Source organism: Dioscorea cayenensis, unplaced genomic scaffold (assembly GCF_009730915.1).
Source record: "Dioscorea cayenensis subsp. rotundata cultivar TDr96_F1 unplaced genomic scaffold, TDr96_F1_v2_PseudoChromosome.rev07_lg8_w22 25.fasta BLBR01000414.1, whole genome shotgun sequence".
In the NCBI taxonomy this organism is placed as follows: domain Eukaryota; kingdom Viridiplantae; phylum Streptophyta; class Magnoliopsida; order Dioscoreales; family Dioscoreaceae; genus Dioscorea; species Dioscorea cayenensis.
Window position 1 is genome coordinate 75527 of NW_024086805.1, and position 72089 is coordinate 147615.

General features: G+C 34.5%; 3 protein-coding genes, 1 long non-coding RNA gene and 1 pseudogene across 20 annotated transcripts in view; 1 reads left to right on the plus strand and 4 right to left on the minus strand.

Moving 5' to 3' along the window:
- Positions 1-11975: 11975 nt before the first annotated feature.
- On the minus strand, positions 11976-15767 carry LOC120254298 (UPF0481 protein At3g47200-like). Its single transcript, XM_039262422.1, has 2 exons — positions 15112-15767; positions 11976-13026 (listed from the first exon to the last, which is right to left on the minus strand). Exons 1-2 carry the CDS (start codon positions 15733-15735, stop codon positions 12226-12228), a joined length of 1425 nt encoding a protein of 474 aa, XP_039118356.1. The 5' UTR covers positions 15736-15767; the 3' UTR covers positions 11976-12225.
- A 13051-nt stretch (positions 15768-28818) lies between these two features.
- On the minus strand, positions 28819-30560 carry LOC120254300 (UPF0481 protein At3g47200-like; the record flags this gene model as incomplete). Its single annotated transcript, XM_039262424.1, has 2 exons — positions 28819-29575; positions 30066-30560. Coding segments are annotated over 2 exons (1206 nt in total), but the record flags the coding sequence as incomplete, so codon positions are not given.
- Positions 30561-31876: 1316 nt separating this feature from the next.
- LOC120254302 lies at positions 31877-36353 on the minus strand (annotated as a pseudogene).
- A 2181-nt stretch (positions 36354-38534) lies between these two features.
- LOC120254303 lies at positions 38535-42708 on the minus strand. Of its 17 annotated transcripts, none has more exons than XR_005534591.1 (11): positions 42414-42708; positions 42261-42309; positions 41778-41903; positions 41310-41446; positions 41144-41189; positions 40592-40923; positions 40311-40462; positions 40061-40186; positions 39779-39893; positions 38798-39657; positions 38535-38720 (listed from the first exon to the last, which is right to left on the minus strand). It is a non-coding gene; the product is annotated as an uncharacterized LOC120254303 (long non-coding RNA). The 17 variants fall into 17 exon arrangements; XR_005534593.1 differs by having other exon boundaries at positions 38798-39382; positions 39596-39657; positions 39785-39893; positions 42261-42708; XR_005534592.1 differs by having other exon boundaries at positions 38798-39382; positions 39596-39664; positions 39785-39893; positions 42261-42708.
- A 27913-nt stretch (positions 42709-70621) lies between these two features.
- The window catches only part of LOC120254297 (UPF0481 protein At3g47200-like), a 2425-nt gene continuing 957 nt past the window's right edge, over positions 70622-72089 (plus strand). Inside the window, exon 1 of the mRNA XM_039262421.1 lies at positions 70622-71252. Coding sequence (XP_039118355.1) covers positions 70659-71252 — 594 coding nt within the window. The 5' untranslated portion in view covers positions 70622-70658. The remainder of the gene's footprint in view (positions 71253-72089) is intronic.

Here is a 72089-nt window from a genome sequence, read left to right on the forward strand (position 1 = left end):
TTGCCAAAACAAAATATCAGAACTCATATATTTACCCTCAGTGACCCAAGCCAGAATTATCAGAACTCAAATAATTACCCTCGGTGACCCGAGCCAGAATTATCTGAACTCATATTTTTACCCTTGGTTACCCGAGCCAGATTTATCAGAGGCCGTTATTCTTCACCGACGGAAAGCGGTGGGAAACTATAGTTTCTATATCAGAGTACATGTCGACACGGTCAGTGTTTAACCCTCAGTGAAGGGTTATTGCAAAGTTAGTTTGGGAACTAGTTTCTATGTCAAAATATTGCATGTTCACAAAACAATAAACAAACAAAATTCGCATTGGGCATAATACGAATAATTTGTCAAACAAAATTTTTAGCAGTCGCATGATCCCATTTTATCATAGCAAAATAAACCAGTTACTTGAATCCAAACATGAACAGATAATTTAAAAAAAAATTAATAATAATTAATCAGAAATTAACTAAAACATATCTGAAATTCATAATTAGAATAATACATATTTAGAAAAACTATCTAAAATTTTAGAAATTAAATAATCTGAATATAAAATAAATATTTAAACCTTTCAGATAATTCTAATCCAAAATAAAATATCATTAACTCAAAATTTCAAATAATTTAAAGTGATTTCAAAAATAATAATAAATAAATAATTCAAAATATATATGTCAAAATAATCAGTAATTTTCTTTAAAAATTCCAAAAGTTCACAAAACTTGAATTTTCAAGTATATACATATAATAGGGTTTATATGTGGGATACTTACCTGATCAACGCCCAAGAATACTCTCAAACCTTACACATTTGACATGTTCTATATTTGGGAAGAGATCCTATTAGCTTTAAATAACAAAAACGAGGCTAACAAGCAATAGTATAAAAAAAAAGATTTTTAGAAGGGTACAAATGCAAAAATTTCAAACTATTATTCTATACTCCCAAATATTGATTATTGTGAGGGTACAATAGCAATTACCCACTCTAAAAGCCATATCAATAATTCCAACATAATCAATGAGTACCAAAACCCTCATAACTTCACCTACACTTTTCCAAATCACAAATTTAAAAATTCTGGGAATAATAGACACTAACACTATGATATAGCCGAAATTCACATAATTTAGAGTACTAGTCAATTTATAACATTCAACTGAATCTCTAACTATTTCTGCAAAATTATAATTCAGACATATACTTTTAAAATATGCATATCTCTTAACCTACAACTCCAAATGTAATGAAACTTTACTGACAATCAGATAACTCAAAAATGAACGACTTTCTTATTTTTCACCTTATCTAATTCAATCTCCCTGATCATCAAAATTGGCCATGATTCTTCAAGTTCTGCACAGAAATATCATCCGAGACAATTATACTAAAAAAGTTATATCTCACAGACTACAAATGCAATAAATCTGAAATTTTGCAGATATCTAGGTAACATCAAAATCTACAACTTTTATATTTTACTCTCCTCCAAATTCTTCCTCTAAAATCCCTAAAATCAGAAAAGGGATTTCTGCTATTGTTAAAAACGAAAATCTGAAACCTATCAAATTAAATCAACTAACAATTCCTTTCTCATGGCAAAAGATTATACCTCAATCAACTATACTTCACATTACATCAAATCTATCATGCAAAATCTCATCCTTGAGATGTGATTAAATCCATAAAAACATCACGGTTAAAGATCCTAAGAATATGTTTAGGTGCACACATCAAAAGAGGAACAATATTCCCTCAACTACAAATTGGGAACAAACTCTAGAAACTCAAAGGCTAAATCTAAGGTTTAAAAGTGAATCACAAATAGAAACAAATTTCAGGGTTTCAAAAAGGAAGAAATCAAGAGCCAACAAGCATCAATAATAATCATTAAAATTATGCACAAAGCTCTAGAATCCTGCCTTGAAAGAAGCGAACAAACTCTCGAAAAGAAGATCCACTAGTGCTTGCCGGCGGCACCACCATGAAGGAAACGGAAGGGAGATTGGGAGTTCTTTTTTTTCTACGACAATAGAAGATCATGGGCGGTGGAGATATAGTTAAGTCGTGATATTTGGTAACTGCTAGGAATAAGAACAAGGGTAAAAAAAATTTAAAACAAATTGATGGTTATGATTAAAAAAATTTTCCATCAATGGCTAGGATCTAATCAGGCCCTGAGTAACTCTAGTTTAAAGCAGCACTTTAGTCACATGCAGATTAAATTATTGAATCTCACAATTCTAACATCAATTATCATTTTTATCATCTTTATATATCTTTAATTATCAAACTTTGGACAGCTAAAATTATCAATACATGACAAAAACTAAATCAGTTATTGTATTAATTAATTGAAAGAACATTTCTAACATACAAGCATTAATTATAGGTTAGCCACATCTGTACCTTATAATGTTATATATATATATTGATATTATTTATAGGCTCACCGCGTCTGTACCTTTTTTTTTTTGATGAAAAGTGGATAAACCACTGATTTATTGAGAAAGAAAAAACAGTACAGGGATAAAATTCTCTCACCAGAAGTGAATGAGAAAAGTACAATAAAACAGAGAAATGAAAATAAAAGGAGGTAAAAGCATGTTCAGGTGGAAGACACCGTCTGGCATCTCAGGCCTGGCCAGAAGATCTGGTGGTACAGCAACTCCTATGGGGGGTCGTGATCGAGTTCGCCAGGAGGATTTGATGCGCTTGCGCTGAGGAAGTCAAGGGAGCGCTTGATTTTCTGTGATGCTTCATTGAGTGTTTGTTGATGTCTATCCGCAGCTGTTGGGAACCATGAAAGAAGCATATTAGCAGTTTTAAAAATTATGTTTAATTGTGGTAAAGCAGTTTGTTGAAAGATACGAGAGTTCCTTTCAAGCCAAATATTCCATAAAATTGCACGAGAAATGAGGTCCCAGAGTGGTCGGAGTCGAGGTGTAAGGGACAGAATCCAGGAGGTCCACAAGAGCGGGATGGTTTGTGGGAGAGAAGATGAATCTAAGGATTGAGTAAAGAATGCCCAGCATGCATTTGGAGAATTCACAATCGATGAAAAGATGTTGAATGTTCTCAGAACCGTTGTGACAGAGGACACAGGTGTCAGTGGAATTTTGAAAATTACAACCTTTCTTGAATAAGCTAGAGAGAGTGAGGATCTTGTCTTCTCCAGCTAGCCAGCAGAACAGTGTGATTTTGCTAGGGTTACGACTTTTCCAAAAAAGGGGGTACAGTGGGCTGCGGGTTCCACCATCAATAAGATATTTATAGAAGGATTTAACTGTGAAAGTGCCACTTTTTTCAAGGGTCCAATTAAGAGAGTCATTCTGTGTGTGAGAACATTCAGGGATAATATCAAGAAGGGGAGATAGCGTGTCTTGCGTGGCCGTATGAAATATGTGATCTGTGTTATTAATAAATTGTGAGAATTGCCTGATTGTTATCCAAGGAGCTTTACAATCATTGAAAAGGTCAGGCCAGTGGTCTCTTAGTAGGATTCCTGCGTGCCAGCAGTCAAACCACAGATAGGTATTGGAGCCACTATTGATCTTTTTAGAAATACAAGATTGGATGGAGGGAAGAGTAGAAGTCACACCCGCCCAGAAAAAAGATTTATTTCTAGGTGAATTGTGGAAAAGGATTCCATTTATATCTCTAAAAGAGTAATTGGCATGAATAATTTTGGCCCAACCACAATTTGGGTTGTTAGAAAGTTTCCACCACCATTTTCCAAGTAAAGCAATGTTGAAGGTCTGAAGGTAAAGCATACCCCAACCACCCATATCTCGTGGTCTTGTAATCCTATTCCATGCAATTAATCTGATTCCTTTGGGACCCAAGTCAGGGCCTCTCCAAAAAAAATCTCTCCAAATTTTGTCAATTTCCTTGATCACCCATGCGGGAAACTTGAAAACCGACATCCAGTACACAGATATAGAGGAGAGGACAGAGTTTACAAGAGTTAGACGTCCACCAAGCGATAAATAGTTTGCTTTCCAGGAAGTAAGCCTCGAGCGAACCATGCCAGTGATAATAGCCCAATCATTCCATCTAGGTCGTCGACCAGAGAGAGGAATACCTAAGTAAGTGATTGGAAGGCTGGTACGGGAACAGTTAAGGATTCTAGCAGAGGAGTGATGGGGTTAGAAGCCGTAGTTAGAGGAAAAGAGGCAGCTTTTAGAGTAATTAATTGTCAAGCCAGAAGACCCCTCATAAAGATACAATATAAGTTTGATGATTTTTAGGTCTTCATGTCCTCCAGTAGAAAAGATTAGGAGGTCATCAGCATATTGGAAGTGACAAATGCTATCAGCATGATTCAGAGGAACCCCAATCAAGACTTTGGATTTGAGTGCATGGAAGAACATAACGCTTAAAACATCAGTGACCAGGGCAAAGAGTAAAGGAGAAAGGGGATCACCTTGCCTTAGACCTCTTTTACAACGAATGTAACCCTGGGTAGTTCCATTGATAATGAATTGAGCCTTTGCAGTGCTAAGAATGGAGTTGACCCAAGAGAGCCATTTAGGTCCAAAGCCTCTTGCAGCAAGAATATCAAGTAGAAAGTTCCAGTCTACTGAGTCAAAAGCTTTTGCAAAATTAACTTTAAAAATGTGACTAAGGCGTTTTCTTTTTTGAAGATTGAATATGACTTCTTGAGCGCCAACAATATTGTCCACAATACATCTGCCCTTGATGAAACCAGATTGTGCATCGTCAACTAATAAACTGATTACTGTGCTAAGATGATTAGCAAGTATTTTGGAGATGATTTTACAGGTGGAATTGATAAGGCTGATGGGACGGTAATCCGCAACATAGGCAGGCGTATTATTTTTAGCAATAAGAGTGATATGAATCCAGTTAATACGCTCAAGATTAATGGTACCCTCGTAGAAGTCTTCGCAAAGTTTGACAATTGAGGGTTGGAGTATGGTCCAGTGTTTTTGAAAAAAGAACATGGGAAAGCCATCCGGACCTGGTGATTTGTCGGGGTTGAGGCCAAAAACTGCAAGTTTAATTTCTTCAAGAGTGAAAGGAATTTCAAGCTGTGAGAGATCAATTCTTTCCTTATGATTAAAAAGGAATTTCCAGTCAAGGAGGAATCTAGTTTTTAACGAGGTGCCAAAGGCTGAGCGGTAGTGGTTTGTGAAGATTCTACCGATATGCTCGTTGCCAGTTATCCAATGATCCTCCTGAAGAATGCGAGGGATAAGGTTTCTATTTCTCCTTCCGTTAGCGATGTGGTGAAAGAATTTTGTGTTAGAGTCCCCTTCTCTAAGCCAAGTAATTCTAGAGCATTGCTTCCAGTAAATTTCTTCCTGATTTAAAATGGTGTAGAGTTCAGATCGGATTTGAGAAAGACGGTTAGACTCATCCTCAGATAATGGTCTGGCTTCTCTGATAATGTCAATGGAATGTAATTCAGACAGGAGACTACATTTTAGAATCTTGGAAGCGCAAAAGGTGTTTTTGGACCAGGTGTGGAGATTGGATTTTAAATGAGCAAGATTTTTGGATAAGATAAACGCTTCGCAGCCAATAGGATTAAGTTCTGACCACCAATCTTGAACAAGACTTGTGATATCAGGATTAGTATACCAGAATTTTTCAAATTTGAAGAGTCGGGATCGCTTAAAGTGTGTTCCAAAGTTGAGGCAGATGGGTGAATGATCTGAACCAAATCTGGGGAGATTAAATTGGGTAGATCTGGGATATAAGGAATCCCAATCATGAGAATAAAGGAATCTGTCGAGGCGGACCCAAATAGGATTAGATTGTCCGTTAGTCCACGTGAATTTTCTCCCACTAATAGGGGGATCGAAGAGACCAAGCTCACTTAGGAGGTTCTGGGATGTGATGATATCTCTAGGATTAGAGATGCCGTTATTTTTGTCTTCAAAGGAAAAGACCGTATTGAAGTCGCCACAGACGATCCAGGGAGTTGAGATGAGGTTTCTTAAAGTTCGGAGTTCATTCCAGAAATTTGATCTAATGGTTCTGGAGTTAGGCCCATAGACGCTAGAGCAGGTCCAGGTGGAGTTATCGGAATGATTTGTAAATCTGATGGTAATAGAAAAGGATCCCTTATGAAATAGGTTACCAATAAGAAGCGAGCTATTCCAGGCGAGAATAATTCCTCCTGCAGTACCTTGGGCCGGGATGAATTCAAAAGAGTCGATACGTTTACCTCCAATTAATCTCCAGAGAGAACTACGAATATTTTGGAGTTTAGATTCTTGGAAGCAAATAATGTCTGCTTTGGAATTTAAAATAACTTCTTTCACTAAGTGGCATTTAGAGGGTCTGCCTAGACCTCTGACATTCCAATTTAAAATAATCATAAAGACAGATAATGTCTAAGTAGGTCTCGAGTGGGACCCAAGGGATACCGGGGATTTGGTGTTCCTATCGTCTTCGAGAGATCTTATTTTGTCTAGGCATTTGTTTTTATGACTAGGGGAGCCTAGGAATTTAATGCCACAAGAGTTACTGTAATTAAGAATTTGAGCATCAGTCCAAGAAGAAAAAACTGAATTAAGAAGGGAGGGCGTACCTTCTCGTGGATCTTCTGGGATTTTTTTCTTGGAAGATCGGGGAGGGAGAGGTACGAACCCAGCTTCTTCATTCCATCGTCCTGATGGTTTTTTGGGTCTGTCACTTCTTCTAAGTTGTTTAGAGTCTGGGTGAGGATGTTTTGGAGCATCTTCCTTGGTACTGGTGATATCTGGTACAGGGACATTTTGGAGATCACTGTCTTCCTGTTCGATGCAATTTTTATTAGGAAGTAGATCCTCATCATCCATGTCATGATCAAGAATATTCTCATCATCTCCCCAGTCAAGGAGTTCTTCATCAGAGGGAATCTCCATTGGTGAGTTCAGGGGTGTGGGATCTTGTTCATAGAATTTTCCTGAATTAATAGTTGGTACCAGGGTCCAACCTCCATAAATGAAAATCCATTTATATTCATCAGGGATAGGCAAGGTTGGAGGGAGATCTTGCAGGTGAATAGGAATACTTTCCTACAATTTGGAGCCCAGTGAAGATCCCTGTCCAAGATCTGTAATAAGGAGTGTATTGTGAGTTTTACTAGGCAAAGATGCCTTAACAATTGTGGATTTAATTAAATTAGAATGTTGCTTATCTTGATGAATAAAGACTGCATCAACTGAATGATCAGCAGTGTGCTTATCACGAGGCAAAGCCATCTTTAAAGGTGGAAGTGTGTTGAGATCAAGAGTGATCGAATCTCGAGGTGTCTCATCAGATGGTGGGGAGGGATCCTGATCAGAGGACTGATCACGATGAGGATGCTTGTCTGCGGAGATATCATCTCGAGGCGTCTCAGCATCTAAGGAATGATGCTCACGGGTTTTACAGGATTTCCGGGAAAGCATATCACGATGCGGTTGAGACGAATGCAAAGTTCCAAACCGGATGATAGAGATCTCATCACGAGGCATTTGGATGGTCGTTGTTGGCCTCTCCATCACGTCTCCACTGCATGGCGACAGTGAATCGTGTCCCTCGGCTTGTTCACAAGGGACCGACGAGATCTCGGGAATTCCGGTGGCCAACCAGTCATCGGGAGGGGGGGAAATTTCTCCCTGAGATCCACAAGCAATGTTCCCTGTCGATTGGCCAAGGCTGGAGCAATGCTCAACGGCCTTGCCGGGGGAATATCGACGGGGGGAGGTACGATGGGAGCTTTGCCCTTATCGGATTTAGGGGCATAAACAACGTTGTTGGGTGGCGGTGCTGAGCGAAGATGGGTCGGGGGGTGAGTTGACTGGCCTTGAATTATCTTGGATCGGAGAATGTGGGCGCCATCGTCTTCGAGCTTAACTAAGAAGCTTCTGATGCCGACGTCCACCGTGATCTCCAACGGGAAGGAGATCGATGGTTTAAGTCTGACGAGAGTTCACAGATGCTCCAGCGTCACGTGTTCCTTCTTCTGGACGTAAATTAAATCACCGATCGGCCGGAGTATATCGACTATAGAGTCCCAGTTCCAACAGTGAAGAGGGAGGTTGGAGATCCTGATCCAGTTATAATTGCCGGCGGCCACCGCGTGAGATCCAAACTCGGTGGTCCAATGGGAGAGAGAGATGCAACAAGGACCATAGATTGAGTTGAGAGTTAAAGGGCTCCTTTTCACGGCTAATGCTGCTTCTCTGGCGGAGGACATCATGAGGATGAAGTCATTGTTGAACGGGGTGATGTGTTCGCAGAGATCAGAGTTAAGGTACTGAGGAAGGGAATCATGAAGTGAACGAACGCTTGCATTGCCTGAGGTTACCCTAATTATCACCATCTTCTTGAGCTCATCTTTCGATTTTAATATTGCCTCAGATATAGGCAAGGAGACGCGAAGAGAGGACTTGTTGGTTTTCACAGGGATATGGAGGAGTGGTTTGAGTTCAGTTGAGGAACCCCGAGCTTTGGAGTTAGAGGATGAGGTTTCCTGTGAGTAGATCTTAGAGCGAACTCTGGCTTTTTTAAAATCTGGACGAAGGGGAGGGGAGCGGTGAGGGCAACGGATGGCGAGATGTCCAACGTCGGAACAACGTTTACAGGTGAGCTGGTGTCAGCACTCCTCAACCTTGTGTCCGGTTCTCAAACATTTTGAGCAGGTTTCGGCGGAGTCCGGCGAGCGTCTCCTCTTAGAAGAAGCAGGGAGGGAGGAGGGTAAAAGTTCAGAGGAAGGAGGTGTGCGAGCGACGTCTGCGTACGTTGTACCCTCTCTCACCGGAGAGGTCTTGAGATGTTGATGGACCTGTAGATTTTGGTTGCGCTGGGGAGTAGGGAAACTTTGATGAGGGATGGGTTGAAAGGTTTGAGAGGTGTTGGAGCTAATATTCCTGCGAGATCTACCGGAAAAACCCCCGCGAGTTCCACCACGAGGATGACGGAAGCTGCGAGAATCAGCATGATGGCCAGCTGAGAAATCTCATGGCCGGGATCACTGTTCACGCTCATCAGCAACTTCAAAGACAAGGCCACTGTACCTTTTACTAATATATTTTTTTGTAAATACCGATCGAATCTGTTAAAATAATAATCATAATAATAATAACAATAATAATAATTCACTGTATTCCAAAATCCTAATCAATATCGGTAAATTCTATGTTTGTATCAATAGTCACTTCTCGATTTCTGATTGTATTTACTAATATGCCTTTAAAGTTTATGGGTGTTTTTCTCAATTTTTGGTCATGGACAAGGATGCACTTTCATCCCATGATCTTAATTTGATGCTCATCGTCCAATGTAGTTGCCTTTTTCTCTATGATGTTCATAAGCATAGATTTTTTTTTTGTTTTTCAGAAGCCATGGGATCGAATAGCTGGAAGTCAGGGGCTGCAAGGTCGCTTTAATGGATGAAAAATTAATATAGGAATGATTAATTATTATTTTTAAAAAAAGACAATTGTGCTTTCATCCTTACATTTTTTTGACAATTTTGCCCTCGACCAATAGAAGTTACGCACCTACGAGTCTATATTTTTGTTTTCTGCATATAAGTTTATTTTTGTATTAAATACTTTAACTATTAATTATCATTTTAAATTTACATTTTATCACTTATTTTATTTGTATTTTAATAATTATAGGTATTCACTTTGTTACTGTTGATATATATTAATTTTGCTTTATATTTTTAAATTAATTTCCATCCAAAACTTATGTTCTATTTCTATTTTAAGATTACTAAAAATTTTAACTTAAAAAATATTTTTAGAAATTTTGCCACTATGCCTCGTCAATTATGATGACTAAGAAAATACAGTAATAAAATGTTACTAAAAATATGTGATCCAATGAAACATGATTATATCAAATTACTTTAATATATCACTATGCATTCTCCCGTTTTGTATCAGAGTTTTTAAAATTTTATCAGGGGTTTTGAGGAAATATCATGTATAAAAAATAAAAACTGTTATATATCTTGGATTTCAAAGGTCTTATGGAAAATTTATTGTATAAATAAATACAATTAAAGTTTTCAATCATTAATATCATAAGTAATATAAATAAAAACTTAAATGTAATATAAAAATATTAAATTTGTTCATTGAAATATCTTGGGAGCATATTATAAAAAATAATATAATTAAACAACTCCTACAATAGAAGTTGTTGTATATATTGGATTTCAAAGGTCTTATTGATATTTATTGCATAAATAATTAAGTACAATTAAAGTTTTTCTATTATTAATATCATGACTAATATAAATAAAAAATTAAATGTAATAAAAGAATTTAAATTTGTTTCTTGAAACATTCTGGGAGCATATTATACATCTAACTTTAATAGTACTAGGTATTTTCCCCGACTTCGCATCGGAGGTTTTTAAATTTTGTGAAGAGTTTTGAGGCAATATCATATATAAAATAATATAATTAAACAACTCCTACCATAGAAACTATTTTATACTTTGGATTTCAAAGGTTTTATTGACATTTTTTATATATAATTAGGTGTAATTAATGTTTTTAATTATTAATATTATAAGTAATATAAATAAAAACTTAAATATTATTAAAAAATCAAAATTGTTTCATAAAACGCTCTCGGAGTAGATTATACATCTACTTTAATAGTATATATATATATATATATAGTTTGTTTGGAATATATAATGGAACATTTAATGCAAACAAATAAATAAAATTAAACACCTTCCATTACTAATATCACATTAAATGCAATAACAGAAATTCTTAAGAAAATTTAAAATTTTCCTTGAAACCCTCTGTAGCTGATTATATATTTATTTTAAATATATAGATACTAATATCACATTTAATACAACTTAAATGCAATAAGAGAAATTCTTAAGAAAATTTAAAATTTTCCTTGAAATCCTCTCGTAGCAGATTATACATTTACTTTAAATATATGTATAGATGTAAGATTACGATAAATCAAAAGGCTAATTAATATATTTAGAGAAGAATATTTATTACTATAGCACATTTTGGATGGAAAGAATATAGGAAATGCATGACTTTATAGACTACTCAAGCAACCGACCTCCTTATCATTTATTTTATGGCTTGTGGAATGTTCATTGCTTTTTTTTAATTCGATGGACCATTTGATTGCTTTGGAATAACATTTTGTTAAACAGTGTATCTTTATCTTAGAGGGACATATAAAAGTAAAAGAATATGGGCACACAGCTGTGATATGATTCATGGGCATGTGTCTACTTTAATTTCTTTACAGTCGGGTAGAGGTTTTAATGCAGAATGAAAGAAATATATGGTCAGGATGAACACCAATTAAGAGGGAAGAAATGTAGTTTTTAGTGAATGGTAGTTTTTAATGAATGATTGGCATGCTTAAATATACTACTTTAATACAGTTACCGGGTCGGAGAACAACTTAATCAAGTAATGGTGATGAGATATTATTTTTTTTGGAATAATAGGTGACAAGCGTCTTTTTTTTTTATGAATATAAACAGTACTGAACAGTATTGGAGTCCAGATGTACAGTGTATAATATAAGAATCTCCATGACCTCCCGTTTTACACTTTGGTGTCATACCATTGGGCTATCTAATGGTTGACTGGTGACAAGATGTTTGCATCTAATTAATATAGGATTAATAAATTTGAAGCTAAAAATTATTTCCTTGAGATTGGTTTAGAAATCTTAAATGCAACTGCAGGAGACATGGTAAAACACTTTTCATCCCCCAATCCGAATTAGAGATTATCACACCCATTTATAAATAGAATAAGTTAATTTTTTTTTTTTTGAGAAAAGTGGATAAATCACATATTTATTAAAAAGATAAGTTAAAATTATAACACATGTAAGATTTAGTATTTATCATTTTTTTAATTTATTTAATAATTTAATGATTTAATTCAAATCGGATTTTTTTTTAAGTTCAAAAATAAACCAAAAGTAATAAAAATTTATTTTGCTCGGTATGTAAATAAACAATCTATAATTATATTTCAATAAACAAACAAACAAATAAATAAGCACCCTTAAATTTCACACATTAAAATGGGCCGAAATCCAATCGTGACAAAGTAATCACACACAAAACTCAAAAAGAAAAAAAAAAGTTTATATATACACCAGACACTCATCAACTTGTCTCCCCAAATCCATCTGGTTAGTCCATCTAATAAAAAAATGATCAACAGAATGCATAACAGAAGACAGACATGAATAACTCAAGTTGGTTTTTCTGGAAAGTGGTAAGCAGCAACTGCATAAAATGTCTGAACGAAGGTGAGTATCAAAAGAACCACAGCAGCAATAAGACCAATGGTAGTCCAAGGTGTCTGAAAATATATATGCAGGAGGCTAGCCAACCATTTGTTAAATCTCCTTTCACTGTACTCCTTCACCTTGGTCCGAATCTCTCCAAATTTGCGGGTGGGATCATGAATGACCTCTTTAGTGAGACTGTTGAGAATTTCTGCAGCAACCTGGTCACTTCCAACAGCATTATGAATGATTTTGTCGGAGCATAGCCGATGCACATCAATAGCCGAGTCACTTAACTCATCCATGAAGCAAACATAGGACGTAACCTCATCATCGAGGCCAACATGGAGGTGCTCGAAGGCCATGAGATTGAGGAAGATGGACTCCGTGGAGTCATCGATGATGAGGTGTGGGAGCTTGAAAATGCCTTTATCAAAGCATATGTCGTTGATCTTGTCGGTTGAGGATTTCTTGAATCTTACTCCGGACTCATGGAGCTTCATTGCTGTCGGCATTGATGCATCGCCTTTTATTGTAGCTGTTTTATGGATATGATCATCTAGATCTGTGCCTTTGCCTTGTGAGTTAGAAATGAGTAGTTCTTCTTTTTTATTTTGAGGTGATTTAGTACTATCATCTATAGAGGTTTTGATCATGCCTTTTCTGTATAAGTCAAGAATGTGGAGTCCTAGGGTTGAGGTCTTGTCAATCATGTCTTCCATTTTCAAAAACTTGAACACCTTGTTGTTTATCTCCCTGTCTGTCTGTACGTATTGGGTAAATAAATCACTCCTAAGTACTAATCAATGATGTTAAGTAGCTAGCATTAATTGACAGCATAGGCGTTATATACCAAGTAACAAGACCAAATGAAGTAAAACTACTTATCAAATATAAATATATATATATATATGGAACATATATTTTTGAAGGGTAAATATACTTAACTGCGCGCACATGATGCATGTAGTTATATATATAGAGAGTCGGAAAGCTTTTAGTATAAAATTGGAAAAATATACTACCTTCTTATGTGTTAAATTTATCAACATCATTAGATAAAAATCTATCATATTATATTCAATGGAACTACAGGGATAATATAAAATTATTTATTTGTTCTACCATGTATATCCACCAAAAACAAAATAAATGTATTACATCAAACTTTATCTTAACTAAATCAAATACTACCTAAATATTACATATATACAATAAAAAAATTATTATTTTTAATTAAACCCACTTAATAAATTCAACACATTCATTTTAATTCGTATCTCATGTAGGCATTAGAGATGGCAATTTGTACCCTATCCGACGGGTATACCCGTACCCGTACCCGGTCAAAGAGGGTATTACCCTCTTTGACGTGCACGGGCTACTGGTAAAGTGAAAATACCCGTTAGTTTTTGGCAGTGCGAGATCGGGTGAGGTATGCCCCTACCCTACCTGCACCTTACCCTTACCCCACGTTGAAGAGGTGCAGGGTAAAACCCGTACCCGTACCCTTACCCTATCATATATATATATATATATATATATATATATAATTTTTTATTAAACTAAACATTTACTCATAATTTACTCAATATCTATTTTCATGGTAATTAATTTGAAAATAATACTTCAAATTTTCTCTTAATATATTATTTTAAATTTTATTTAATTTCTATATTTATATTTGATAATATTATCAAAATTGAATTTTAAATATATATTAAGAATCATAATTAAATTAAAAAATAAACAAATATAAAAAATAATGTTATAATAATTTATTCTATAAATTATAAGAACATCCTGAAAAATAAGATACTAATAAAAAATCAATTGGATATAACTTATGAGAATTACTTATAATGTTTTTTATATTCAAAATCTTACTAGATATTTATAAAATTTGAAGCTAAATAAAATATAAATAGTAGATATATGAAAAAATTTTAAACAAAAACCAAGATGGTTAAACATGAACAAAACAAAAGGTAGAGTTACCATTGAGTCCTAAATAGACTTCATTTTTATGTGATTATATAATTTAAGATAAACAAATATATATCAACTTGTAATTTTGAATTTATGGACATGTGTTTAAAGATTGTAATATAATGTATAACTAATTCATTTTTATTATTATTTAAATTTAATTCGATAATTTGAACAACGGGCAAGCGGGTACCCTGCGGGTATACCCGTACCCTGCGGGTAAGGGTAAGGGTATGATTTTTTTTACCCTGAAGGGTACGGGTAAGGGTACGAGTATGGGATAGGGGTTACGGGTACGGGTAAGGGTTTTGGCATACCCTACCCATACCCTACCCGTTGCCATCTCTAGTAGGCATTCATCTATTTGCATCATTCAAAATTAAGTTATAGAATCATAAAGTATAGATTCACAACAACATCAATAAACAAAAATCATTTATTTTAACTAAGTCAATATTATCAATTTCTTACTATAAATATTCTTTTGAGTTAAAATATATTGAGTACCTTAATTATAACATAAAAGTGTACATATTCACTGATACAATCATTAACAAATAATTAACATAATTATGAGTATAATAAATAATATTATTAACAAATAATTTTCCTATGGGTTCAAATCTCTCCCCCAACAGTACTATTTACTATACTGTTCATACGGGATTTTTATACTATTCTCATACTGTACATACACTGGACATCCGGGTTCTAGTACTGTTCGATACTGTTTATATTCATATAAAAATGGCACTTGTCGTCTATTATTCAAAAAAATAATAATAATAATAAGCTTAATCGATCACAAGTTCCATGCTATTAAGTTAAATATATTTAACAATACATATATAGATACATACCATTGGTGAGTTGCGCTGGTCAGCCTTCTCTGCATGGATTAACACCTTGATAGCTAAAAGAGGCAGTTGGTTTTCAAGCATGAGCATGTCCCTCTTTATATAAGGCAATTTGTGTTGAGATGCATGATCACTAAATATGGGATCATTAGCGGTATGATGAGTCTCTGGGGACTCACTATCGAAACGTAGAACCTCTAACATGAAGCAGCCATCAATCATCATAAGTTTTATGAATTCGGCTTCATCATTCCACTTCTCTTCTAAAAATTCATAATGTGCTTTCAGATCTTCCACGACTTCTTTGATAGCATTCATAAAATGTCCGAGGGGCTTTTTATTCCTATGGAGAAAATGTAGGAGTGCCATTTGTTTATAGCCTTCTAGCAACTTCAAGTTTTCTTCATCGTGGTGATAGGGACCAAAAGAAACAACTAGAGGTGTTAACACGGTCGAGCTTTTCATCAACTTGAGGAATGCGGGTATGCGATATATTGACTTTTTCTTCCTTCGCTCTTCCTCATTCTTAGGGTCAAATCTCTTCATTTCTTCTCCAATGATGTCCTCCCATGAATATTGTTCAGACCTTATGTCCATCACATGGCATTCTCTTGTAGAGGTTGTCATGTTGATTCAAGGATAGCTTAGACTTCACAAGGGGCTTGTATTTGTAAGGTTAGAATTAACAAGGAATACACTGCTTTATACACCCCTCAAGTAAGAGATCATCTTTATTAGCATGCATCTGACATGTTCTTGTTAATCCTCATCTTCCAAGTAACGGATTTTCTATAGCACCATCTTTCATGCTTTTCATTGGGCTTCTTTTGATTAATCATGCATGCATGTGACTGCTTTGGAAAAATCTTATGTCGTAGTGCCATTCACAAGCTATTTATGGTTATTGGTTTCTTGATCTTTTTAGTGCAGTTATTGACAAGCTGACACAGAGGATCATTTATTATGACAATTAATTGTGATAGAACGAGGTGTTCTTGACTGATTTAAAATAAATTGACGATAAACTGATAACTATAAGAACCTCATACTATCTAATTTAATTAAGAATACTTTTCGTTTTGGAGTTAAAATATAATCATAAAAGTGCCAACAACTAGTCCATGGAGAATGAGGGTAAGCGATATATCGACTTTGTCTTACTTTGCTCTTCTTCATTCTTAGGGTCAAATCTCTTCATATCTTCTTCAATGATGCCCTCCCATGAATTTTGTTCAGACCTTAAGTCTATCACATGGCATTCTCTTGTAGAGGTTGTCATGTTGGTTCAAGGATGGCTTTGAGTGCATAAGGGGCTTGCATTTATAAGGTTAGCAAATTAACAAGGACAACACTAGCTGGTTTATACACCCTACAAGTAAGAGATCTTCTTTATTAGCATTGGACATGTCCTTGTTAATTGTCTTCTTCCAAGTAAAGGATTTTCTTGAGCACCATCTTTCATGTTTTTGATGGGGCCTTCTTGTGATTATAATCATGTGACTACTTTGGAAAAACCTTTTGTGGTAGTGCCATTCACAAGCCATTGATTGTCATTGGCTGTATAATCTTTTAGTGTAGTTTTTAATAAGTTGGCAGAGAAGGTCATTTATTATTACAATTAAGTGATTGAACAATATTGTATTATTTTTTTTAATAAACCACAAAAAGCAAAAACCTGCAAACCTAATGAGAAACTGAGAGCAAGGTGAAGCATAAACAAAAACGGTTACACAAAATAAGCACACAAAACATACAAACAACAATATTGTATTTGTTACTGGTTTTAGAATAAATAACAATAAATTGATAACCATGTTGTGCTATATAATTTAATTAAAGAAAAGTTGCTTTTGGTTTCGAGTTAAAACTTAAAATAATAGTCTTCCAAAGTGACAGTAGAACTCTTATGGGGCCTTGTTATTAGTTGAAATTTTATCTTGTGTGATTAAAATTATAACGTTTGAGATAGATGTTAATTTGAACTTCTATAAAATTGGTGGCAGGATCTTTTATGAATGAGATTCAGAGCAATATTTTACTAGCTAGCATCTACTAGACTAAAACTCGGAGCATCTGAAAGTAGCTAGTAAAGCCCCAAATGCGCATAAGAAATTGTGCATGAATATTTAAACCCACATGCGCATGGTTAGAATGGAATGAATGCATTTTTCATAACAAATTCTTTGCACTTTTTTCAATTATTGTCAAGATTCTTATTCCGAACATGCATAAATTACCAAGAGGACTCTTATTCCTGGCCACTCGAAAAAAATGGCATTTTCTCTGTCAAATCATTCTACAATTTCTTAATTGACGGAGGGCTTCGAAGTCAACTTTATTCTCATTTCTGGAAATCCAAATCCCCAAGCAAAATCACTTTATTCTGCTGGTTGGTCAGAGAAAACAAAATTCTTACTCTTGACAATCTATTCAAAAAAGGTTGTAATCCTAATGCCACTGACACATGCATTCTTTGTCATAATAACTCGGAAACAGTGGAACATCTTTTTCTTGATTGCAAATATGCGGAGCGTATTTGGTCCTTCTTCAAACAAAACCTTGATATTGAGTCTTCCCCATCCTCAGTATCTAATATTTGGACCATTTGGATCCCCTCATTAATTTCCTCTCGTCGGAACCTGGGGGACCTCTGTTCTAGAGCCATAATTTGGAATATTTGGCTTGAACAAAACAATCGCATTTTTAACCTTACTTGCCTACCTATTATTTCAATTTTATACAAGTCTGCTAATATGCTGCTTTCTTGGCTTTCAACGATTTAGAGAACCTTCATCGAGGATACCACGGAGGCCACTCCGGAGGATCAAGCGCTCTCTCAACTTCACGGGCACTAGACCCACCCGATTTCATCGGCGATTCGGTGCACTGCTCGATCGGGAGTAGTCCTCCTATCCTTATTCTTTGGGCGAGGGCCTGTGTCTCAGACGGTTGACTTCGCCGTCCCGACTTGTCTCATTTTTAGCTTTTTTTCTGTCTTGATTTTGCTCACTGTTTTTCCTCATCCCTGGTGAGGATTTCAGTTTGTTATTTTATTTTAGACTTTTCTTGTTCGCGACCTTTTCTACTGTACTCCTCTGTTGCCTTCTTTTTAATAAATTAGTGGTTTATCCACTTTATTCAAAAAAAATAATAAATAAAAAAATTATTGTCAAGATCATTTATATATTTTTTTCATGAATTGCTACAGTTTCAGAAACTAAAAAAGATAAGTTAGAAAAAACAGTTACCACAACCAAGCATTGGAGTCGACGATGAGAACTCAATAGAGTAGAGAGCGGGCTCCTTCGGGTTGCTCGCTGCCATGTCCCTAGCTTGGTTAGGGGCTATTATCCTGTTTTCTATCTTTGTTTTTATTTCTTGTTTCTTAATTTCCTCTTGGTTGTTGTTTTTTTGTTGTTTTTTCTTTTTTTTGTACCTTGTCTGTTTTCACCTCTAGTAGAATGTTTTTATGTATTTTTTCTCTAGTAATGCATGTTTGTCGTTTATCCACTTAAAAAAAATTAAAACCTTTTCTAATATTTTTTTCCAAAACCTTTGCTAATTTTTTTTTTCAATCTATTTCTTGTAGATTTATTGTTAGTAGAGAGAAAAAATCACCTCATGATAAGTAGGTTGAGTTCAATTTTATATCATATTGCATGATATATACACTTTTCAGAATATCCATATATATATATATTGATTTGACAAGACTAAGTTAATTGATCACTGGCCTAATAAGCTAAACTTTGATAACAAAACTCTCATTAAGTAATCATCTTTCTTCATTTTCAAGTCTTGAAAAACTAAATTCTATTTTTTGCAAATGACAAATGTATGTAATAGTTGTTGTTTTTTTTAAAGACCAAGATTGGACAAACCTCATTGGTCTGATTCGTATTCGTCTTTCTTCCTAGATAGCAATTTACCTTTCACTTGGTGGGTGTCTTACTCTTATCAACTCTGTTCTTTCCACTATTCCAGTTTACTGGATGTCAATTTTCAAGCTCCCAGCTTGGGTAATACTTCAAATAGACAAGATTCGCAGAGACTTCCTTTGGAAAGGGCCAGATCTTGGCTCTAAAGGAATTAGACTGGTTGCTTGGAAAAGAATCTGTCGACTTAAAATTATGGGGGGTTGGGGTATTCTCGATCTTAAGGAATTCAATCGTGCACTACTAGGAAAATGGTGGTGGAAGATCATAGCCAACCCTAATAGCTTCTGGGCCAAAATAATCAACACCAACTACAACATTTTTAATCATCCTGGCACTCTATATCATTCAGCGCCCAGAAATAAATCTTTTTTTTTGGGCTGGAATTCACGACTCCTTACCCGTTTTTCGTTTATGCCTTTCTAAATCTATTAACAGTGGATCCAACACTTCTTTTTGGTTTGACAGATGGTACAATGGACACTCTTTGAAAGATCAATGGCCTAATCTCTTTAACGACTGTATCCATCCATGGATTACTCTAAGACAATTCTCTCAAAATATTAGTCACCCTGAATGTTTTTTTCACACAGCTACAATAAATGATCTATCACCTATCTTGAGATCTATACCGGCCTATTCCTGGGACCAGGATGACCTATCTACCTGGTCTCTGGAAAAAAGTGGATCATTCTCAGTTAAGTCCTTCTACAAGTTTCTAATCGATGGAGGAGCTCGTTGTCCACTCTACCCTCAATTTTGGAAAATTCACTCTCCTAGAAAAATTACACTTTTCTGTTGGCTTGTTTGGGAAGATAAAATACTTACACTCACAAACCTTTCCAAATATGGACGCAATCATAACGCTAATGACACTTGCGTCCTATGTCACAGAGCCTCGAAAACTGTAATTCACTTGTTTATCAATTGTGATTACTCGGACCATTTATGGAATTTTTTTTTCTCATGTTTTTGGTTCATCCATGATTCCTTCTTCCATTTCTAGCTTATGGACATCTTGGATTCCATCCTTAGAAGCTAAATCTCATACTTTTGTGGGACCTTAGTGTTTGAGCCATTTTCTGGCACATCTAGCTAGAAAGAAATAGCCGCATTTTTCATTTGAATGCATTATCTTACCTTACTATTATTCGCAAAGTGGCTAACACACTCCTTTCCTGGTTTTCCATAGCTTCGCAGGCTCATCAGCAATCCCTTTCTGAAGCTTCGCAAAGGATTAAGCGTTCCCTCGATTTCATGAACGCCAAAGTCACAGATTTTCCTGGCGATTTAGAGCACACCACAGATCAAGAGTAGTCCCCTTCATTTTGCAGTCAAGACAGGCCTGTGTCACCAGTCGGTTGCCTTCACTAGTCTCGCTACCTTCATTTTCTGTTTCTCTTTCTTTCCTTCTTCCTTTCCTAGCTCTTTACTAACTTCTGGTGAGGGTACTGTTTTTCAATCTACGACTGCCTATCTTCTTTTTTAGCTGTCTTTTTTGTTGTACTTCTACTTCTTTATTTAATAAATTAGTGGTTCATCCACTTTATTCAAAAAGAAAAAAAGAGAGGTAATCAAACTATCTTATAAAGTAATTTATCTTACTAGTTTGTTATGGGTGGAATCATTGTATTAATAGCCTTTTAAGTGAGAATCTGTTTTTCTCTATGCTATTAATTTGATTATAATTATTGGTCAATAATGAAATCATTTGTTGGTGCTTTGAGATAAATAGCATAACCCAAGATGGGTATATTTTATAAAGGTATCTGCAATAGTATTTTTATCCCCATTTTTTAACTATCATAGTTTGCGTTTTTAAATAGATATTCTAATATAATGATAACCGAGTTTAAATACATTCTATATTAAATAGTATAACAAGTTATAAAATCAACTTTCAATAAATATGTCTAAGTGGATTTTTGATGTAATTCTTTTTTATTACTTATTTTGTTGTGCTCGTGTTGTTATACTTAATAAATCTAATTTATCTATTTTATTAAAAATTAAAAATACAAAAAAAGGGCTCATCCCATCTAGCTCATTTATCTTCTATCTACATGATCTTAAAGGGAATAAAATTTAGCTCTACTTTAGTCTTTATCTTTTCATTGGCTTGTGCAAATGGTTGTTCTTCTTTGTCTGAGATAATTGACATGGAAAAATAATTAATTATCCCATTAATATCCCTTTTTTTTTTCTTTGAGCTGATTAAATGTTACATGCTGAAAATTGAGAGGAAAATATGTTTACATCTCTGAGTTTTAAGTTGACAAACATGCATAAATGCGGCTGAAAAGACTGATTGTGAAACATCTTAAAGCCCATAATTACGGGCTATAATTGTTTGATTTAGAATTTAAAATTTGAATCAGGTCTAGATTAAAAATTAAAGCAAATCAAACTTAAATCAAGTTCAATTCTTGATTAGGTTTAAATTGCAATTTTTTCAAAACTTGAATCAAAATGAACTGTGAGTAATTCTAGTAACATGCACTTGAGTCCCGTGCAAGTATCTAATGTTTGAATGCTACACTCAGATGAACCTGAATACTTCTAATAACAATTAGCAATTTTATCATATGTTGTCAAACTTTGGAACTAAGATCATTGATTGGAATAAATTATATCAATTAGCTTATTAATTGAGGGAGCATTTTTTAATTAGAACACAAGAATTATAGGTTAGCCACATGGGTATCCTATAATCTTATTTATATTATTTTATTACAACATTTGTATTAATAATGTAGATAAACCATATTTGTTAAACAATCTAAAAGTAGTGCAATAAATTTTAAAAATACAAAAAGTATCTAGCATGGGCAACAAGAACTAGACATATTAGAATTCATAGTTGTAGACTTTCTGTTAGGGATTAATTGAAAAAAGGGTGCCAAGCTGTGACAAAGGCGGGGAGAAGAATTTAAAAGAACGTCACGTGCACAGGAGGTCGTTGGATGAGTCAGCTAAGCATTTTTATTCCAGCGCAACAGCTGACGAGGCAACAAGGAAGATGGTTGGGTGACGAAGAGGGCGTGTGAGACGGCTCAATCAGAGGCTGGAAGAATTCGTTACAGGAGACAGCTGGCCCTATAGCAGTAAAGGAAGAGGCACAACTTCTCACAAAGTGGTTACGCCTACGTGGACAAGAGATATATAAACTAAAGGAGAGTGGAGAAGAAGGCAAGCAAGAAGAGAGAAAATTCTAGGCCTGTGTGGGGTTTCTCTGGTGATCTTCTCCTGCGGGTCCAATCAAGAGTGAAGCGATTCCCAGTTATCTTCATTTTCCCGTTCCTTTTCAACCGATCTATAGCTCTGTGAGCTCAGTTTCTTTCCATTTGGTTTATATTGGAGAAATGTTTACTTGTTGCTTGATATGTTGATGAACTGGTGGATTTGCATCTAAGACTGGTAAATTGGTGTTGTTGGTTGTTGGGTTTTGGGCTCTCTTCTTATGTGGAGATAAGCCCAAATGGTCCAAGCCCATTAGGGTTCACTTTATTAAGTTTTTTTCATCATATTAGGGTTAAGAGAGTGAAAAATCTAGAGAGATACAGTAGCCGCAAAGAGAAAAATTGCAGATTTTCTCAGGTTCGGATTTGACAGGGGCAGCAACTTCAAGCTGGTGTTTGGAGGGTCAAACGAAGTCCGATTGAGCTGAAATTTTGTGGGCACGTTTAGGACTTGTAGAGCTTGAGTTCCACCAAACGGTTTGTGATTTGGCTTTTCCTAGCTCGAGATATGACGGGTCAGAACAGAAGCTACAGAATATTGTTTTTGCTTCTAATATAGCTTGTTTTAGCTATTGTTTTAATCAAGTTGTATTTTTCTGATTTGTGCTCGTTCTTGAGACTCTCTTGTACCCTGAATTTGATCATAGTGGAGCTTGGCTTGGTCAAGATAGACCCGTGGTTTTTCGTCCTTGATTTAAGGGTTTTCCACGTAAAAATTTGGCGTCTTGTGTGATTGCAATTTTTGTTCTGTTTAGGTTACTCTCCTTAAATCTAACAAGCTTGGGAATTGTTTATTTGCTATTAATCAATTGAGATTGTTGCTTAATTCCCATCATTGGTTCCTATTCTGAGAATTATTAGATGCATTTTGGTGTTTCTTGGCAGAAACTCTCATTGAATTCATTGGAAAGTTGATTGCAATTCAAATTTTGAGATATTTTCTCTATTGTTGAATTTCCTTGATCAAGTTCTAGGATAATTCATTACACTTTCCCATGCAATGGAAGAATCTGTAAACTACTCTTTCCTGGCACGTCTAAAATATGGAATTCTTTCAGCTGTTGGTGTTTGATCAGAGAATTGGTGAGAATTCAGTGCTGGTATCTGTTGAGAAGACTAAAGAACAGTAGAGGCAACCTTGATCAATTATATGTGTGTGTTTGTTTGTATGCTGTTTGGAATGGTTCACTTTGAATCATGACTGTTTAATGTTTGTTGTATTATCATGTATCTTGTGAGATGCTTGACTGGCACTCATATTATGTATCTTTATATTCAGTTGTTTTGAATGTATTCAGTGAGTGAACTTGCTTATGCTTTAACACAACATTCTCTTCATTTCATAAGTTTTTCTTTTCTTGAGCATCCTTGTTATCTCAGATTGAAGAAATGGTTATAGATCTAGACTTCCCCTTTCAGAGTTCCTATCAGTGGTATCAGAGATGGCTAGTTCTTCTTCTAGAGATCCTAATGTCCCCCTCTTTGATGGTGAAAATTATAATCTGTGGAGCTTGATGATAAAGACCATGTTTCGGTCTAAAGATCTCTGGAACCTCGTTTAGAAAGGTTTCAGTGAAGAAGGAGATGGGAATAAAATCAATGAGAGCATGAAGAAAGATGCAAAGGCTCTTTTTCTCATCCAACAAGCTCTTGACAAGAGGATCCTTATCAGGATCACTGAAGCCAAGACTGCAAAGAAGGCTTGGGAGACCATCAAGAAGGAGTTTCAAGGAAGCACAGAGAATCTCACAGTTTAACTACACTCACTCCAAAGAGAATTTGATGCTCTAAAGATGAAGAATGGAGAGAAGATTCAAGACTACATCAGTAGAGTGCTAGATGTAGTATATAAAATTCGAGTGATGGGAGAGACACTCCCACAGAAAGCAGTTGTAAGCAAGATAGTGAGAAGCCTCACCCCAAGGTTCTCACAAGTAGTATATTCTATCATTGAAGCCAATAATCTCAGTACTCTTAGCATTGATGAACTCAGTGGTTCATTGAGAAATCATGAGTCTATCCTTGATATCTCAAGTGAACCAGAAGAAGAGAAAGCCCTCCATGTTAAAAGTTCTCAATTTGGAGATCAAAGCAACAGAGGGAGAGGTAGAGGCCGAGGTTTCTTCAGAGGAAGAGCAAGAGGATGAGGAAGAAACACAATCGGTGGATGATCAATCACAGATGTTGGGAGTTCAAGCAACAATGCAAGATAGTACAAAGGAGTTCAATGTTTTATTTGTAAGAAATTTGGGCATGTAAAGGCTCAATGTTGGTATAGAAACAAGGAGGCTAATGTTGCAGAAGAAAGCAAAGACAAAGATGGAGAAGGAGTTGTATTCATGGCCATTGGCGATGATGCTGTGAATGAAGATGGAGGAACATGGCTCATTGACAACGGTTGTTCAAATCATATGACAGGAGAGAAAGCTTTGTTTCAGTTTTTTGAATCAACAACAAACAAGATTATCAGGCTTGGAGATGGGAAACCCCTTCAAGTTGAAGGTGTTGGGTCTATCCCTCTGGGTGCAAGCTCGGGCAGGCAGATTACTCTCACAAAGGTCCAATTAGTGCCCAACTTAACATATAATCTGTTAAGTGTGGGACAACTAATGGATACTGGTCATGATGTGAACTTCTCCAAAGGAATTTGCACTATCAGTGAGACAAATTCAAAGGATATTATAGCACAGGTACACATGACAAAGCAAAGACTTTTTCCACTAGCTGCTGAGAATGTGAGCTATGCTCTCAAGGCACAACATGATGCATCACATCTCTGGCACAAAGAGGTATGGTCATGTTAATTCAAAGACACTGAAGCAACTTCATGATGAGAAGTTGGTGCTAGGATTGTCACCAATTGTTGATATTGATCCATGTGAAGCTTGTTCCTTTGGAAAACAAACCAGAAAAGAGTTTCCTAGAGGTGTGGCCACTCGTGCTTGTGTTCCGCTTGAGTTGATCCATGGTGATTTTGTCGGACCAATGAAGAGGCCAACCATTGGAGGTAATCTTTATTTCATGTTGTTAACTGATGACCATTCAAGGTATAGTTGGCCTTATTTTCTGCAAAGGAAGTCAGAGGCATTACAACACTTCAAGATATTCAAATCCTTAGTAGAGAAGCAGTTCTCTCTGCAAGTGAAAGCTCTCCGAACAGATAGGGGAGGAGAATTCATGTCCAAAGAATTCAAGGATTTCTGCAATATTAATGGGATTTTCCACCAGCTCACTGCTCCGAGAACACCCCAGCAGAACGGCGTCGCAGAGAGAAAGAATCGCACAGTTGTAGAGATGGCACGTACATTGCTGTTGGACGTCGGAATGCCGCCGGAGCTATGGGGAGAAGCAATTACAACAGTGGTCTTCTTACTCAATCGCTCGTTGACTCGAGCAGTGGAGGGTCAGATTCCATTTGAAGCTTTGACCGGGTCAAAACCAGCGGTTAAATTCTTTAAGGTATTCGGTTGTCTCGTGCACAGATACATTAACTCCAGTCAACGGAGCAAACTTGAAGCCAAGTCATCACCTTGCGTCTTCATTGGCTACTGTGAGAATTCGAGAGCCTATCGGGTGCTGGATCCGGATACAAACCGCGTACACGTCAGCAGAAATCTGCACTTTTTTGAGAACAAACGTTGGGATTGGTCTAAGCTCTTCAACTCAGCAACCTCAGTTTATGTGCCCTTTTCTAACTTGGAAGAGGATAATGTGAGCGAATCTCAACCGTTTGAATTATCAGATCAACGGCCCATGACTTATCATCCTCTCAACACTGAATCTCAAACTCTCTCATCGAAAACAACCAGTAACGGCGGAGCACAGGCGAGGTATAAAAATCTCCCATATATTTACTCTTCGTGCTCGTTTGCACTAATCACTGCAGATCCTGTGACATACGACGAAGCAAAATCTAATCCTGAGTGGATTGAAGCCATGAACGAAGAGATGATGGCCATTCACAAGAACAAAACATGGGAGTTGATGACTCTACCTGAAGACAAAAAGGTAATCGGTCTAAAATGGGTATTCAAATCGAAGTTCAATCCAGACGGGTCTTTGTTGAGGAGAAAAGCTCGTATTGTTGCAAAAGGCTACGCCCAACGGGAAGGTGAAGACTTTGACGAGATCTTCTCTCCCGTTGCTCGAATGGAGACTGTACGTCTCTTCCTTGCCATTGGAGCTCAGCGAAGATGGAAGCTTTTTCAACTGGATGTCAAGACTGCCTTTTTGAATGGTGAACTAAAAGAAGAGGTCTTTGTTGAACAACCTGAAGGTTTTATCATTGGAGGAGAGGAGAATCAGGTGTTCAAGCTTAGAAAAGCTCTTTACGGACTTCGCCAAGCCCCCAGAGCTTCGTACAGTCGTATTGATGCACAATTTATTCAATTGGGTTTTGAGAGAAGTGAGAATGAACCCACAGTCTATAAAAAGCAGTAAGGAGACAGTGAAATATTGCTGTTATGTTTATATGTTGATGACATCGTCTATACGAGTTCTTCTGAAGTAATGTTGAAAGAATTCAAGGAGGTGATGATGAAGACGTTTGATATGTCTGATCTTGGGGAGTTGAAGTATATTCTCAGATTAGAAGTGAGAAAATTGAATGATGGTCTGTTTGTGTCTCAGCACAAATATGCAGTTGATCTATTAAACAAGTTTGGAATGGAAAATTCCAATTCAGCTACAACTCCAATGAATACAAATGAGCATCTTCACTTACATGATGATTCAGAGAAAGTCTGCTCCACAAAATACAGAAGAATTGTGGGTGGATTGCTCTATCTCACTCACACTAGACCAGACCTCATGTTTGTTGTGTCCACTATGTCACGGTTCATGAGCTTTCCTTCATCTCATCACTATGGAGCATTAAAGAGAATACTCAGGTATGTGAAAGGCACTCTGAATTATGGCTTGCTCTATAAAACAATAGATGGTTTGGCATTGCAAGGCCATTCGGACAGCGACTGGGGTGGATACATTGATGACAGGCGAAGCACATCAGGCTGGTGTTTCTCTCTTGGATCAGCAGTCATTGCTTGGAGCTCGAAGAAGCAAACCATTGCTGCACTTTCGAGTATTGAAGCTGAGTACATTGCACTCACCTCTGCGACCTGTGAAGTAGTTTGGTTAAGAAGGTTAATGGATGATTTATATGAGAAGCAAACCAGTGCATCAGTGATATATTGTGACAGCAAATCAGCCATTCAAATTGCTAGAAATCCAATACATCATGGAAGAACAAAACATATTGACACCCGTTATCATTTCATCAGAGATCTAGTGAAAGATGATCAAATTGATCTAATTCATTGTGGAACCAATGAACAGCTTGCTGATATATTTACCAAGGCTCTATCATATCAAAAGTTTGTGTATTTTCGAGATGCCTTGGGTGTTTGTGAATGCTCTGATCAAGGGGAGCATGTTGGTGTTTGATCAGAGAATTGGCGAGAATTCAGTGCTGGTATCTGTTGAGAAGACTAAAGAACAGTAGAGGCAACCTTGATCAATTATATGTGTGTGTTTGTTTGTATGCTGTTTGGAATGGTTCACTTTGAATCATGACTGTTTAATGTTTGTTGTATTATCATGTATCTTGTGAGATGCTTGACTGGCACTCATATTATGTATCTTTATATTCAGTTGTTTTGAATGTATTCAGTGAGTGAACTTGCTTATGCTTTAACACAACATTCTCTTCATTTCATAAGTTTTTCTTTTCTTGAGCATCCTTGTTATCTCAGATTGAAGAAATGGTTATAGATCTAGACTTCCTCTTTCAGAGTTCCTATCATCAGCTACATATTCTGAGTCACCCATTTTCCAAAGAAATTGATTATAATTTCTCTCAAAATCTAATTTGAACACCCCATATGGAATACATAGGTTATTAAGAACATTGTGTAGAATATTTGGCTCTAATGAAATAATCATATCTATAGTTTCTTTATGCTCCAGCATATTTTTGATAAAAATAAAAATTAATTGCGTTTTTTTTCTTCTTTTGGTCACTGCAGAAGTAAAAAAGAATTAAGCTTAAAGAATCTATCTCCATTGTCAAATAAAATTGGTCTTAAGTTTCTTGGCTCTAGCATCAATGACCCATGGGTAGCAGATAATCAGCATGTCGGCACCTTGAAAATCCAATTCCTTCGATCATGTTACCTTTAATGATCTTGGCCAACATCTTTGGATTCATGTAATTGTGATCTTCTCTAAAAAAATGTTGTGACATGCAATTACATAACAAAACAAGACAAGATTAGATTTAAGATATATATATATATATATTTAAAGAATTTACTTCCGAAGATTAGTCATATTTTATCTCTATGCTTGGAAAAAAAAAGTTTGTTCATTAAAGATTTTGTCTTAATAAGCACTATATTTATTACTAATATAAATTTCTCTAGAACCCGGAATTTCAAACTATATATAAAAAGTCAATGACACCAATAAAAAAAATTAACAGATAATAAAAAAAAAACTGACCAAATAAAGTACATAAAAGTTAAACCCATGCAAACAAGTAAAGAAAAAACACACATGTTAAAGACAACATATATAAGTTTATTTTCAGTGGTGGTAGCTCAGCCCAGCGTAAACAGTCTGAATAATAGTGAGAACAAGTAGTAGAGTGGCAGCAAAAAGTGCAGTTACAGACCATGGGTTGCTGAAATGTGTGTGCTTCAAACTGGCCTTCCACATGTTACTTTTCTTCTGACTGTAAACTTTTAGGTTTTCCCGAGCAACTTTAAATCCTCCCCTTGGATCTGAAATAACTTCCCTTGTGAGACTGTTCAAGATTTCGGCAACTTCCTCCTCACTGCCTACCGCATTTACTATTATGCCCTTTGCGCTGAGCAGGTGCACGTCCAAGGCTGAGTCAATGAGCTCGTCCATGAAGCAAATGTATGTAGTTATCTCATTTCCTTCTCCGACGTGCAAGTGTTCGAAGGCCATCAGGTTCAGGAATGTGCATTCTGCAGAATCATCAATCATAATAGAAGGAAGTTCGAGGACACCAGTAGCGGTGTTGAACTCAATTCTGTTTGTTTTGCTCTTCTTGAATCGGACACCGCGCTCCCGGAGCTTGGTTGCTGTGAATACCCCTTCTTGGTCATTTTTTGGGCCATTAGGTGGACTTGATGATGAACGGGTTGTGTCAATAGTTTTGATCATATTTTGTCGGTATACATCTAGCACATGTAGTCCTAGTTTTTCTGTTTTACATTCCGGATTTCCCCAATAAAACTTGAGCACAAGTTGATTGATATATTTTTCTGTCTGTTGTGTAACAAATGTTAGCAAACATGTATATTGATTTTTATGAAAATTATGGATGTATGGGCACTTAATAATTTACATAAGCTGAACAATATTAATTTAGAGAACTCACTAGTTTATAGGATTTTTCTGAAAAAAAGGAAACCTAAAAATTACCAACTTTTATGAATAGTGGAAAGATATATATAAATATATATATAAGTAAATTTGGAAATTAAAATGCTGATCTCAACAAAATTATTCTTAGTCGTTATAATTTAGCAAGATCGCTTATAATCAAATAGAAAATTTTTGAAGAATTCTTAATTACAGAAACAATGCACTTATAACAGACTTGTGAAAAGAAATGGTGAAACAATGAATTGTTGCTGTATACTAGTAGAATATGAGTCAGATGATAGCAATGATTACTCTAATCTTTCCCCATAAAATGAAGTTCTTCTAAATTTCAAATATAGGAAAGTCAATTAACATGATTCCAAACACATACCGTCCTTGCACCAGCTTGGCCAGCCTCCACATCAATTAACACCTTGAGAACCTTGAGAGGAAGTTGGTTCTCAAGCATGAGCATGTCCCTCTTTATATAAGGCAGTTTGTTGTGAGCTCCATGGAAAGTAAATATAGGATCATGATCAGGATAAGTCTGATCACCATTTTCTTGGTCAAGACGCAGGAGCTCAAGCATGAAGCAACCATCCATGATCATAAGCTTAATGAACTTGTCTATGTCCCTCGTCCATTGCTCTTCCAGTCCGTGATAGGACCCCTGCAGCTCCTCCACGACTTCTTCAATTGCATCCACAAAACATTGCAGCGGAACGCGAACCTTATTGAGGAAATGCACAAGTACATGTCTTTTGTAGTCCTCGATCCGCTTCAAGTTGGGGTTACCATTGTGGAAAGGGCCGAAAGAGGCGACTTGAGGTGTGAACGCTTTCTCCTTCTTATTCTTGGCGAATGCGGGCAAGCGATATATGGAGGTTTTTTAAAATTTCTTGTCGGCTTCATCACGACTGTAATTCTTCACTTGATCTTGGATGTTTGATATCCAACATTTTTGGTGTTGTCCCTCCACAATATCCACAACATAGTTTTCTTGACAGGCCATGGAAACAATGCTGGACGTTATTAGTGCATTCAAGGAGTTGTATTTATTTGTGTAGCAAATTAACTGTGATGACAAGAGTTCTAGGGAATTCATCGCTTTATAAACTATTCAAGTAAGGGACCTTGTTTTGAGCATTTGTTCATGTCTTGCATTGGTTTACTGCTTTTGCAGGATGGGCCATTTTGCTGCTTTGGAATAATATTTTGTTAGACAGTGTAACTTACAGGCCCACATTAAAGTGAAAGGGCATGGGAACATAGCTGTGATATGATCTATGGGCATGTGTCTTCTTTGTGTCATTGAAGGATTCTAAAGGTGAGTGAAGACGAGCAGATTGTACTGTGGAGATATATATATATATATTGATGGATAAGTGGATCCAAATTAAACGATCTGATTGTATTGTGTCAATCGGTTCCAAACAGTTCAATCAATAAGCTAAAATTCTTTATACATATTGATGGATAAGAGCCTTTCATTATCCAAGTGGAAGGGGAAAGATTTTAATAAATTGTAATATTGTCAAAATGTATTTAAGGTCGGTTTATTTATCAAAATGGCTCTAGAGCCATCATATCAATATCCAGTCAATATAATGCTGATTGGTTATTGATGAGTATTTTATTAAGAAAATTACTGATTTTGTGCATTTTAGCCTCTTATCTCTTTTATAATTATTTAAATAGCTTATTTGTGTTTTTTAAACTTTTTTTTTCAAAAATTATTATTAAAATAGAAAACATTATTTGAAATTAAAATTATTATTATTAACTTGAAAATTATTAAAATGGTAAGTATATATTTTAAATATTTTATTAATTTTATTATTATTATTATTATTATTATTATTATTATTAGTAGTAGTAGTAGCAGTAGTAGTAGTATTAGTAGTAGTAGTAAAATTATTTTGTCTTTATACTTCGGTTTCATCTAAAATGTACTTTTCAGCTGTAAAAAAAATACTCAACACCACATAGCTGGACTAATGAAAGAATTCAATCTGACAATCGACATTTCACAACTAAATCGATATGTGAATTAGTGTTACTAATATTAAGAACTGACATAAGCTTGAGCCTCACACAAGTGCAAGCTAAAGTCAAAGACTAGATTTTTAAAAATAATAATGTCAGGGTAAAAAATTATAAAAACCAGAAACAATTAAAATTTCTTTTTGATAATGATGCAAATAAATAAATTATTGTCTGAAAATATATTTCAGTAGAAAAACAAATAAATAAAGGCCCATATGGCCGAAATCGAATCATCAGAGAAAAATCACACGCATATATAACTGAAAAATGTTTATATACCAGATAGTTTGATCAAATTGTCTTCTGAAATCAATCTGGGAAGTCGATCTAATAAACCGATCATCTGATGTAAACCAGAAAGCGACGCAGAGATTGCTCGGACTAGTTGTGTGAGCCTGAGGGATGGTGGTAGCCAAAAACTGCATAGAAAGTTTGAACAAAAGTGAATAACAGTAGAACCACAGCAGCAATAACACCAAGAGTCTTCCAAGGTGTGTCGAAATATATTTGCTTGAGGGTAGCCAACCATTTGTTCCATTTACCATCACTGTAAAACTTCACTTTTTTCCTAATATCTGGGATTGTACTGGTGTGATCATGTATGGCTTCTTTAGTAAGACTGTTGAGAAGATTGGCAGCAGCCTGGTCACTCCCAACCGCGTTACGGATGATTTTGTTGGAGCTGAGCAAATGCACATCATCTGCCGAGTCACTTAACTCATCCAACAAGCAAACGTAGGACGTAACCTCATTTTGGAGGCTGACATGGAGGTGCTCGAATGCCATGAGGTTGAGAAAGGTGGACTCCGTGGAGTCATCAATGGTGAGGGGTGGCAGATTGAGGGTGCCACTTAATTTTGAAGCTTATGTCCTTGATCTTCTTCCCCTCGTCTGCTTTAAATGCCCTGAAACTTACTCCTGACTCATGTAGCTTCCTTGCAGTTGGTAGTGGTTGTGTTTCTATGCCTTTTCCTCCGGCATGGGATTGGATCATGCCTGTTCTGTATAAGTCAAGAATGTGTAATCCTAAGGTTGGGACTTTGTCTTTCATGTCTTTTTCCATTCTCAGATACTTGAACACTAGATTGTTGATTTCTTGGTCGGTGTACTAGTTAAATAAATAATTTTTAGGTGAGTAATAATTTTAAAGTAACATTTAACAGCATAGACATTATATAATAATAGTCTAAAGTAACGACACATGCATGATGAAATAAAACTATATATATATATATATATATATATATATATATATATATACATATATAAGAGATTTTATTGTTTGTGATGGGCTTGATAAAGTGTGAACGTCAAAGGTCAAAGCTTTTTTTAAAATTTTTTTATTAAAAAATGTGACAAGCGCAATATAATCAATGGTGTGGATAACAATTAGAAATTAATCATCTAGTCCATGAATTATTACTCAATGGCACAAGCTTCCCCTATCCCCGTTTCCCACGAGACGAGGATTCCCCGCCTCAAAATTCCCCGCAGGGGAGAAATTCCCCCTACTCTGTCCCTCGTGAGGATCCCCATGGGGTCGAGGAATCCCTATCCCACCAATTGTTTTTTCTAATTACACATGTAACACATCATACATAAAATTAAAAAAAAATAAACAAAATATTCTCCGCCATAAGTGTTATTTAATGTATGAGAAAACAACAAACTAACGAAGTAATTGATGATATGAAGAATTGAAGATGGGGAACTGCGGAAGTTGGGATTTCATAAGAAATGTTCTACTTACAAGTTGAGATTTCATAAGAGATGTTTTACTTACAAATTGAGATTTCAATAAAAGTTGATAAATTAATCAATTTAATTTTAATTTTAATATAACATATTTATCTATAACAAGAAATAAAAAGTTTTGATTAAAATTTTTAAAACAAATTTTCATATAATTATCTCCAAGTATTATATTGGAGTAACACTAATTTTTAATTTTATTAGTTTGAATTTTAATTTTGTAAATATATTATATAATAATTTTAATGTAAGATGTTATTAAATAAATATGTTTTAATGAAAATATATAAATATAAATAGTTAATAAGTTGTATGAAATATTTGTGAGTCCATTTTATAATATAATGATAAATTAATGAGCAAGAGTTTAAATGTTTAATGGATTGAAAAAAATAGTATTTATCACTAAATAAATAATATATAACGTTATTTCAAATTTATTGTTACAATTATATTTAAACTCAGTTATTTTAAATTAAGCTTCTATTAAATATGAAAGTTATATTTACTAAAACTTATTAATAACTAAAAAATATTAACAAATAAATATTTATTGATTATATATAATATTATATTAATGTTGAAATAATCTTTGATAAATATACTAAAAATATATAATATTTTTTTTGTTGGGGAATCCCCACGGGGGAGCGGGGCCGGGAGAGCATTCTCTGCCCCCGCCCCCGCCCCGCTAGGCGGAGAGGAATTTTTCCCCGCTCTCCGCCCCGCGGGGGATGTTTCGGGGAATCCCCTCCCCATCTAGGCGGAGCCCCAGGGAAACAATGATTCCCTGCTCCACTTACATTCCTAATTACCACCCCTCCATCCAATAAGATTTGAACATGATGCTTCTTAAATCCCTACACTAATGCATTTCGTAATGAGGCTATTTCCACTAGGCTAGGAATCATTTGGCATGTCAAATGTCAAAGGTTTTATAATGTTATATTTTACACTAAATTTTGTTTACAATTTTTTTTAAAAAACAATATAACGTAAATATAGTTAATCCAACATCAAATAATAAACATTTATTTTAAATATATAATTATTTAATAAATTAAATAATTTTTATAGAAAATAAAATTAAAATTCTTTATATCGCACCACAAAATTTATTAAGGTTTTCTTAGCATTCAATAAAATAAAAATTATCATCACCATCATCATCATATATCTGTATATATAAAGGAATAGCTTAACATATCTAAATGCTATGAAATAGCTTTGTTTTGCATGCGACCTCTATCTACCTGGTTGACAAAAAGTCATACACAACATGTGTCAATATAAAAAAACATTCTAGTTGCAAAAATTAATATGTATAAAATACTAATGATTTGATAAGTACGTATAAATCTAATGAAATATTTGTATAGATATATAAAACTAATGGGATTTGATAAATTATATATCTAAAGTATGCTTTCAAGGGTGGATATTCTCAATAGCACAAGATACATGTGTGTGTGTATATACATAAAAAGACCTCCAAAACTCTTCATGTCAAATTGAAAAAACTAGCTAATCCCACATTGTCACAAATTTATCTCCAGTTTATGATAAAAATATATGATTTTATATAGGACGTGCATTTGGGATGAGACAAAAGTGTTACTTTGTTCTGTCTCGTACCCATCAACGATAAATATATTATAAATCTTTATCTCTCGTACCAAATGCTACTTAAAAATTACGTAATAATATATTACCAAAAAAAATATATTATTGCTTTTAATTGAGCCACTTAATAAATTAAACAAATTTATTTTAGTTCGTCACTTATTTGTGCATGCATCTATTTTACTACTGTCAAAGGCTGAACTATATAAATAACCATAAAGGTAAACTTTCAACAATTGTTTAATTCTACCATGCATACGAATAAATTTTTTTTATATTATAACTAAGTTGATTCTAGTAATTTCTCATAATAAATTATTCTTTTGAGTTAAATTATATCCAATATCTTAACAATATTACAAGAGAATGTACATTCAATATTAAAGTCATTAATAAATAGTGCCTATATTAAAATATTCCCATAGCTACAAATACATAATTATAATTAATAATATATATTATTGACATAATAAATTATTCTTTTGAATTAAATTATATTTGGTATCTTAACAATATCATAAAAGAATGTACATTCAATATTAAAGTCATTAATAAATAATGCTTATATTAAAAAAATTCCCATAGCTACAAATAGTCAAATACATAATTATTAGTAATAATATATATTATTGACAACTAATTTTCCTATTCAGTAATACTATTATTATTATTTTTATTATTATTTAAAAAAGACCCATATCTAATTAAAAGTAATGTATAGTACATATGAAAGGTCCGAAAGGATCTGTGTAATCATGAGTGTCATCATATTATCCTAAATATTTGATCATATATATATATACGGATACGTACCATTCGTGAGCAGCACTGGTCAGCCTTCTCTGCATGGATTAACACCTTGATAACTAAAAGAGGTAGTTGGTTCTCAAGCATAAGCATGTCCCTCCTTATATAAGGCAGTTTGTGTTGAGCTGCATCAACACTAAATATGGGATCATTACGGGTATGATGAGTCTGTGGGGACTTACTATCAAATCGTAGAACCTCCAACATGAAGCAACCATCAGTGACCATAAGTTTTATGAATTCGGCTTCATCTTCCCATTTATCTTCTAAAAATTCATAACGTGCTTGTAGCTCTTCCACGACTTCTTTGATCGCATTCATAAAATGTCCGAGGGGCTTTTTATTTCTTTGGAGAAAATGTAGGAGTGCCTTTTTTTATAGCCTTCGACCAACTCCAAGTTTTTCTTTGCCATGGTGATAGGGACCGAAAGAAACAACTTGAGGTGTTAACACGGGCGAGCTTTTCATCGACTTGAGGAATGCGGGTATGCGATATATTGACATTTTATCTCTTTGCTCTTCCTCTTTCTTAGGGTTGAATATCTTCATTTCCTCTCCAATGATGTCCTCCCATGAATTTTGTTCAGAACTTATGTCCATCACATGGCATTCTCTTGTGGAGGTTGTCATTTAATTTGGTTCTAGGATGGCCTTTGAGTGCACAAGGGACTTGCATTTATAAGGTTAGCAAATTAACGAGGAATACATTGCTTTATACACCCTTCAAGTATGAGATCTTCTTTATTAGCATCGTACATGTCCTTGTTAATTGTCATCTTCCAAGTAAGGGATTTTCTTGAGTACCATCATTGACACCCATAATGATAATATTACCTTCTTTTGAGTAAACATATGATGTGATTGCTTTGGAATAATCTTTTGTCGTAGTGCCATTAACAAGCCATTAATTTATGGTCATTGGCTTCTTGATCTTTTTAATTAGTAGAGTTTTAATAAGCTGACGCAGGAGAAGGTCATTTATTATGACAATCAAGTGATAAATAGGGATGGCAACGGGTAGGGTATGGGTAGGGTATGCCAAAACCCTTACCCGTACCCGTAACCCCTACCCCATACCCGTACCCTTACCCGTACCCTTCAGGGTAAAAAAAATCATACCCTTACCCTTACCCGCAGGGTACGGGTATACCCGCAGGGTACCCGCTTACCCGTTGTTCAAATTATCGAATTAAATTTAAATAATAATAAAAATAAATTAATTATACATTATATTACAATCTTTAAACACATCCATAAATTCAAAATTACAAGTTGATATATATTTGTTTATCTTAAATTATATAATCACATAAAAATGACGTCTATTTAGGACTCAATGGTAACTCTACCTTTTGTTTTGTTCATATTTAACCATCTTGGTTTTTGTTTAAAATTTTTTCATATATCTACTATTTATATTTTATATAGCTTCTAATTTTATAAATATCTAGTAATATTTTGAATATAAAAAACATTATAAGTAATTCTCATAAGTTATATCCAATTGATTTTTTATTAGTATCTTATTTTTCATGATGTTCTTATAATTTTTATATTTATTTATTTTTTAATTTAATTATGATTCTTAATATATATCTAAAAATTCAATTTTTGATAATATTATCAAATATAAATATAGAAATTAAATAAAATTTAAAAATAATATATTAAGAGAAAATTTTGAAGTATTATTTTCAAAATTAATCACTATGAAAAATAGATATTGAGTAAATTGTGAGTAAATGTTTAGTTTTATAAAAATTATATATATATATATATATATATATATATATATACGAGAGGGTAAGGGTAAGGGTAAAGGGAATACGGGTAGGGGTAGGGGCATACCCTTACCCAACCCGTACTTACTCAAAAACTAACAGGTAATACCCGTGCAGTACGCACTCGGTCAAAGAGGGTAATACCCTCTTTGACTGCAGTCGGCACTGAGATATCCCTCGTCGGATAGGGTACAAATTGCCATCTCTAGTGATAAATCAATGTGTTCGTGACTGATTTTAGAATATAATAATGACATACTGGTAATCATGAAAACCTCACGCTATTTAATTTAATTAAAGAATACTTGCTTTTGCTTTTGGAGTAAAAAGATAGCATAGCCTTCATGGTGTCATCAACACTGCAAGAAAACTAAAATGAATTTAAAAATCATGTCAAATTGATTTTAAAACAATATTTGACACCAAAAAATAACAGCAATGATAAATATATTTTAACACAATTTTTTTAATATCATACCAAACTTTGTTATTGTTTTTGACGCGATTTTTTATTATTGTGCCAAATATTGCCATTAATTTTTTTAACAGACTTTAGATCCATATTTGCCGCAATATTTTTTTCACAATATTGACATAATTTTTAGCAAGATTTTTTTTATTACGATTTTAGGCGCACTTTTATTTATTATTTGAAAAATAATTTATATAAAATTAATTTTATTAAAATTAAATGATGAATATTACCGTGTTGATCTCAGATTTGGAAAATGAAATAAATCTAAGACACAAAAATTGATGACATGCAAGTTATTAACAACAAAATTGAAAAAACTAACCTCATCAAAGCAATAAATCTAAAATACACCAACAATAGATCAGCAAACATGAGAATAAGGTTATGGATGAGTCTGTATCAAAAAATTGCAGTAATAGAGATATCTCCCATAAACAAACAAAACATATATAAAACAAATATCCTTCCATAAAATTTCAAACAAGCTTAATTTTCTAGTTCTAGTTATGATATCTAGCAATTTTAGGTCTTCTTGGCTCACTTCTTTGATTTCTTGGGGGCTCTGCAAAGAAATTTAGGTATGTAACATTAGCATAACAACCAAAGGTGGCAAATTAACCCAAAATAAACACTACTTACTCTGCAACTGAAGCAGGGGTTGCTATTGTTCTGTTTCGTATAGGGGAAGTAACTGGACAAATCAGTACCAAGAGGCACAATGTTGAACTTTGTAGCAAAGACATCGATGCCATGAACCACACGCTATAGCTTAGGAATAGTGAAGGTAGTATATATGTGACTTGTATTGGCCCACTATATCGTTGCTAAAAACAATTAAGCTGCAAGTATAACTAAGCTGCTAAGGAACAAGCTAATACCTTCCAGCAATCTCTGATGATGAAGTCGGCATGGTTCATCATAATCAAATCAGCTGTGAATTGACAAGAGAAATGGTACTGGTCTTCGAAATTCTTCCAATATATATCTGAATTTGGGTACTTTATTTTCTCCAGGTACACGGCATAAATTAAAATGATGAACCAAATTAGAATGTGGAATTCATGCATGTCATGAGTTTACATGCCAAAAACATGCTAGGATATGGACCTGAGTAACTCCTAATTTATGAGCAAGCAATGATGCTACTAAATTGCCATCACTATAGTTTCAAATCATCAAATCAGGAGTCTCCTGCAATTCTCTGACCAACTCATTGGCAACATCCTGATAGCGAGCACAGAACAAAGCACCATTAGAGATGCATCAATTAAAATGCAGCTTTCACGATATTCAGGCATCTAACAGTCGCAGAAATAAAAACTTCGATGTATGTCTCTAGGTAAGGCCATACTTCAAAGTGAGAGACCCTTTACGGGCAATTCCCTTCTCTGTTCTAAATGGAACACAAAGAATGTGAGTGTATTCTGTTCCAAGTACCTTCTCAAGATGCTTACTGCAGGTAGTACCGACGGCATCTGGCAGCAATCTAATTACCTGCACTGATATCTGATATCAATATCAGTTTCACATCCAAAACCTTCAAATATTGATTTACAACCAAACTGATCAATCACATAACAATACATCAATCACATAGAAGATGGCTATCGAAAAAGGTACCTCTACCTCTTCTCTTGGTGGTGTCGTAGGAATAGATGTGCGCATGAAGTCCATTTGTTCGCTAAGGACACACCAGTCAAAGTAGCTTTTTCTGATATTCAGGTGGACTGGAATGCTGTAATACAAGCAAAGACATGAGCTAGATTGTCACAAATATCAGAAAGCAAAACAAATTCAGATGAGTAGAAAGAAATGATATATTTGAAGCAAATAATATACATGAACTTAATTTCAAAGTTTCAATTAAGAGATTCATCTGCATGTGTAATTCCAATATCTTACTGAATTTGTTGTTATACAACTGAATATTCTATCTGGCAAATCGCATTGTCCACTCTGCCGCAATTTCATCATGTTTAGCTCGATCTGTTAGGTATAGACGAGCAATGTTTGGCATAACTGGCTTATCTGCACACATAAACAAATTTAGGAGAATAACCAAATAGGAGAAGATTTAAAATATAAGGAAAACAACATATTAGAGGTTTCAAACCAAAGAATAGAATCAGCAGGCGATAAATAGTAGCCTTACATGGATCTGGGGTGGTGAAAACAGATCTGATGGCTACCAACACCTTCGATATTGTCAAAGCAGGGCTCCAGCCATAATTGTAATACTGCTTGTAAATTATAAAGCAAGCCCATAATGTGAACAGATATTCCATAAACAGATGAATCCAGAACCTAAAAGTCAACACAATGGAGCACATTTAGAAGAAATTCACAATGTTGACACAGCTGAAATCTTTTATTTCACCATTTGTAAAAATAGAGCTAAAATCAGAATACAAATTTAATTTTACAATATATTACTTATTCAAACATGAAGTAGGAAATGAGTTAGCTATTTTGAACTCATTTCCTACTTCATTGTATTGGATATTATAGTTCATCTAATGGCAAAAGATCAATTGGGTGTATCACTTTCTGTCAAGTGATCAGCTTGGGAATTGACAAGTCATCATCATCCACAGCCATGAAGGCAACCCATCGATTATGACAGCAATCCGCCCCCAGCTCCTGAGGCCATACTAGTTTCTTTTCTTAGGTGATAGTTCTAGGATCATGACATCATGTAAAATTTGTCTAGTGCAAAGCAAGCATCATGGAACATCTCTACCAGAACCAAGAACTTCATCGAAAATCTGTCATGTGTAAAGCAATCAATCAGAGAACTTCTGTGACAGAAATTACTCTTCACATACCACATAATTTAATTCATCAAAGAATAACATAGCTTCCACAACGAATTGCATAGATAGAATACTGCAAACATCCATCTCCAAGATTGTTTCAAAATACCAGCTTTTGAGGCGAAGGATCAAAGAAAAGGAAGTATATAAAACAGCAAGAGAAGATACTCACCACATCATTGCCTTCATTAATGAACTCTATAAAAGATCCAACAGCCCTGTAATGGGGATTTTTTTTGGTGAACAAACAATAGAAATACAAAATATAAAATGAGAAAATGCCTAAAATACAACATCAAAGCAAATAATATATATAGAAAAGAATGCAAAAACTATACACTTCAGATCAGCAACTCTAACGCGTGTGCTGCTCTCATCTTGCAAACATTTCAAAAGTAAAGGTTGTAGATTTGTCAAATGGGACTGGAACCGACCCAATTGTTTCTGTCAGAGAACTGAAAAGTATCAAAGCCACCTAATAGAAAAGAGAAAGGAAAGCAGAATAAGTCAAAATTCTCTGAGTTCGAAGAAAAGGATAAACACATGAAAATGAAGATGAAATGAGAGCATGAATATACATATCTTTAACAAAAGATATAAAATGAATACAGTTAATGCACCATTCACCTTTCTACAGTGATATTTCTACTGCAAAATAATCAAAACAAAGTGCACATCTAACTTCACTACTCATTCTCTAGATCCTATTCCATCCAGAATTTTGAACTCAATCATGAAACATCTTTACGAAAATTTTGCACAAATATAAAACAAAGCTTTCTACATAGTGAATGATCAAACAATACCTTTCTATGATCCTCTTGTGAACTTTGTCCACATTGGAAAAGAAAAGGCAATAAATCAGGCCACTCTCCAGAAGGAACAGCATATTTTGACAACATTTGCACTGGCACGGCGCACTGGGAGCGTGCCTAATCAACAGGAAAAATAATCAGCAAACATTGGTAATTTTAGTAAAGAACCTAAAACCAATTTTAGTGCATTAGATCAACCCTCAGCTCATCATCTAAACAAACAAACAATTAATCCAAAAAAAAATCAACCTTAAACCCAAATGAAAAAACTTCTACACAGCTCCTAATCAGCAACCAAACTCGCTACAATTCAACAGGAAATGCGCACACAAAAACACAAAATCAGTAAATCATCAGCATAACCATCAACATAATTCAAAGGAAATCAATCAGCACGAAATATTGGTAACCTGAGCAATCCTAGATCGAAACTGGGAGTGCTGTCGAGAGCTAGGGTTAGAGCACAAGACTCACCTCCCAAATCTAGGGTTCCGGCGACGATGATGCGGCGGAGAAGAGGTCACTGCTCACCCGACCGGCGCCAAACGAGAATGAAAAGCATCAGCCCACCGCCATCGACGATGCAAAGCACAAAAACTGAAGTTCGAAGCGAAACACTGATCACACCTCCAAATCGATATTGAAAACGAAACCCTAACCCTAGTTCCCGGCGATCGGGGCCAAAACGAAGGGAGGAGGAGGAGGAGGAAGAGAGGAAGCGGAGTACGGTTCCGATGGAGATGCGGGCGTTCGACGCCAGAAAAGAAGAAGTCGTGTTGGGGGACGTGGGAGGAGATGCGGCGAACGAGGGAAGGACGGAGTGGGAGTGGGAGTGGGAGTGGGATGAAAGAGATGACCGGAAGTGCTGATGGAGAGGATGTCGAGGAGAATGAGTCTGGGGGTTTTGAAAAATAAAATTATCTGAAATATTAATTGTGAATATTGATTATAAAATATTAAATATCTGGGTATTTGGTACATTATTATATATACTACATCTTAATTCTATCCCCTAAATATCTCTCTTTCCAAATTGATTCGCATGAGGACATTTGGCCCTTTGTGATTCGTTAGATTTGTTAGTTTTTATATAAAGTTTAAAGGAAAGCATTATCAACCGCTTATCTCTATCTCTTCTACCATTAATATCTTCGTTGGCCCATGTTAACGTCCTTTTAGATTTCCCATGATTTAGTAAAGAGCCAATGAGAAACTGGCAGTGATTGGCCTTAAGCACGCCTGCGGGTGAGCATACTGGGGCACATTGAAAAGCCCTCTAACCCTTAGCTCTCTAAGCTCTCAAACTGCCCCGACCCCAGCAAACTCCGACCCTTCTCTCCGCTATGTTTTCGGATCGAACCAAGCGACCACGAAGATAGAGCCTCTCGGGAGGATGAGCAATGATGGTGAGAGAGCTGGAGAGGGTTCTGCACGAGGGCTTAGAGATAAAAATTTATAGAGGGTTTCCTCTTGCTTAGGGTGACGGGATTTGGGCTTCTCTCTCTCTTGCTCTCTTTTTGTTTCTATTTGTGCTCTTTGATCTCAGAGGCGGAGATGATGATCTTTGTTAGCGCTGCCCTTTCTTTTACCACCACACAAGTGCCTTCGGCTTCATCAATATCTACACCGATAAGGACCCATCCCCGAGCCCTTTTTCCCAACTCTTGCACTGGCCTTCCTTCTTCTTTTTATCTTTAAGGTCATCTCTCGACTCTCTCTATTTGCCTCCCGAAGATTTTGAGTTTTTTTATGTTTTGATTTTTCGGGTATGTTGCTTTTGAGGTTGTTGGTGGATCCGGGAAGGTAATAGATTTGTCTCATCTTTTTCTTTTATCTTGGTTTTTTTAGTGGATGGTTTTAGGCTTATTAATTTCACATTATGAAATGCATGTATTGTTTCTTTGCTTTTTTTATTGATTTTTTTATTTTTTTGAAAGTTTTTGCACTTATATTCAATGTTATTGCGAGATGATTCCATACCCAAATCGGAGGAGCTGGGCGAGGCGGATGAGGAGCTAAGAAAAACAACGGATCATGGAGCTGGAGGTTTTGGCGAAGTGGATTGAGCTGGTGAAGGAATAGATTGAATTGAAACTGGCGGAGCTCAAATCCAACAAGGGAGGACAATGATGATGCTGATGCTCAGGTTTGGCGGCGTGTTTTCCTCCACGACCATTAATGGCCTCCATTAAATCAAAAAAATTAAAATAAGAATTTTTTATGTATTAAAAAAAGGGGAAAAAGGAAAAATAAACATAGGCTTTAGCCTAACTAATCAAAGACAAATAATGTTTTGTTGCATATTGACAAAAACCTCTTTATGGTTTGTCATGGAGACTAGAACCCCTTTTTTTATCATAGAACGTTTTATTAAATGTATTAATTATATTGTTTGAGAAGATTTATCAAGATAATTTTATTTAGTTTTTAAATAATCCGCTAAAATACATATAGAGAGAGAAATAATAATTAAAAAAATCTTCAGTATATTTCAAATTTCACAAAAAAATACTTTTTATAATTCGTACGCTTTTGAAAATAAATATATGAAAAATATCATAATTAGCAAGAATATTTAAAAATTAAAAACAATTTGAAAAAGAATTAACATTAAAAATATAGTTGGTGTTTAATATTTAGTTACTAAGTTTTTTAGAAGATTTATTGAAATAATATTTTTCCCTATAGTTTTTGTCTTAAAAATACAGAAAAAAATTTTTCATATATATTTTTAAAAATTTGAGAATATACCTCAATATTAAAAAAATTATTTTTAAAAATTTATATTATTAATGTCAGTACACCATTTTCATATACTGAACCCGCAGCGTTAGCGCGGGTCTTTACACTAATTAAATTATTAAATTTATATTTTTGTCACATATTTAATATGATATTGATATATTAATATATTTATAATTTTAGTATGAGTTATTTAATACAGTGTTAATATATTATTATATTTATATTTTTTATACCTTATTTGATACAGTATTAATATATTATTATATTTAATTTTTTGATACAATATTTAACATGATATTCATAAATTATATATATATATATATATATATATATATATATATATATATAGTTCTGATGTGTATATTTATTATAGTATTTAATACATGAATTTAAATTATAAAATACAAGGACAAGAATAGACATATACAACAACTCAAAATGCTACAACAAAACAAGACATCTTTTTTGGATAAACTGTTAAGCCCACACGAGTCTACTACTCTTTAATTAAAGAAATTTAGAATCAACAGAATTTATAATTTCAAATTGAAATAACTAAAATAATCAGAAGTAAAATAAGAATTTATTATAACTTAAAAAATGAAATAAAATAGGAATCAAAGTTATACATCGGGGCAAAGGCCACCGTCATTTGGCCCTACCCACACTATAGCAGGCCCGATTATGGGTTAGACTCTTCCTGACCTATCACCCGGCTGGTCACTAGTGTGAGTTGAATATTTTTTTAATTTTCGAGAAAAATTTTATCAAAAATCAAATAGCTTTATGTCATTTGAACCCATGACCACTATGTGGTTATTCAAGTGGCTAACCAACTGTTCTATACAAATCAAGTGTCTAACTAAAAGATATATTATATTTATTTATATGTGTATACCATTATTTCCAAAATTTGAAACATATTATTAACCTAAAATCATAATATTTTCTAATTAATAAATAATTAGATTAAATTTTATAGATTAATGAAAAAACTTTAATTAAGATAAAAATATCCATTATAATATTATATTAACAATTGTTTCATTTATAAAAAGAAACATTAATATTTTTAAAATTTTTAAAATTTATCATTTATATATTTAACTATTTTTATAATATAAAAAAATAAAATTTTTTTATTTAATAAAAATTTATTCAATTCTTGTTGTCCAATGATCCTCTTAAATTAAATCAATGATTCTTCAATAGATTTAAATTTAATCCCACATCGATTAATATCCATTTTTTAAAAATATTATTAAAAATATTGTATAATAAGTATTTAACAAAAATAAATTAATAACTATAAAAAGTTTTTAATTAGTTTGATTTATTTGAAATTATCTTAAATATATTTAAATTTTTTAAAATTCAATTTAATTTATGGCTAAAAACATAACAATTGTAGTCAACATGGCTTGAACTAATGACTTCCGGGCAACAACACACTTACAACAACATCACTATAACTAATCCATCAATAAATCTTTTTACTAATATTCTTTCTTTACTAAAAAGATATAAACAAAATAAAAAAACTTTAGATTATTTATTTTTTTAGCCCTACATCAGCTAAAAATAGGAAACATTACTTATCAACTAGTTATAAAAGTTAGTAATCAACCCAAACTTATTTTGTGACTTTTTTCACATATTTCTTTATTTTAAATTCTATTTAATAGTTTTATTTAAAGAAATAAATAAGACCTGGCGGGTTACCCCAGGAACCGGTGGGTTTTGGACTGGCTTGCCGATTTTGGGGAACCCCCCTGGCCAGATCTTGGTCACCATTGGGTGACCCATGACCTGCTGGCCCAACTAGGCCCAGTGCGCCGACATATTGGCCTGACAGGGTCAAGCTTTGTTATCCGGCCAGTGTCTCCCTTTAGCTTCGAGTTTCACTGTTAGCCAAAAAGAATGTAACGAGAGGAATATCATATTTCAATAAATTATCAAGTAAGAGAATATGTCCTCTCCGAAGCATAGTTATTTTCCAACTTGACTAAACCATAAATTTAGAAGTGTAATTCAAAAATATACAGAATTTCCTAAATAATATAAATCTCCAAATTTACTATAAATATCAAAGGTCTGTGGGCTCCTTTTTTTTTAAAACAACCTTTGATTTGGGTTAGACCTGTTAAAAAATAATGGATCACAAATCAAATTTTAATATTTCGTATGACTTCATGGTGATTATTGGTTCATGATTTCCATTAGGGGCAAGCCCTTAATGTTAATTACCCTGGACATTGTCGCAGGAACCTCCGATTAAGAAAATAAATGTGAAAAAAGAAACAAATTGTGACAATCAATTTTTATTCATTGCAATAAATATGAATTCATGGATTTCATTGAAAATACAAGAAATTTGAAATCATCTTGACAAACATCTCGACTTATGGACTTGTATCCGAGCTTGTGTCTTCGACATTTTGCATTTTGGATTTGATTTGCATCATGAGTTGATTTGAATTTCAAGTTATGGCTTCTCCATGTTGACGAACCATAGACTTGATTTTGACTTATCATAAGCTTTAGCTTCTGTGCTTGTGAAGCTCTCTTCTTGACTTGTGAAACTTTTTGGGTCTTTGAATTCTGACGTCTTGCGACTGCCGACTTCAATTGTCGATTTATATTGACTTGTGAAACTCTTTAGGTCTTCGACTTTTGATGTCTTGAGACCGCTGAGTTCAATTGTCGATTTATATTTACTTGTGAAACTCTTTGGGTCTTCGACATTGATGTTTTGAGACCACTGAGTTCAATTGTCGATTTATATGATTTTTTCAAATATTGACTTGTGAAGCTCTTTGGGTCTTCGACCTTTGATGTCTTGAGACCGTTGAACTCAATTGTCGATTTATATATATTTTCAAATATTGACTCTTTTTATATCTTGAAACTTGATTTGGTTGCTTTGGTTTTGATTGTATATATGTGTATCATGATATGTCGCCACATGTGCGTCATCATTACGTTGCATGCCTCATCTCATTATCGCTTTGTCATTTTTTTGAAACCAATTTTGGCCGCCGCCTCAAAATGGTATTTTAATTGCCCTGGGATGAATATATATATATATATATATATATATATATATATATATATATATATATATATATATATATATATATATCTATATTCAATATATTCATACCCATGTGCATGGTACGTGGGGCTTTTTTATTTTTATTATTTTCATTAATTTTCATTTCATTTTTTTTATCATATTCATTTGCATGTGTTGTTTTTTTTCATGGTTAGCCCCTCATATATATATTTTTTTATTTTTTTATAGCCACAAATACATAAGCTATTCACTTTAGATTTTCACATGCAAATTACCTAACTTTATTTCACGTGGCCCATGCCTCTCTTTTTTTAATTTATTTATTTATTCATTTATTTTATTTTTTAACCCGAATGTGAGTATGCATGCTTCTTATTATTATTATTTTATTTATTTATTTTTTTTTGTTTTGCCATGCACGTATGCATGCTTCCATATCATATATATATATATATATATATATATATATTCCCATGAATAACATCATCACAACCTTTTTGACTCAAGCTTCACTATAGCATGTTTTTCATCATTTTTATTTTTATTATTATTATTATTATTATTATTATTTTGGCACATTCCAATTGGTATGAAACCACCTTTCAAGCTTAATAAAACCAGTGACTGTCAATGAATATATTAAAATATACGTTAAAGCTTTCGTTGCTCAACTTGTTTAATTTGGTGACCAGAACTATATTGATTCACAGTAGCTGATAGACTCTAGAATCCCAAAACTCGCGCAAAAGTGAAGTAATAGGCAGCTTCTTGTACTTGATATTTGGAGAGGCTTTGAAATCATAGTCCACGCTATCTCAATTCTTTTATTTATTTTATTATTATTATGCACGTATGCATGCAATCTCTTTTTCTTCAAAAGAGAACACCGGTTCATGCATCATTTTAATCATTTCTCATATATATATATTTCAATCCATTCTTATCACATGTGCCTGTTTTGAATAATGGAGCCGGTGTGCATTGAACAACGGTGGGTCCGGCTTTTTTTACTATTATTTTTTTATTTTTTATTTTTATTTTTTTTAAAAAATTTTTATTTTTATTTTTTTAAAAAAATATGCATGCATGTTTATTTGCTCGTAAATTGAGATTTATTTTTATCATTTTATGCTTTTATAAATTGCCTGGACACTCCATACTCATCATCTTCTCACTCCCACATGCATCTTTTAAATGGTGGGCGATGCTTTAATTATCTATTCATGGATTCAGAGTGAATCTCTCGCTACTTATTGAACATTGGCCTCTTAGTACATGCACGATTAGCACGCTCGGTTTTTCGACTCTTGTGCCACTAGATGCTCGCCTTTGAATCTTTAGGATTGCCTTTAGTGAAATTTGTGAAGATCCAAGCTCCGAGGAATGCCAATTGTGGGTGAGACCATGGAAAAGAGACATCTCTCATGCAAGACAGAGGGGCTGGTTAGTTAGGCCCCTAACTACTCAAGTACGTAACCATCCTCAAGGACTCCCCTACAGCCACACACTTGGTTTTGGAGTTATTTTCGGATGGACTCTTGCTCTCCATGGCGTGATCAAAGGTCGAAGACCACCAGCCTGGAGAATCGATCGCTGCCTATTTGCTCTTCATAGCTGATGGCTTGGGCTTGACCAATTGTTCTTTGAGCTCAAGAGCAGCCCTGATTTTTTTTCAATGCTTTTCAGTGTTTGGATGATGAAGATGAAGACGATGATGAGCTCTATATAGGCAGGCACACTAGCAGACAGTGGCGGAGCCAGAAAGTAAAGAATAGGGGGGGCGAGTTGAAAAATAATTAATTAATTAATTAAAAGTTTTATAATTTTTTTAAAAGTATTTATATGTTAATTTATAGTTTAGTTTATAAAAATTAAATTTTAAACAATAAATATTTTAAAAAAATCTACTAAAAATGTAATTTTATATATTATATAAATTAATGTGTAAAAAATTATAAACTAAAAACATAGATATTTTAAAAAATAGGGAAAATTACTATTTACCCCCTACACTGTTTAAAACTTCCCAAACAACCCTTGTAAGTTTTGAATACCCCAGACAACCATTCCTTTATCATTTCACTTCCTTTTTACCCCTTGTAGGTCATTTGGACTGGGTCCATGTTGTGAAATTCCATCATTGCCCTTAAAAATGGTGGGAAAAAACCGTCCAATCACATCAAGTCTAACATTTATACATTTTTTTTAAAACAAACTTTGGAAGACTTTTCACCATGTCATGTCCATGTTTCCGTTTAAAATTATACAGTTTTTTGTTTAAACAGAAATGTTTCCGTTTAAATTTATCAAGTTTCTATTTAAAATGTTATGTCTCTGTTTAAATTTATCCAGTTTCTGTTTAAAGAGAAATGATTTTAGTAGATATTCGGATTCTACGAGCGTATCCGTTCCACCTCAAGGCCACCTGAAGGTTTAGTAGGCCTTCCTTACTCGTTAGACCAATTTAAAGTTTTATCATTGCATGTCGGACAACGTTTTGTAGGCGTTAACCATTTAAAAAACTCACTTCATTACCACGAGTGCGGACATAATAGTAGATCTTGCAAAGAAATTGTCGCCAACTAAGCATAGAGGACAACTTATATTCGTTACATACGTTTGCCACAAACTATCGCATATTATTGTACATTTAGCTCGTTATTCGTGAAAATCGTTTCCATAAATAAACGCAAATTTAAATGAAACGATGATATTTAAATAGAAACATAGTTGTACAAGTTAATTATTGATTAATTATACCAAATTCCGCTTAAAACTTATGTTTTTTTCTCAGCTATCCTTATCATGTCCATGTTTTCTTTTAAAATTATACAGTTTTTTGTTTAAACAGAAATGTTTCCGTTTAAATTTATCAAGTTTCTGTTTAAAATGTTATGTCTCTGTTTAAATTTATCCAGTTTCTGTTTAAACAGAAATGAATTTAGTAGATATTCGGATTCTACGAGCGTATCCGTTCCACCTCAAGGCCACCTGAAGGTTTAGTAGGCCTTCCTTACTCGTTAGATCAATTTAAAGTTTTATCATTGCATGTCGGACAACGTTTTGTAGGCGTTAACCATTTAAAAAACTCACTTCACTACCACGAGTGCGGACATAATAGTAGATCTTGCAAAGAAATTGTCGCCAACTAAGCATAGAGGATAACTTATATTCGTTACATACGTTTGCCACAAACTATCGCATATTATTGTACATTTTGCTCGTTATTTGTGAAAATCGTTTCCATAAATAAACACAAATTTAAATGAAACGATGATATTTAAATAGAAACATAGTTGTACAAGTTAATTATTGATTAATTATCCCAAATTCCGCTTAAAACTTATGTTTTTTCTCAGCTATCCTTATCATGTCCATGTTTTCTTTTAAAATTATACAGTTTTTTGTTTAAACAGAAATGTTTCCGTTTAAATTTATTAAGTTTCTGTTTAAAATGTTATGTCTCTGTTTAAATTTATCCAGTTTCCGTTTAAACGTAAAATGGTTTTAGTAGATATTTGGATTCTACGAGCGTATCCGTTCCACCTCAAGGCCACCTGAAGGTTTAGTAGGCCTTCCTTACTCGTTAGATCAATTTAAAGTTTTATCATTGAATGTCAGACAATGTTTTTGTAGCAGCTAACCATTTAAAAAAACTCGAGTTCACTACCACGAGTGCGGACATAATGGTAGATCTTGCAAAAGAATACTTTACAAATTAAATCAGAAATAAACCCACATAATATCAAAACAAAAGGTAAACAATACAACATCTTCAACGGCGCCCACCTCGCCTCAATACCTTAGAGCGCAAACTAATGAAATGCCGAAGAGTTGAGCTGGAGTTTTCCTTCGAGGCAATGGTCCAATCCTATAGAAGATGTCCAGGCAACGACAACTTTTGAAAAGGAAAAGCTGAAGAGATGAAGAGAAAAAGGAAAAACAGAGTGTCAATAATGGTGTTCTTTGGGGATTAACCAAGAAAAAACTACTTCCTCTTAAAAGAGGAAAAAAATTATTACTAACAAAGGGCTTTATGGTCAAACCGAGCCTCACTTGCCACAACTTCCCATGCAAGGGATAATTTCGTCCAAAAAATTCAAAACTAACTCCATTGAATGCTTTAGGGGTTTCAAATTCATTGCATTCAAAAGGAGGGGTTTTTTATGGATAATCAAATTTAGAGGGACAATTTGTACATATTGCAAATTTAGAGGGTGTTTTTGGTAATTTCCACTAAAAAATATTACATAAAGTAATTTATAAAATATTAATAAATCAAATAATAAATTTTTGATAATATTTTTTTTAAAAAAATATGTTTTAGATTTTTTTGTTAACAAAAGGAATAAACGTTGTATAGATTAGGATCATGTGTACAGACTCAAATTTAATCATCCAATCCATGCAATCTCAGCCAAAAATGAAAAGTTTGGACTACGAACCTACACCCGCAACCAACGTCGACTTATTACTACTATTATTTTTAATAAATTTTGAACTAAAGGTCTTGTTATTAGACTATGAACCCTTTGCTTGTTTTAGACTATATCTATTAATTTGTAAAAATAAATAATAATAAAAAAACATAGAGAGAGAGAAAAAGATATATATATATATATATATATATATATATATATATATATATATATATATATATATATATATATATATATAAAAAAAGAGAGAGAGAGGGGAGACTAAAAAAAACTAATTAGAGAGAGAGAGAGAGAGAGAGAGAGAGAGAGAGAGTGTGTGTGTGTGTGTGAGAGAGGGGGCGGCCAAGGATAAGGGGGCGGACGGAGAGACGAGTGTGGATAAAGAGAGAGAGAGAGAGAGAGAGAGAAAGGGGAAGGGGGCCGGCCGCCCCCCTTGCCCCCCTCTGCCTCCGCCCATGCTGGTAGGCATACATGGTCGTGGTTTAAAGAATGAAACCATTTGCATGGAAACCCATAGATGCATTGATATGAGGATCTGCTGGTATTGAAAGCTCACCAAAATTCGCTCTCATTTATCTGATTTATATGGCCCTAGTTTATCCCCCTTGGACACTATTTACAACATTAAGCTTTCGGTATCAACTGAGGAGCATGCTTGGGTAGCAACGTATCACGGTGTAGGACCACATGCATGCATTTTTGCTTTTTGTTTTTTTCTCGCTTCGACGTTGCCTTTCACACCTAATTTCGAGTTAGTGATGTAAATGCAAGAATTGGTGGAGAAAAGACAGGGTATCCTTCAATGCACATGATTCGATCTGAGGAGCGCGCATGTACTTTTTTTGGTTTTTATCTAATGAGTTTGAAAGCGCTCGAATACGGCTAGCAACCCGATCGGCTTAGCCGAGCACGGATAGCCCTGCCCTCAACACCTTTTTCTTCATTCATCAGTAAAGGTTGCTTTTCAGGATACTTCCGCCATGAGAGCTCAACATCATCGATCCTCCCATGTTTCCAAGAGAACTCTTAGCATACTTTACTTTAGTAGAACACCAGTTGCAGCAATTGTTTCCTTGATTTAGACATCTCCTCCATAGTTTTGAAGTGCAGTGCATTGGTCTTGGAAAATGAGACACATTCATCGGCAAGCTCAAAAAAATTCACAACCATGGAGAGAACCTTGCCATTGAAATCAACAGGTTCAGTATGCTTCCTGCAGAAATTCACAATTATGGAGAGAATCTTGCCATTGATGCTAGGGATCTGGATGGCATTCACTGGGTCAACGCAGTATTGGATGGTGGCTTTATCTTTATTGGCAAGACACTAGATGGCGAGGTTGTCAGTAGTGGTAATGTTGAAGAAGTTCCGGGTCTTGAAGTGTTTCAGGCAATGCTCGTTCTTTGGGTTGATGCGATCGTAGGAGCGGTCGTAGGGCTTGAGGGCACCGCAGGCTACAATGGTTGACGGCGGCAGTAGTAACGGTGGGCAACAACAACATCCGGCATGATTGGCAGCATTATCTCAGCCACTAAACCATGACGGCAATTTTTTATTTTCTTCTTCTTCAATTTTTCTTCTTCAAATCTTCTCTTCTCTTTTTTAATTTTTTTAATTTTTTCTGGTCTTCGGTCCCCCAAGCTTCCTCCTTCTTTTCTTTTTCTTCCTTTCTTTTTCTTCCCCCGATTCCCCTCTTTTTTTCTTTTTCTTTTCTTCTTCAAATATATGCTTCCTCCTTCACGGCATACTTGGCGGCATTATTTCGACGCAATCAAGCATGCCGCAGGTGATGAACAATGGCAGCGACGACAAGCAGCTGACGGTGGCATGCTTAGCGGCATTATCTCGACCACTCAAGCATGCCCGGTGAGCTAACAATAATGGTGATGAGCAGCAGTGGCGACAACGAGCGGCTGGGCTTTTTAAACATGGGAGAGAAGATAACCTCTTTTTCTTCTCCTTTCTTTTTGATCCTCTCCCTTTTTCCTCTTTTCCGATCGCCTCCTTTTTAAAAAGATTTTTTTATCTTTATCCTCAATCCCAACCCCTCCAATGGAATCTTAACCCATAACCTCTTCGTGGAACAAGTCAAAGAGAAAGAGGATAAAAAGTAAATTTAAAATTTTTGAATTTTTCTGAAATTTAATTTATAAAATTTCAAAAGAGGATAAAATCAAGTTTTAAAATTTTAATTAATTTTTTTTCCTAAATTTAATAAAATTCAATTGTCTCGAGATATGTGTTCGGGAGCCCCGAGATTGAATTTTCTCACGTTGCCACAAGATCATTCTCTCGCTACATGAAATTTAAGATTGTCTCGGGATGTGTATTTGGGCTATCCAAAGATTTGAGATTGCCTCGAGATATGTATTTTCAAGGGCATTTTAGTAATTAGTATTTATGCCCTCGAGATAAATTCTCAAGGGTAATTTTTGTAATTTGCATTTGCTGGGAGATATGGTCTCAAGGGCAATTTTGTAATTTATATTTTGCCTCGAGATATGTGCTCTCAGCTGATCTTGCGATTTAAATGTTTTAGATTGCATCGAGATCTGTGCTCTCTGCTGATCTTGCGATTTAAATATTTTAGACCGCATCGAGATCTGTACTCTCGGTTGATCTTATGATTGAATATTTTAGATCGCCTCGAGATCTGTGCTCTCGGCTAATCTTGTGATTTAAATATAGATCGCCTCGAGATCTGTGCTCTCAGCTAATCTTGTGATTTAAATATTTTAGACCGCCTCGAGATCTGTGCTCTCGGCTAATCTTGTGATTTGAATGTTTTAGATTATCTCTAAAATGTCTTTTAGACTTATCTTGAATATATCCAAATATAACGCAATTTATTTATTTGAACCACATGTTGTCTTAATTCGATTATGATTTGTATGTAATAATTTTTTTTTATTCGATTTGAATCACGACATGCAATTTTTTTTACATAAACAAGGTCATTCATTTGTCTTTGATGATTCTAGCCAAAATATCATAGGTCATTTATTTACCCTCAGTGACCAAAGACTGAATTACAGAAATCGTTATTATTTCAGTGACAAATTGATACGAAACTACAGTCTCCTCCATAAATTCTGGTCAACAAGGTCAATTAATGTTTATCCTCTACTAACAGAGTTAAGCATAGTGCATTTGAAAACTAATAAAAATCATAACCAGAAAATTTTACAGGTAGAAATAAAAAATATACATATACTCAAATTACTTTCATGTCAAAATTTGAAACAACAATAAATCGAAGCTTCTCCGCAACTTTACAAGATATATATAAATTAAAATATTTCCCTCCAATAGAAAGTCAGATACATTTATAATTCCATAGAAAATTTAACCCATAAATTTCAAAATAAATAAATATATTGATAAGGATGCAAGTGTACGTGTCGATCTTGTAATAATAGTGTGTTAAAAGCAGAGTGTCGGTCTACAAGGAAGAAAGTAAATACTAGTAGTAATTCTAAACCCGAAAATTAGCCTTAATGGTCAAATCTGGAATAACAAGTAAAATAAGAAAATACGGGAAATAATGGAATAGAAGTCAAGGAAGAGAGTGATGTCCGGGTATAGCATCCCTCTAGAGTTATGAAATGCAGGACAAAGGTCGTCTAGATATCCAATCCTATTTGAACAGAAAGATTTCAAGAATTATACTAAACCCCGATTTCTCAGGCGAAGAGTAACTGAATAGGTGCAGAGCTGATATAGACATCTACACAATTGCATTAACACTCAATGAAACTTTATTAATTGTGGGCTAATGGCAATCTCTTAAGAAGATAATCTCCCTCAAATAGAGAGATTACCACTAATCTGAATAGAGCAGAAATGTGATTTCTCCTAAAATCCACTCTACATGATTGCAAAGAACACGGAGATTGACAGAGTCTCCCAAGTGCCCTATATCCAGGCTTACCATAATTTCCCTCTAATCATGTCATGTCTATGCTAGGTGGGTATTTCTATTCATCACATAGCACATCAAACATGATAGCCAGGGCTTTCACCTCATTAGCAACCAAGAATTCAAGCACACAACTAATGTCAAAGAAGTAAACCCTAGAGTTCAACTACGCCCAAAAATCTACAAATTAGCCCTTTACTAATTGAGGGAAAATATCTAAGATACAAATAATAGGAGGAAATATGAAATCCATGAAAATACCCTTTTCAATTATGACGATGAAGAATCGCAGAAGAAACCCTTGAGAAGCTTCCACGCAAGCCGCTAAGTTGAGCTTGATGGCCACAATTTTCAATCCAATTAAATGTTGTGCCAAATCCCCCTTGAAATTGCTCCTTAGGTGCTAGAGATTCGCCTCTTATTTTCCCTAACTTCGCATGCAAAAATCGCCCTAAAGAAAAGATTTGGATGCCCTATTTATACCCAACTGCTTACAGGCATACGGACGTTACCATAAGGGAACTAAAAAGATGGTCGTAAGCCTTATAGGAATACTTACGGTTGTAAGTCATGTCAGTAAGGTCTTCTGTCTGTGTTGCGGCCTAGCTTACGACCGTAAGCACTGGACTGTAAACTTCATTTTTTTTTCTTCTTGTGACCGCCCTTATGGGCGTATGCTGTGATCATAAGCTCCTCTAGATGGTCCTTACGGGCATTCTTATAGGAATAAACCTTGCTCATAAGGTCCTCTGAATTAGCTATGAAATCCCTCTTACGGGCATAAGCATGCCTACAAGGTTCTCTAGAATTTACTTACTGCCTTGTTCTAATGAGTTTGTCTTGTCTTGTCCTTGTTCTAATGATGCCAAGAGAGCTCCAACTTCATCGTTTGAAGTTTAAAATGCTTCTTTTGGCTCTCACTCGATCTTGTCTTGAAGCAGTGCCCTAAGCCTGTTAACGCAAAGCACACTATATTTACCATCGAATTCCACAATATGATTCTAATGCATGCTGATTGAGTGTACAAAATGATATGAAAAACATAGACATTGTACACTCATTATACATCAATAAAAATATCATTAAAATAATAAATAGTAAAATAAGTGGATAAACAAGTAAATAACTAACAAAGAAATAATTCAAATAATATTATTTAAATGATAATTATCAAAACATATATACGAATGAAAGCTAGAGCAAATGAATCAATATTTAATTTTTAACATTTACAAAAGTAAACAAAATAAATAAATAAATAAGTAAAGTTGAGGTTTTAATATTTAAAAAAACTACGATGAATTGCTTACCTGGTAATAGCCTAATTAAAAAGTACAATTTGAACTCCAAAATCATTTCTTAAAATGACCCTATTTAGCAAAACTTAGCAACAATCAAATTAAGCCTGTACACGTATGCATGAGTAGGCACATGCATTAACTTAACATTACTTAAGCTTGTACACTTAAAGAATGCTTTGGAACATCACTATACGTGCACAATGGCCAAATTAAGTTAACACTTACCAACTATAAATACCTATGTACATATATATATATATATATATATGATCATAATACACACCTATGCACAGATTTCAAATTTGCCTTTCAAACAATTTAGTGATAACCCTATTCAAAAGCAGAAGCAATCAGGATATATATATATATATATATATAAAATTAATCATCTATCTAAGTATAGCTCTCAAATCTAATTTTATTATCAAAACAAGGTTCATCAAGCCAAGAATAATTTAAACTTTGAATGATGTCAACATAAAAGAAAGTAGAATAATATTAATAATAAGAAGAAGTAGAACAGGAACAAGAAGGAAGAGAAATGAAGATTCAACATCAAATCATGAAATCTCGTGGTAACAAATGGCTTTAGTTCAACACACACACACACACACACACACATATATATATAGACTATGCACACTTAAACATGTATTAGATGAATGTAGATATGCAGGCATTGATTCAGGTGTTACTTGATCTACATGCATAGAGAGTTTTAACACAGTGGTGTAAGCTCACATTACATGCACCTACATATGTTATGTATACATGATAGGGACGCAAGTGTACGTGCCAACCACATAACATAAGTGTGTGTAAAGCAAGATATCGGTCCACAGGAAGAATGAGAATACTAATAGTAGCTCTAAATTTGAAAATTAGCCTAATCAATCGAGTGATATGTATGTGAAAAAAGAGAATAAAGTAAGAAATACAGAAAATAAAATAGGAGAGAAATCAGGGGAAAGAACGATGTCCGGGCATAGCATCCCTCTAGGGTTTGATAAAGTACAAGACAAAGGTTATCTATGTATGCAACCCTATTTCAACCGAGAGGTTTCCAGAATTATACTAAACCCCTAAGTAAAGGGTGAAGAGTAATTGAATAAGTGCATAGCTAATACAGTCATCCACACAATCACATTAACACTCTATAAAACTTCATTGTGGGCTAATGAGAATCTCTTAAGTAGGTAATCTCTTTTATGAGGAGAGATTACCCCTAATCCGAATACATAGTAAAAATGTGATTTCTTCTAAAATCTACTCCACATGATTGCAACGAGCACGGAGATACTCATTAACTCACTCGGGAGAATTGAGGAAGACGAAGCCTCCAAAGTACCCTATACCTAGGCTTACTCACAATTCTCTCTAATCACGGTATTTCTATGCTAGGTAGGAATTTTTTTTTTGTCATAAAGCACATCGAATATGATATCTAGGGCTTCTGACATAATAGGAATTATGCATTCATACATGCAATTAGATTCAAATAGAAATGATTGCAATTAAGAAAATAAGTAAATAATGAGTCCAACAACCAATGTCAAAAGATAAACCCTATAGTTTACTATGGCCAAACATTTACAAATTAGCCCTCCATTAGTAAAGGGCAATCATTCAATAAGCAAGACACAATGAGAGACATTAAAAACATAAAACCCTCTTCTCAATCGTGTCGTAGGTAAATCATCAAAAAAACCCTAGAAAAGCTTCCATGCACGACGCCAAGGTGAGCTTGACGGCTACGATCTCCTATCCTCTTAAATGTAGATCCAAATCTCCTCTAGAATAGTGATGAGTGTATAACATTCATATATTTTATATCACTTTGTACACTTATTTGGCATGAATTAGAGTCATATTGTGGAATTTGATACTAAATATAGTGTGTTTCATATTCTCATGCTTAGGGCAGCATTTCAAGACAAGAGAGAGACAAAAGAAGCATTTCAAACCTCAAACGATGAAGTTGGAGCTCTTTCAGCATCATTTGAATAAGGACAAGACAAAACTAGGTGGATTATGGGCATCTTACGGCCAACCTTACAGCAATAAGTAGATTCCAGAGAACTTTGCGGGCATGCTTATGCCCGTAAGGGGGGATTCAGAGCCAAACCAGAGAACCTTATAGGCAAGGCTCACACCCGTATGGACTATCCAGAGGAGCTTACGACCACAGCATACACCCGTAAGGACAGTCACAAGAAGCAACATAGTCAAGTTTATGGTCCAGCATTTACGACCATAAGTTGGACCGTAACACAAACAGAAGATCTTGTGGGCATAACCTATGGTCTGTAAGTGTTCTCGTAAAGCTCGTAACTATTTTCTCCAACTCCCTTATGGCGACGTCCTTACACCTGTAAGAAGCTTGTTAAACAGTCAGGTATAGATAGACCTAATGAGGATATTTTAAGACATTGTTAGCTTTTCTTTTAGCCATTTCTTGGAGACAAAGTTAGGGAAGATAAGTGATGAATCTCCAACACTTAAGGGAGATTTCAGGGGGATTCGGAACAACATTCAAGGGGATTGAATATCGTAGCCGTCAATTTCACGTTGGCTGCGTGCGTGAAAGCTTTCCTCATATTGTTTGTATCCTGGATGATTGTCTTCAATTAATGGAGGACTAATTTGTAGATGTTTAGGCATAGTTGAACTCTAGGTCTATACTTTTGGCATTGGTTGTTAGATCTTTGATGCTTTAATTGTTTTCTTAATTGTAATAATTTCTATTTGAGTCTATTTGCGTGCTTAAATACATAGTTGGTAACAAGGCAAAAGCCCTAGCTATCATGTTTTGTTTGATACAGGACGAGAAAAAATTCCCACCTAGCATAAACTTACCACATTTCGAGAGGATTGTGAGTACGCCTCTGGTTAATTAGTGTACTTTAGAGACTTAGTCTTCCGCAATCCTTCCGAGTGGTTTGGTGATAGTCTCCATACTCTTTGCAATCATGTGGAGTGGATTTTAGGAGAAATCACATTTTTACTCTATATTCAGATTAAGGATAATCTCTTTCTTCAATAGAGATTTTCTACTTAAGAGATTGTCATTAGCTCACAATGAGGTTTTATAGAGCATTAATGCAATTGTGTTGATGTCTGTATTAGCTCTGCACCTATTCAGTTACTATTTACTTGAGAAATTGGAGTTTAGTTATACTTTTGAAAATCTCTCGGTCTAAATAGGATTGCATGCATAAACAATCTTTGTTCTGCACTTTATAACCCCTAGAGGGATGCTACGCCCGGACATTGCTTTTTTCCTTAACTTCTCTCCTATTATTTTCTATATTTTCTTATCTCTTCTTGCTTTTGTTCACACACATAACATTTGATTACTTAGGCTATTTTTCGGGTTTAGAGTTACTACTAGTATTCACTTTCTTCCCTATGGACCAACACTTTACTTTTACGCACACTTTATTACACGATCAACACATACACTTGTGTCTCTATCAAATTACCCCTTAAGACGTGGAGATTCATCTCCTCTCACCCCTAACCTCGCCTCTAAGAAAAGAATCAAAGAAATCTAAAAGAATGCCCTAAAAATCCTCATCAAATCTATTTACAGTAGGCTCCTTATGGGTTGCTTATGAGTATAAGAACGTGCCCGTAAGAAGCTGGAGAAGATAGGTCGCGAGCCTTACGGGATCACTTACGGTAGAAAGTCCTGTCTGTAAGGTCTTCTGTCAGTGTTATGGTCCATCTTATGGCTGTAAGCGCTGGCCCATAAAGTTCACTATGATGCCCCATGTGCCTGCCCTTTATGGGCGTATGCTCTAGTAATAAACTCCACTAATTTGACTCTGAACTCCTCCTTATAGGGCATAAGCATGCCGGCAAGGTTCTCTAGAAAGTGCTTATGCCCGTCAGTGAGGCCATAAGCTACCCGTAAGCCACCCAGTTTGCCTTGTCCTTGTTCAATCGATGCCGAGAGAGCTCCAATTTCTTTGTTAAAGGACTGCAATACTTCTTTTGGTTCTCTCTCTTCTTTAAGTACTACCCTAAGCCTAATAATGCAAAACACGCTAGATTTAGTATCGAATTCTACAATATAATCCTCATACAAGCCAAATGAGTGTACAAAATGATATAAAATATATGGATGTTATACACTCATCAATACACTCCAAATTAATACATAATACTGAAACCACTAAGGAGATGATGAGAGGATTTAAGTGTAATATATAAGGGACTTCTCATTTGCTAAAAATATTGTAGTGAACACATGCATGCAAAGAACATAGAGTTTCATGCCTTATCTAACACTTTGCATAAGCACTTACTAGATATACTTAGAAGAATAGAAGAAAAATTAGACGGAGAACTCCAGAGCGCAAACCAAAGCTTTGAACACTCTAGGATCTAGGAACGCACTCCCTCAAAGCTAAAACAATGAGGAAGACAAGCAAGGCTCCCGTGGATAAGAACTTAAGGGTGTGTTTGGTTCGCGGAATGAGAATGAGGTTATGCGGTTAGGAATAGTGATAGGGACGCAAGTGTACATGCTGACCACGTAATATAAGTATGTATAAAGTAAGATGTCGGACCCACAAAGAAGAATGAGAACACTAGTAATAACCCTAATTTCTAAAATTAGCCTAATTGATCAAATGATATGTGTGTGAACAAAAGAGAATAAAGCAAGAAATATGGAAATAAAAGAGAAGAGAAGTCAGGGGAGATAAAATGATGTCTGAGTAATGGACCTTTGAGGTGTGTGTGAATTATGCAATTATATAAACATGCACGTATGCAAATAATATTACAATTACTCCGTGAATACCGTAAGTGTATGGATCATCAAATAATATCTCGTGGATGACAACAAGGTTCGTATTTCCCCAAGAACGATGAGAGGCTCTTATTACTTCCTCTTCACTTAATCAATAGCCTAAACGTTTACATTTTTTCTTTAATCTAATTCTACAACTATTACACAATACAATTGGAGAATTGTTAAGCACAATTAAAAGGAGTTGAGAGGTTATATGATAGTTATCTTAATTACTACTTATGTTAGACGTTGAGTGTGACAATCGTGATCTAGAATTGGACCTGGGGAATTCAAAGGCCTACTAGTCCCAATCTCTTGGTAACTAGGTCTAAATCACTAAGAACTTAAGGTGAAATCTCTTCCTACCCCAACCTCCTATGTTTACCTTAAGTACAAGAATTCCTCTATAAGAGACAAATCAAACCCTAAGCTTAAGGGGACAATCAATCCCTAATCTAGAGATCTACCTCTTAGAGCATGCATAGATCTATCATAGCATGGGTCTTCTAATGTGGGGGCATATCTTCCTCATCTACATTAACACAAATATCATTCAAGCAAACATGCAATGATTTACAAAAGACTAGAAAGATTTATTGAATTATCATTCAAGATTCATAAACAATAATTGAGAGGAACCAAGACATACAATTCCCCTCAAATTAGGTTCAGTATAGATCATAAGAGAAAGCATTAAAGCAAGAGAAAACCTAAGACCAAAGAATAGATAAACGTTTAAAGAATTCCTAAACTAACTCCCTTCAATAAGTCTGCCAAGGTTGAGGGTGAAAGGATCCCAAGATTAACAGGATGATGCCGAACGCCTTCGTGCGCCCTCCTCCAACAATGATCATTGAATTACCTTTGAGAAACTCCTCGGAATCTGTTGAAATATAGAAGAAACTTGCTCTACAGATGCTCCGATCTCCAGAACTCTAGCCGCCCTACCTTATTTGACAAAAGAATCACCCAAAATTTTGAGAAACCTAGAGTATTTTTAGGATCGAGTCCGCTACGGCCTTACCACCAGCATTGTGATGCCCGTGGTGAGTAAGTTATTACTTGGACTCCAAGTCGCATCCTACCACGGCTCTCTAGGCTTTGTGTGGCTAGATCATGGGCATGATTGGTTTTCACAATGGCCATTGTAAGACCGTTGTGGCTCTTGTGTTGCTTCCAATGGTTCTATGCCGTCATGGCTTTGATAACGACCTTGGTGAAGCTGAATTCCTTTTTTTTCCTTAAAAGCAGAAATAAAGGCCGAGGTAAACAAAAGAATGAAATTTCCATACAAATTAGGTGCTAGACATGTTAGAATCCATTCTAAATGCAATGTAAATGATACGAAAAAATGAACTATTTAGCACTTATTACCGGGTATAACATCCCTCGAGGGTTTGATAAAGTACAAGATAAAGGTTGTCTATGTATGCAATCATATTTGAACCGAGAGGTTTCCATAATTATACTAAACCCCTGGGTAAAGGGTAAAGAGTAACTGAATCGGTGCAAAGCTGATACAGACATCCACACAATCATATTAATACTCTATGAAACCTCGATGTAAGTTAATAAGAGTCTCTTAAATAGGTGATCTCTCTTATTAGGAGAGATTACCTCTACTCCGAATACAGAGTAGAAATGTAATTTCTCCTAAAATCAACTCCACATTATTGCAAAGAGCACGGAGATACTTACTAACTCACTTGGGAGAATTGAGGGAGACAGAGTCTTTAAAGTATCATGTACTCAAGCTTACTCACAATTCCCTTTAATCACGGCATGTCTATGCAAGGTCCTCTGTCTGTGTTATGGTTCAGCTTACGGGCGTAAGCGCTGGACCGTAAGCTTCACTGTGTTGCACCTTGCAGACCACCCTTACAGACATAAGCTCTGGTCGTAAGCTCCTCTAGATGGTCCTTACATGCCGACTTACAAGCATAAGTACTGCATGTAAGGTCCTTTGATTTGGCTCTAAACTCCTCTTTATGGCCATAAATATGCATGTAAGGTTCTCTGAAAAGTGCTCACGACAGTAAGTGAGGCCATAAGCTACCCAGTTTACCTTGTCCTTATTCAATCAATGTTGAGAGAGTTCCAACTTTTTCGTTTAAGAACCGGAATGCTTCTTTTTGTTCTCTCTCGTCGTTAAGTGCTGCCCGAAGCCTGAGAATACAAGACACACTATATTTAGTATCGAATTCCACAATACAAATCTAATACAAGCCAAATGAGTGTACAAAATGATATGAAATATTATAATGTTGTACACTCATCAAATAGTGAAGGTAAATGGGAATGAAAATAAGGTGTTAGGAAAGGTAATGAAAGCTATGTTTGGTTTGAGGGATAAGTTATTGGAAATTGAAAAGAGAGAGAAAGGAATATGATCAAATTACTTTCATACCTTTGCGATAAAAGATGATATTTATTTATGACATAGTGAATTATGTGTAATAACTTTATAAAGCTACATTTTAATCAATAAACTATTTTAATATTTATTATTGCTTTTAATTATTATAATTAAATATTTCAAATAAATATCTCGATTTAATAATTTATTATTAAATTAATATATATTAAATAAATGTTTTTTTATAAATATTCAAATAAAATTGTTATTTTTATTTGTTATAACTAAATTTTAAATTGAACATTTCACTTTAATATTTAAATTTATTTAATCGTTATTAATTAACCATATAAATTATATAATAATGTTGGAATTTTTAATTATTTTATTATAAAATATTCATAATAATATTATTTATTTTTTAAAAAAAAGAAAATAAGGGTATTGATATCATTTTGTATAGGGGTAATGGCATTACCTTGACTAGGGGTAGACTATTATCCTTGCAAGTATAATGGTGACTTATGATGGTCACTATAAGTGATAGTTCCCCTCACGAGATAACCATTACCATGATCCAAACACACACTAGGCTTTGCTTAGATGAGGTGAAAGAGGGCCATGTAAAATAGGGTAGAGTAGAGTAAAGTAAAGTAAAAGAAGGTTTTAAGTTATACCTTGTTTGGATTGAAGGTAAAGTAAATAGAGGTTATCAAACCTTCTAGTGTTTGGATTAAGAAGGTTTTATATTAATATTACTAAAATGCCATTTAAGCTATAAATAATATTTTATGCTAATGTTTACACATATAATATTATTTTTGTAAATTAAATATTCTTATTTGACAATTTATAATATTTTATTATTATTTTTTTAAAAATATTCAAATTCAAAACCAAAACTTAAACTTTTCTATAGGGCATGGCTATAATTATCTAAATTCAATAAGAGTATTTTTTTAAAAATATTCAACCCTCCAAAACTCCTCGATTTGGAGGGTTGAAAAAGGGGGTTAAATGGAGGTTTTTCAACCATCCATTTAACCCCCAAATACTTTATCCTTCATATAACCTTGGATCCAAACAAGAGTTGGTTCATTAACCTACTTTAAAAACCTTCATTTACCCCCTCCCAGCAAGCCCTAAGGGTCTGTTTGATTTGCACATAGGTACAACACATGGAGTACAACATAGTACAAATACCTAAGTACATTACAAATGCTTGTACTGTTTTTTGTCTGATATTCAGTGGACATCACAAAAAAATTTTGTACTATTTTTTGTTTGATTTACATAAATACCGGACTAAAAATTATAAAACTACTATAATACCCTTTGTATAATCTTTTGTTGTTTTAAAAAAAAATTTGACAAGACAAAATATATTGAAATTTCTTCTCATTTTTAATAGTCATCAATTAATTTTTTATAATTTATAAATTATTAGGGTATAATTATATTTTTTTAATTTCTAAAATACAATAATTAATATTTTTTATCGAATACAATTTTTTTATTTCCAAAATTTTTTATTAGGTTGAGGTCAAGTGTTGTAATTTTTAAATTTAACTAGGGGCAAAATAGTTTTTTAGTTGTGTTGTACCACACTTAAAAAGTTGTACCGTGGTTTTGGTGGGACAAGATTTTTTAACCACTTGTGTTGTACTCAACCAACTTTTTGTGCTATACTCTACGCTCATTTATAAAACAAACAAGGGACAAGAGAGTTTGTGTAGTACTATCCTCATTTTTTTTGCGTATCAAACACACCCTAAGAGATTGTGTAGTGACAAAACTCTGGGATAATCAGCATGATATTCCACGGAAAGTGGAGGTTGGTTTGAATAAGAAGGTTTGATTTTTTAAGAGAATCCACAGCTCAAGCCCTATTAAAAGGGAAAATGACAAGAGTGAGGGTCTACAAAGGAAGTCTCGTTGATTGTTGTCTGGGTGGTAATCTTGTGATTTAAGTGTTACACATGGTTTGCATGGGAGAATATTAAATTTATGAAAAGAAGAGAAGTTAGAGTGACATTAGACAAGGGTTCAGGGGTTCACAACACTAAAATATTTATATATAAAATTTAGCAAGGCTAAATTGACCACTTACTTAATAGTCTCAACTTTGATAGAAAAAAAACCACCAATTAATGTAGTCCTATTAAGTAATTATTCTTCTTCATTGCATATTTTCGATCAAGTTTGAGAAACTAAGCTCTATTCTATGTTATTCAAGTTTCAGGGGATCAAAACTTGCAAAAGACAACGTTTCATGATTATTTCTTAAACAATGAAGATTTAGATTAAAAAGGGAATCAAACTATCTACGTAACTACACTTATGCAATGGTTACCTAGCAGCGGTTATAAATAGCTATCTATTGTTGCAGTTTCATATCATTGTAGGCAACTTTGTATTTTAATGTTACATTTGATCCAAACCGTTACAAAAACGGGCACATATCAAGACAAATATACAATAGGTTTTACAATAACCACATATGTTAAAATAATGTAGTGATTCATATCCACCGTATATTCATTGTAAAGTTGTTGTTATTAATAACCACTATATATATATATATATATATGTCTTTAAATGTAATGGATTTTACAACCACTACATATGTTATTAAATACAACGGGACATAACTATTGCGTATTCATCATAATGCAACAGTTCATAATAACCGTTGCATCTTTATCATGATATGCAGCAGTTCTTACAGTTGTTGTATCTGTTAAAATAATGCAATGCTTCATCGGTTCACAATAACTATCACACCATGAACCTGGCTCAATGGACCCGGGATGCCGACAAACGGCCATACACCTCCAAGGCCGAAGCCAAGTAGACATACAACTGAAGCAGGGGAGAGAGTCTCATCGTGAGTTAGGACATCAGTCGATCTAATGGTCAAAGCCAGGAGGTTTCCATCCTTAGTTTCGAAACCTCTACCGCTCCCTCCGGGTAAAGGGGTTCCGAAGCCACGGTACCCCAGTTACCAGCGTGATATTTGAATTTGAATGGATTTCCGGGGATTGATGATCCTATTCATTCCACCAGAATTGTAAATCAATCAAATAAAGGGAATATATATATTTATATTCATATTTAAGCAAAGACAAAGACAGAGTTGGCTATTATTGCCTTTTTGTCGTGGATCGGGCGTGCTGCGCTCCGGCTTGGTCGGTCGGAGGCAATATTCCGTAGTAGAGAGGATTCATCCTATTAACAGTGAGGGACTCCCCGGATCGAACCGCCTCGATCCGTGGAGTCGATTCGACGGGTTCTCCTCCTCTCCCTCGCCGGCCGAGCAGCCTCAAGCATCTCTCTCTTTTTCGAGCATGAGCCTATTCCTTGACATTGTGTGGGAGTCTAAGCTAATGTATCGGCGGAATGAATAGTAGAAGTTTTTTCCTTCCAATAAGTAGGAATCTACGAGATCCTCCTTTTCTGGCCTCCCAGCCGCGGTCAAAAGGAAGCCCGCAAGTGCTAAGGACCTACACCCGGTCTTGTCTAGCCGGCGCCCTGGAGCCATCCAGCCCAAGACCTACAAAATTCATAACCGACAAAGGGAGCTAAAGCTCCTAAAAGAAAAGAGGAATGTAAGGAACTCTTTGGTTTTGATTCTCAAAGCGGTGAGCTATTAAACTCCTGATCTGAAAAAAAAAATTAAACAACAGATTATGAGCTTAACAGCCCAGTAAGTACCCATTAAAAAATATCAGGATCATAAAAGTTTCAAAATTTCAAAACTCAAATAAGTATAATAAAATACAAGTTTATCAGAATCAAATTCAAAAGTTAAGTTTTTCAATAAAACATAACTGATCAAAAGTCAAGCGTAAATGTCCCACAAATAACTATTGCCAAAACAAAATGTCAGAGATCATATGTTTACCTTCGGTGACTCGAGCCAGAATATCAGAGCTCATAAATTTACTCTCAGTGACCCAAGCCAGAATTATCAGAAACCGTTATTCTTCACCGACGGAACGATGGAAAACTATAGTTTCTATTTCACAGATACATGTCGACACGGTCAATGTTTAACCCCAAGTGACAGGGTTATTGCAAAGTTAGTTGGAACTACAAGTTGCTATGTCAAAATACGTAATGTCCAAACATTTATCAGAATAGAATACATAAATTTGATGATCTCGTTTTCAGATAAAAATAGTTCCAATCATTTCCAAAACTAAATACTTACATATGAATTTCAAATAATAAATAAATAAGTAATTTAAAATATAATTCGAAATAATAAACATTTTTCTCAAAAATTTCGGAAATTCAAAAAGGCTAGAATTTTCAAAGTATATACATATAATATGATTTATATGTGGGATACTTACCTGTCTAACGACCAAATTTCAAATTCACACCAATCGAGTTTTCTTAGGAAGTCCTATATTTGGGAATAACCCATTAGAATTACAAGTAAATCAAATTCTAAAATTCACACGAATGCAAAAACATAATCAAGAAACTAATAAAACTACCAAGGTCGAGACTAATAACCAATTCCCCTACGAACCATAAGATTGAAATCAACATAGCTTTACGAACTCTAACCCAAATAAAAAATTTCAAACTTATAAAAAAACTAGACATCCACATCTATAACATAACCAAATCTCACAATGATTTGAGATCTACAGAATTTAAGCCATCACTTTTAAAAATCATAAATATGTAAACCAACAATTTCAGACATAGCTCTTCTAATAAAAATATCTCACAACATATAACTTCAAATAAGATCAAACTTTAAGAGCATATAATTAACTCAAAGTGGAACAACTTTCTTATTAAATATGAGTCCTGATTCAACCTCTAAGATCAACAAATCCTCAAATCAATTCTCATGTTTTCTGCAGAAATGTCATTGAGCACGCCTATAGAAATCTGATCATATCTCACAATTTACAGCGGTAAAAATTCTAAACTTTGGCAAAGGAAAAGATAACATCATCTTCTACAACTTTATTATATAAGTCTAAATCTAAATCAGACTCTACAATCATGAAATAAATTAATAAATTCTCAAGGGCTGCACAGAAATGTTGTTCGTGTCACCTGAGTTTAAAGCCTATAATTTACATGATACTACTCCAAAAATTCTGAAATTAGGAAGGTACTTAGCTAACATCAAACTCTACAAGTTTCTTATTTTACTCTCCTCCAAATTATATTTTTAAGACCCCTAAACTTGAGGATGAGTTTCTGCCATTATCAAAAACGAAATCTGAAACCTATCAAATTAATCTCAAACTCCTCAAACAAGAAGCTAACCTTACCCATCCATCACTAATATCCGACATTAACATATCAAGATCTAGAAAAAATAACAAATATAATTCTACAATATTTTTCAAAGATTCGAGGAAGAGGGTTCTTACCTCATCAATAACAGTGAATCAACCAAACCCATGACAGCGAGATTCTTCTCTTTTCCTCGTCGCCGACACCACCCGCAAATAGGGAGAGAAAGATGAGACTAGGTCTCATCTCTTTTCCTAACGGCGATCTAAATCGGAAGGAGCCGAAGAGGTGTCTAGGGTTTTGAAACTAAAAACAAAATCAACGGCTAGGATTAAAAGATAATATCAATGGCTAGGACTTAATTAAAGGGTGGGGCTCACAATAATTGTTTCGTATCAAATATGTAACAGGTGATCTAATTGTTGCATATATGAAACAATGCAAGGGTTAATAACCACGGCTTATTTCATGTTCTATTTTTTATTTTGTATATTAGAATAAAAATAAGTGTCCCAAACTTAATTATTTTATTTTGTGTTAAAATATGGTGTTTGTTTTTAACCTTGTATTATTAAGATTTGAAGTCTGCATTTGTTTGATAAATGTTTCTTAATTATTTGTTTATTATTCATTGAAAAGGCAATGACACTATTTTTTTTATTAAATTATAAGATATATTTATTAACTTTTGATTGAGAATATGTATATTGTTGAAATAATCAAGGTATACTTCTACCCAATATCACTTCAAAATCACTCTCCAATGCAAAGCATTCAAAGGTCCCTTTCTTGAGCCCATTTTTCCTCCAATGCAGGCATTCCAATGTGCCTTCCTTCAACAGTTGGCAACCCTCCATCCTCTTCACATTTTTCTTTACTATCCCTATAAATACAACCACTTATCATACAATCATGGACAACACATCCACCAAAGTGTCCCAGCCTCAAACCTCAACCTCGATCCATAATGGATATCGTAGGACAACAGTCCTGGATTACAAAAATTGAAGAGCTAGTGAAGACCTTCAATCCTGAGAAAGAAGAAGAGAGATGGAAGAAGATGTCAATATACCAAATACCGGAATTCAGCAAGGAGTTGAAAGAGAAAGCATTCACACCTCAGGTGGCATCTTTTGGTCCCTACCATTATGGCAAGCACAACTTAAAGCTGATAGAGGACTACAAACAGAAGGTACTCCTACACTTCCTAAAGAGGGCTGGTAAACCATTGAGAGACTTTGTGAAAGCCATGGAGGATACAGTGGAGGACCTGCAGCCATGTTATCAAGGCCTGCAGGATACCCAGTGGAAGGATAAGTATAAGTTCGTGAGGCTTATGATCAGCGATGGTTGTTTCATGCTTGAGATCTTGCGTCTCAACCCTGATAAACCTGGAGATAGTGGCTATACTGATCATGATCCTATATTTAGTGTCCATGGAGCTCATCATAAACTGCCTTATATAAAGAGAGACATGCTTATGCTTGAGAACCAAATACCTCTTTTGGTTCTCAAGGTGTTATTACAAGTTGAGGCCGGTCAGACCACTAAACCACTACTGGTATGTATTTATGTGCTAGTATTATTTTATAATACTTTTATTTTATTTTTTTAATTTTTTGGACAAAGACGATAATATTTTTATGATAATATTAATTCTAAGCTATAATAATATGGAAAAACATGGAGTAGGGTTATTAAAATATATGATTTTTATAATAAGAATTTGATAGTTTAGTAAATTTGAGGTGATTACAAAATGAAGGTAAGATATTGAATAGTATAACTATGGTTTAGTTTTATATGTGATTAAAGATAAATTATTATTTAAATATTATATTAAAAATAAATTTATATAAATAACTAGTTTATGAAATGATGATTTTTTTATATAAATTTAGATGATTTATGAAACATAGGGTATTTCATAAATAAACTCTTATATTTCACTTAAATCTCAATCTACTGTGTGAAAGCAGAGGCAAAGGAATATTTTGTACGTTTTTAATGATAATGTAATTTATCTTTTTAATAAGAGGCCAGACTCATGTCAGATGATTCGTTATAAACAAAAAAATTATTAACTTTTGACTTTAAGAAGATACATGGGACAAAATATTAATATTTTGTAAATGACTTTATATATAGATGCATGTAAATATAACTGTCATGATGGTATATATATGTACACGCAGGAAAATGACTGTCCCATGGGGCATAGGGTTAAACGTGCATTTTCATAAAGTATAATAAATGACCCGTGATAAAACTGCGAACATGAACACTTTCACTTGAGATTAAATTTTTAAGTGAAATTCTATAGGTGTAGTTAGTGCAGTTTATAATAACTTGCTGACACATGTAAATAACTAAAAATAACACATGCGGTCCATCTTCG

Coding starts and splice junctions, on each gene's coding strand:
- LOC120254298 (XM_039262422.1), bottom strand. CDS start 15,735: ATGACAACCTCTACAAGAGAATGCCATGTGATGGACATAAGGTCTGAA. Junction 13,027..15,111: donor ACCAGCGCAACTCACCAATG/GTATGTATCTAT, acceptor CAATACGTACAG/ACAGACAGGGAGATAAACAA.